Genomic DNA, 72,089 nt, shown 5'->3' with positions numbered 1-72,089 from the left:
TAGAATCCAGTTTAAGTAACGGTCCAATTCATTTCGACTGTTTTCCAAACCTCACAGTTGCACTTGACGACCCTCATATCCTGAAGGTCCTCACCCTCAACATCAGAACCCATGGAATCTTTGTATTACATGGCACCAAACAGCTTGCTCTTATATACAGAGTGTATTATAAGTGCATGAGGACAAACATGTCCATCCAAGCCTTCGATAAGAGAAAGCCAGGTGAAACCACTCTTATCCAAACCTCAGATGTTAGATCCACCGTTCAGGTACCAAGAACCCTGAAATGGTCTGAAATAACATTCCCAGCACAATGGTCTTTAGAGAATGAAAACTATCCTCTACAGATCCAGAATCCTGTTAGGAACCCAGATCTAGATTATGTCCAGCAACTAGCCGATGGAACGGTTAGACTTAGCTTTGACCAGTCTAGGTTTAGATCACCTTTAGAGTATGATGAACCCTTGCCCAGATCCTCGTTAGATCTGCACCAGGAAACATACCAAGAACCAAGGTCTAGATCCGTAGATCTACGACAACCCTTTTGGCAGCCAACTATCCTACTGAAAGATAGACCTGCATCCCAGTGTAGTTCGTCTAGAACACGAGCTCCTTATCCCACATCTAGAAGAGACTTAGGACCACAGTTTCAAGGTGTTAAAGACCACTCCCAGGTTAGTACCCCTTGTTACACAGCCAAGCAAGACTCAGTAGCTGATCAAGAAGAAGACAGCAACAGTCAGGACAGTCTTAAACCCCCCTCACCATCAAGATCTGACTTTAGGAATCCTATTCAGCAGAAACCTGAATACGACCATCAGCTCCTAGTAATAACCAAAGAGTTCGTTCCAGATATGGACATGCTCGAAAAGGAATTTAATTCTGAATAGAACAGAGTTAAAAGAGAAGCCTATAGAGCCAACCATACCAAGGAACAAAAGGTTAAAGTTTTGGAGAAATGGAAGTTATTCATGAAAGAGGTAAAAGCAGATTATCCTTTCTTTGAGTACTTTGAGAAACATTTCCAATGGCATAAAAAGAATTGTGTCATTTCCAAGACCAACTGGAAGTTACTCCCCAAAAAGGATGCACCAAGCTCTAGTCAACTAGAAATTGTTAGATCTAGCCATCCTCCTCAAGAAGCCATCCTCTTCAACCAACGTGGTACTGATGTTATTGCCTCTCCTTTCAAATGTGCTACAACCCCAGATGAAAAGGTTGTTAGGAAAGTAATAGAGCAAAACAACTATACCAACCAATGTTTAGGAGTCATAGGAAAACAGCTTGATAGGATAGAAGATAGGATTGATAACAAAGTTCTCCTTCAACCAGGACACCTCAATAAGCCAATCCAAACTCTAGAAAACCCTTTAGTCAAGATTCCCACAACCAGACAAGCTAGCCTCAAACCAAAGGAGCAAACAACCCTGAAGGAAATGGCTCAAAAGCTTGATGATCTAGTAAAAAAGGAACCAATCACCCCTTCACCAGATCCCACTACAACCAGTAGGGACCCCAGGCTTGAAACCCGGCTAGTAACCCTACACCACACAGATTCTAGCAGTTCTAGCAGAACCTCCTCAGAAACTGAAAAGGAGATAGAACAAATAGAAGACCAATTTCGAGGTTTACAGGTAAATAAGCTTTACCAACCCAAGGTAACGCCAACTAGCCTTACCAAAAATTGGTACCCTAGACCAACACCTCCTGACCTCCAATTCGAGGAAAGAACCATGCAATTCACAGTGTCCAGTGGAAAACTCTATGAATGGAACATAGATGGTTTATCCGAACAAGAAATCCAAAACAAAATCCAGCATATAACCATGGTAGCCAATAACTATCTAAATGATGGTATTCCAAATACTGAGGTTGTAGAGCTCATTGTTTTAGGATTTACTGGAAAATTGTTGAATTGGTGGAACCACTGTATGACAGCCACCTCTAAAGAGGACATTAAGCATGCTGTTCAGAAAGATGAGAACGAGAACCCTATCTTTGATGAAAGGATAGGAAGAGGAATTCCCGATGGAGTCAATACCCTGATCTATACGATCATGAAACACTTCATAGGCAAACCCAGCAATGTCACATCTAGAATTTACGACCAGTTGAGTAACCTTAGATGTAAGAACCTTGGAGAATACCGGTGGTATGAAGATGTGTTCACCACCCGTGTCATGCATAGAAGCGATTGTAACTCTCCATTCTGGAAGGAGAAGTTTATCAATGGCTTACCCACATTGTTTGGACAGAAGGTCAAAGAAACTCTTGCTAGCTCTTTAGGTATCATTGATTATGATAACCTAACTTATGGAGACATCTCAAGCACAACCCGAAATGAGGGAATGAAGATGTGTAGAGATCTCAAAATCCAGAGCCAAGCCAACAAGAGCAAAGCCAAGTACGAAATAGGGAATTTCTGTACCCAGTATGGCTTACCTTCGATTCTCCCTAAAAAGAAATCCAAACACAGAGGCGAAGAACCCCCCGAAAGATCCCACAGAAAGAAATCTACCTCTAAACATTATAGAAAGAAGAAACTCAAAACTGATGATTTTTATAAGAAAGGTAGATCCAGCCCCGTAAGGAAATTCACAACCAAAGCATCAGAAACATGCTTTAAATGCGGAAAGAAAGGTCATTTCCAAAAAGAGTGTAAAGCTAAGGCCAAAACCCTTATCAATACCCTCATTAGTGACCAAACCAGTAAGAATGAAATCTTCAAACTTCTAGAACTCGACCACCCAAGTAGTGAGTCCAGTGATCAAGAGAAACACCAGTTGTTTAGGACATCTTCTGAAACCTCTAGAGTATCCTCTAGTTCCTCTAGTGACACAGATGAAATCCTAGCTTGCCAAGATAGTTGTTGTAGGAACAAAACTATCCATGTTCTTTCTAAGCAAGAAGAACTTCTCCTAGATCTCATAGAACAAATCAAGGACCCAGGAGAGAAATCTCAAAGACTTAGTGATTTCCACAAAACCCTAGTCAAGGAGCCCAATACATCCAAACCTAGGATTCAGGAACCAAAGGTTGATTTGGAAAAAATCTACAATAGATTTACCAAATCCAAAAAAGAGATAACTGTCCAAGATCTCCAGAAAGAGATTAAGGATACCAAAGCTGAGATGAGAAACCTTAAGTAAGAATTAACTATCCTTAGGGTTGATCATGGTCTCGTAGACTTACGAGTCAAAAATTTGGAGTTTGCTTCACAACAAGGCAATGAGGAAGGAACCTCATTACAAAACCTTTCTGATGAAGAAACAGACGATACGGTTAACCCTACTGCAGATATGGGACCAGAACCATCCAATGGATCGTTCCTACACACCATCACTAGGATTAACTTCCAGAAATGGCATTCCAAAGTCAGGATTGTCATAAGCAAAAACTTTGAATTTGAGGTTATAGCCCTAATAGATTCGGGTGCTGATCTCAACTGCATTCAAGAAGGAATTATCCCCTCCAAATACTTCCGGAAAACCAAGGAACGGTTAACTTCCGCAAGTGGAGGAAAAATGCAGATTGAATTCAAAATTCCAAAAGCACATGTATGCCAAGACAATGCGTGCTTCAAAACCACCTTTGTTCTTGTCAAAAATATGACAGATAGGGTCATCTTAGGAAACCCATTCATGTGTCTGTTATATCCTTTCACCACGGATAGTGAAGGAATCACTACCCACCCTTTTGATCAGCCAGTCAAGTTTAAGTTTCTTAGAAACCCAAAACCAAAAGAGATCGAAATTCTCCAAAAAGTTTCTGTTTCTAAAAATCTTAATCCCACCATTGCCCAAACCTCCACTGATGGTCCATATCAAGCCAAGAACCTTGATCAAATTGTACCAACTATCATATTTGATAATTCTTTGAGTCTTCTTCAATCTCATAAATTATCATCCCATCACATTGCATACAAAAGAATTTGCTCTATGACATCTCATGATTTTAACAAATATGTCTCCAAAATTAATCATATTGTTAATACATGGCAGGTAGAAAAGCAAAAATCTTTTTATAATAATCCCACTAGTAAGTGGAAAATGGCCTCTTCAAGCAGGAACAGAGGAAAAGCCCCTGTCCAGGGTCCTCCTTCCCAAAAGCATGAAGGCACTTCTTCTGGAACAGAACCCAGGGAAGTAACATCCCTTCTAGAACATGTTCCGCTTCAAATAACATTTTCAGGAGGTAATAAGAATATTACTTTGCATGAGGTATTATCCAGGAATTTCCAATTTACAAATGGAGTGTATACAGGACTTCCACCCTCCATCAAAATTATCCTCGATAACCTTCAAAGAGCTTTTACCCAAAATAACAATCGCCTTTTCCAAAAAACCCTCAGAGCACTAGAATTGCACCTAGTCAACCTTGAGACAGAAATTGAGATTGGAAAATTATCTATTAGTCAACTCTTTGGCAAAGAGGATATCCATTCAATGGATAAAACGACTATCATGGGCACTGACTACGCTAGGTTAAGTCTTAAGACTCAAAACTGGCTTAGAAGTGCTGTAGCCAACCTGCCTTCTGACATACAAGAACGTATATTTAGAAGCAAGGCTATGTCTGAATCATGTGACCAATGGTTCATGCATTTTGAAATTTTGGTCACCACTCATTTCCCGGTATTAGGTGAAGAGGCAGATGCTACAGAAACTGCCTTCATCCAAGCAACCTGGAACCAGTATTTTGGAAGCAGTCACAGGGTTTATGAGAAAAAACATCCTTTTCCTGGTCTAATAGTTAACTATGAAGACGGAGCAGACGATGATGACAGAAACCCGAGCTGGCTTTCAAGGATGTTTGAATATGGTTTCCTTAGACTCATCAAACTAACGAACCATGCACAGATCGGCCAATTTCCTTTGATAATACAACAGGTGGTTACAAAGATCAAAAGTCCTTTTGTATCCATCAGATGCTGGAGCACTCTCCCACAATGGGACGACAACAATTGGATGACAGTTCAACCTGCATACCACCTTGTACTCATCAATGGGTACACTCACAATGGCCCTTGGTATGAAGGTGATTCCTACCTTTCCTATGCTGATCCTTTGGCCCTCGTAGAATGTTGGAAAAACTACTTCAACAATGAACTACGAAATGTCACCAGAGAACTATGGGAAAATTACCATTTTGTAGGAAATACTGGCAGAATTACAGTATTCACCACCAAACCATATTCAGAAGCTTTCAACACAGAAGGAATTATCTGTCTTGATCCTCCTCATTATACAGCTCAGAAAGCAGACTACGAACCGCTTCTCTATTGTGGGTTTTGTAATCTGTTTGACAGGTACCATGAGCACGATCAGAATGATGAACCTCCTGCATTCGACCCATATGAAGGGTATCCCTCTGGTTATGATACAGACTGAACATCATCTCCAAGAGTAGCTTCCGAATGCTCCAGAAGCACCAAGAATCATTTTTGCTAAAAAACCGGTTACTATTCCATGAACAGTACCCGCACCAGCAAAAGATACAGACAAAGTACTATTCACTGCACAGTCCAGAACACTATGCAGAGTTACTATTCCAGATAAGCAAGGGGACAAAACACTGTTCACTCTACAGTGCCCAGACAAAATCATTGGAGTTACTATTGCTTTCGGCTGAAAAAGATATTCACCTGAAGGTAAAAGCGTTTCACCTCCCGTGATCTCAGCGGTCTCCTGATCTGATCCAAGGCTCCCTCCAGCTATAAAAGGGACCCTTCCCCTCAGTGTTCAGCAGGCAATTTTTAGGCAAAATTCTCTAGGCTTAGAATTACCTCAGAGGTCTTTCACTTGTAATCAGAATGACTCTCTTCTTCTCCCTTCCCCTAGTTTACACTTGTACCAGAACTACACTTGTAACCTATTTATGCTTCCGCTCCCAGTGCCCTCTGAACGGCACCTCTTTGTTGTAGCTTACCCCCATTAAATGTTTGCATCAATAATTATTCTAAAAATTGTTTTAACATACCGTTCTAGATTCAATGAGCTTGGTATTCATGCTTTGCAATTCTTATAATCATGATTGTGATAGGTGCTGCTTCTCAAAAAAGAAAAAAGAAAAAAAAGTCTTATTGCATGCATGAAGTGCATAAAATGTTTATATAAATATATGTGTGTGTGTGTCTAAGCACAATCAAAATTCAAATTAGTTTTTAATTTTGACAACATTTTAATATCAAATGATTTATTTATAATACTCATTACGAAAGTTAAGATGAACACCTTACACATTTACAGAAGACCATCTAATTATCTCACTATTGTTGAATGTTTACGTAAACACTGCTGGTTATTAAAAATTGTTGTTGTATTAAAAAATTCTAAAGATTTTTTCTTGGGTCTATTTTAAATAATTATTCAATTCACCATTATCGCATCGTTCATTAGGATAGTTGTCCTTTTTCTTTCCTCCTATTGCTTTGAAGTTTCCAAGACATCTGAGTTTCGTTCCTTCTACTATTTAGTGTTGTGATGGGAAAAAAGTGCTCATTTTGGCTTTTGGAAAATGACTCCACCGCCGAATTTGACTCGTGTGTGTAATATATATTATATAGAGAGAGGTTAAGGTTATATCTGATATAATTTTAAGTAATATTATATCGTTCAATGTCTTTTTATTAGATGCGAATTTTAACAAATTTACTATTAAATTATACAATATATATTTTTTATATTGACCATACTTGTAGAATTTCAAGATGATTTAATATCAGTAAATATCGTATCAAAAAAATGTTTAAAATTTAAGTTTTTATTATAATATTATGAAAATTAAGTTTTAGATCAAAAAGTAAATAACATCTGATTGGAAAATTTGGCAATTTGAAGTTTGAAATTTTTTCTCCCAAAGACTCTCCAAACACTTTGTGCATGAGGAGATGCCAATGATAAGGACATAAAAGTAACAAAAATTTCCAATGAAATAATATTTCTGTTTAAATAAAACTAGTTTATAATCTCTACATATGCATGGTATATAATTAAAAAATCACAATTATACAATACACATATATGAGTTCAAATTATATTTAGTGTAAGAATTACACATTTTTGAGCCATAATATCATGAGTTTTACTTAATTTTTTTTTGGATATACATGAGTTTACTCTTTTTTTTTATTGGGTTTTTGATGATTTGTTCTTATATATATATATATACACACACACACACACTAAACTCATCCCACCTGCTTTGAGCGTGAAATATTGCTTTTTTTTGTTTTTTTTTTTTTGGGTTTAGTGTTATAATATTTAAAAGTGATATATAAATAATCATGCGTATTTTTATTTTTTATTTTAAAGAAAGAGGTAAGGTAATGTAAAGTAGTGTTTAAAAATGAGATAGAGATAGTGTCTTAAGGTTTAAGCTAAATGGAGAAAATAAAGAAAAAGTCTAAAACTTAAGAATAATAAATTACTCTCTTAACCAATTTGTATTTTTTAATTTATAATTATTTAACTAAAAGATATAAGTATTTTAGAGAATTTAAGAATTTATATGAGGATATTTTAATACGCAAAATGTTGAAACCTAAATAGAGGATCCTTTTATTAGCTAGCTTTTTCCTGTTCCGTTTGGGAGGCTCATGATAAAAAACTTATAAAAAAGTGAGAGAAAAGAAAAGGAAAAAGGAAAAGGGAAAATGGAAAAAAAAGTGAGAAAAAGAATGATAAAAAAGAAAAGGAAAAAGGAAAATGGAAAAATAAGTGAGAAAAGAAAAAAGGAAAAAGAGTGAAAAAAGAGATTGATAAAAAAATCATCACAGCTCATAAAATGGAGATAAAGAAAAGTAAAAAGGAAAAAGGAAAAACACAAAAACAAAATTATGCCACTTTAGTGGCGTTAATGGCAAATTCTTTAACGTTAATTAGGTTGTTCTGACGTTGGTTCAGCGAGACCTTCAGAGCTGGTTCGTAGATTACGACGTCCACTGAACCATAGTTATCACTCCACTATATATATATTATATAAATTGTATCCAACTACTTTATATCTAAACAACACAAAACTTAAGAAGAAGAAAAAAAGTTTGTATTATTATCATTTATATTTTATGTTCTTATTTGAATATATTTTTAATAGATTTAAAAGAATATTATGTCATTGTATATTATATATTTTATGATTTATAAGTTATCTGAATATTAAATAAAACACAATTTTTTTAACAATTTGCTGGTAGCTAAAGATTGTAATTAAATCAATTATAAATTATAGATATGTGGTTATAAAAACGATTGAAAATTACATGGAATAAGAAAAAAAAAAAGCATTACACTTGGAAAGATATTATTACATTTTACACACCAACAAAATTAAAAAACACTAATGCTATTTACAATCTAATATATATATATCGTCACTCTTGACGTATATATATTATGAGAGACTTATTATTCTTAATTATTTGTTTATTATACCTACACTTAAAAGTATTTAGACATTTAATAACAAATTGAGGGGGTCAAGTTGTATTTTCCCAAGGAGTAAAATATATATTTTTCAAAATGCTTGGGGGGTCTTGGCCCTTCTAGTCCCTTTAGTCCTCCGCCACTGTTACTGACTCATCTTTTGCATATATAGTTATATACATACTTTTTTTATATTTTTGTTATTTTGGATTAATAATCATCATGCTGTACAACATTAAAAAAGACTTTGTATGTGCCAAGTAAACCACCAACCGCACAAAAATAAAATAAACCACCGACCATTTTCTATTTTAATATACTCCCTGGCCTTTTACTATGAAGATACTATTTTTCAAAATTTTATTAAAATATAGGGTAGTTGCAATTTCTCTTTAATGGAATATTTACAATTAAAAAATATAACACCTTATCCACGTCCTTTAAAATTAGACACTTTCTTAATTCTTTAAGTAAGTTGTCAAAATCAAACGTAAATATATACCTCTCATCCTACCGTTTAAACTTAAAATAATAATAAAAACCTCTCTTTTTCTCTCTAAGAAGGAGTAGTCCTTCCTTTCAAGGTAATTCTCTTAATTATTTTTTTTAATTTTTTTTATTGCTCATATGATTTTGATTGGTTGTATGAGATTTTGATTTGTTTGTTAAGAAAATTGTAGGAAAAATATTTGGAATAAAATGATCAAGGGATGACAACATTTTCTAATCCTATTTGTTTTTGTTTTTTTTTATCCTTTTAATTCTCATTAGAAATTATTATTTGTTGTATTTATCCATTTTATTAGTAAAGGCACATGTGTCAAATTGTAAGAGGGTCAAGTAAGGGGGAGATTCCCGTGAAAAACAAATTCATTAGTCAAATTTTATTGTTTGAGTCTATTTGATTAATATTTGCTTCAATTTTAATTTACTTACAAATTTTTTGGACTCAAATATCCATCCTAAATTGCTAATTTTTCATTATTGGATATTCTTTGATTGGCGAGCGCGAGCCTCTAAAATATGATTCAAAAAAATTATAATACTAAACAATTATAGAAAAAATTAAAAATAGAGCCTGTAATACTGATTCATCTTTTGCGTGTATATATATATATATATATATATATATATTTCTTTTCTTTTTTTTTGTTATTTTGGATTAATACTCATCATGCTATATATATATATATATATATATATTTCTTTTCTTTTTTTTTTTGTTATTTTGGATTAATACTCATCATGCTGTGCAACATTAAAAAAGACTTTGTATGTGCCAACTAAACCACCAACCGCATAAAAATAAAATGAACCACCGACCATTTTCTATTTTAATATATTCCCTGGCCTTTTGCTTTGAAGATGCCATGAAAACGAGTTTCATCTCTTTTTGAGCATTTCGTGTCGAGCGGGAAGCGTGAAATGCGGGTTTTGTTTTGTGCTTGTGGGCCGTAGTGGAAAAAGCTTGGCTTGGAGTTTAGGAGAAAGACTCTAGACTCTAGTGTGTTCACCTATACTATCATCTCTCTCATGATTTTTCATTTTTATTGTAGGGACTAGGTTTGAGCATTTCTCCTATTAGATGAGTGGACTCAGGCCCAACTAATCCAATACAATAAATTTATAGAGAATAGGTTCAAGAACTAGGTTTTAGTGAGGGTTACAACAACTAGACATGGTTATGAGTGGATTGAATAACAAGGATGTGGACTAAAGTGTGAAATTCTGTCCTTAGCCCTCATCCGAGGAGTCGTTCTTATTATTTCTTCAATGCTTGGTTACAAAGGTTTCAAAGATGATACAAATTGCTACAATATTCTTTATTTCTAATTCTCGATCCCCCTTTTCCTGGAGGATTTCTCACATTATATATCCCCTTTCAGTTGATCTTGACCCTCCATCTGTTGATCATGCAGGTCACTACTTGAGTGCTTGTCCCATCAGCCGCCTTCCTAAACCTTCTGTGAATTACAGCAACCAAGGCAGCACTGTTCAGGGGTCATTTCCTCATTAATGCGGCCAGAACGTTAGTTGTGGGCATTTAATGCGGATGTGATAGTTTCTCCTTGAATTGCTCCTCCACCATGCTCCCATGACTGACCTACTATATTTTTCCTTTTTCTTGGGATGCTTTGGGAGGTTGCCTTTGATGGCGTGCCGCTCTTCCCTTCTATGATCTCGGTTGGCCGAAAACAGGATTGTCCTCGATGATATTTCTTGGCAATTTGGGCTTTCTTCGTTCGTCCTTGGGCATTTCTTCCTCCTTGGCATGGGTCTTGGGTTTAGTATAAAGTGGGCCGGGATTGCCAAATTCTTTGACCCCACAATAGCCCCTCAAAATCCTGCTGTCCGGCTCCTCGGACGGAGAGGAGGATTTTGATGTCCTCGGGCCTTTATCATGGCTTGTCAAGTCTTGTCCTCCATCAGTGCCAGAGCCTTTTCACTTGTCCAAGGCACGTTTCGGGTGCTTCGGTATACGTAGCGCACCCTTATTAAATTCTGGCGGCTCTGTGCTCCCCACGTTCAACGATGTGATGGTAATCTAACGGTGGAGATTTTTTTTAACTTTATGGGCGGGAAAACCCGCACGGTTATTTTTAATTGGAGGTATAAATATCCATTTGAACCGATTTACCTCTTTACTTTTACACTCAAGAGTTCTTGCGCACATATCCTGAGTTTGGTCAAATCTCCAGCCAAACTCACGTCTCTTTTCAGCATAAAAAGTCTGTCCGAGGAGTTTTTCCTCATTTCTGTAAGTTTTCTTCTCTCTCTAACTCATGTTTTCTCTCTTCTAAGTTTCTTTTCCTCTTATTCATCTCTTTCTTTCGTCCTTCCATGAGTCTTTTAGCTGTTTCTAGGGATGGGTAAGTTTAAAAAGTTGGTTGAGTCCGAAGAGGCAATGGAGAAATTCGTCGCCGATTATAGGATACCCAGTAATGTAGGTTTGAGATACTGTGAAGAAGGGGAGTGGCATTTTAGGAGGCAAGAGGGTGAAGTAGTGATTCCCATAATCGCCTTCATAGAAGGTGGTATGAGAATCCCTATGGGGCCGGTGATGAGGGACTACCTTAGGCATTTCCGATTAGCTCCCACCCAGTGTGTCGCCAATGTGTTTAGGATCTTGGGTTGTGTGGACTCCTTAAACGAGAAAATGGGGTTGAGGTTAACCCATCACGACGTGAACTGGTGCTACAACCTCCAAAACCTAAAGGGTAAATCCTATTACATGAAGACGAGGGATGATAAGGTTCGACTTATTCAGTGCCTCCTTGAGACCAGCAAGGGGTTAAATAAGGACTTTCTCATCGTGTTTGGGGAATGGCACGACGACCTTCATTGACCGACAGAGGAGGGGGCACTAGGTGGGGTATTCAGAGTAGGAAAGGGTTAATCTTTTGTGTTATCATAGTTTGCTTTGTTCAGTTACTAATATGAATATGCTTTCTTTTTTGCAGATCCACACGCCTTTGAATGACACTTTCACTTGGTCAACCGGGAAGATTTGGAAACCATCCTTAAGGCGGAGGTCTTTGTGAATGAAGCTGACAACCAAGTTAGAGTTGCTTACAAGATCCTAGGGTACGATCCCATCTAGAAATCATTCTCGGCTCCGAAGTACGTGATCAGAGCTAAAGATCCTCGGCTTCACAAAATCACCGTAGCAGAACACGGGTTCTTGCTTCCCGAAGGATCTTTTGTCCCAGAAGGCGTTTCGTTGGCAGGCCTTTCTTCATCCTATCAAGCTGTAGAGGCCGAGGGAGGAAGAGTAGAAAGCGAAGAAGAGGTCACTGATTTGGGTCCGTCCGAGGACGAATTTGGTGTATTCGACCAAGTTAATCTATCCGAGGATCCCTCTGGTGACTTGGGCGACCCTAGTTTGACTGAAGCGGATCTCCTATCAGTAGGGATTTCTTCTCAAGCTGAAATGGGTTTTAAGAGAAAACCTCAAACCAACTTGCTCGACCTAATTGAGGGCCAACCGGGGAAGGACGCGCTAGGGAAGCCACAATCCAAGCTTCCTCCCCCTCCACCCAAGCTTCAGCTTGTTCAAACCAGGTCATCTTCCACCCAATCAAAGCCATCATCTCCATAGTCCAAACTTCCTCCTCCTCCTCAGCCAACTCTACCTCCTCGGCCCGAGCCCGCCGATCCAAAAAGGAAAAAGGGCTTCCAAAGGCAAAGAGCCCATGGATGGGGGGAAATCTCGCTCCTCTCAGGAGGAAGATGAAGCCCGATGAGCTTTAAAACAACTAAAAATCGTGCACTAGGGCCAAGAACAAGAAGTCACCACACAGTCCGAGCCCTAGGCCTGGTTCCCCGCCCCAATGCTCCATGGGGAGCCTTTGATGGACAACGCCTCCCTTAGGGACTTCCGAGGGGGTGAAGGCACCTATGTGGCCGATGCACTGGAGAGGTCCCTGCTACTTCCTGCCGATATGGCCGAGTTGGGGAATTTAAGGAGGCAGGAGGCCTTCCTCAACCTCAAAAGGTACTTGGGCATGGTAAGACTTCTAACACTTGTGACTTTGTTAATTTTTGTTCTTTGGTTTCCAACTTATTGTGTGCTTTTTTCAATTGGTAGGCTATCCAGGCCACTTACAGATTGGAAGAGGCAGCCAACAACCAGAGCAGGGCCCTAGAGCTCGAGTGTGATAGGCGCCAGGATGCTACGTGGACCCTTAAAAACTCCGACGCCGATCTCTTGAAAGCGAGGGAGGATTTGAAGGAGATGACAAGGGCCAGAGATAGCAGGGAATCAGGCCTAACTGGCGCTCAAAAACAGGTCGAAGACCAGATGAGGCGCTTACTCGAAACTGAGGGTCAGCTGAAGATTGCCAAGGAGCAAATCACTAATTTAAAGAAGAAGCTGGCCGAGGCAGAGGGGGCCAAGAATGTCATGGAGTGGGCCAGGGATGAAGCCTTTAGGGCTAAGGAAGAGGCGGAGTTCGCCAGGGCAGAGGCTAAGAGCTCTAAAGAGAAAGCCGAGGAGGAGGCTTTTGCGTTGGGAGTGACTGAGACCCAGGCCACTCTCAAGGCTTAAGTACCTGGGGTATGCAGGCTCTATTGTTCCCAGGTTTGGAATGAAGCCCTTAAACAAGCTGGGGTTGAGGCGTCATCAGATCTGTGGAAGGTGGAGAATGTATACTACCTTCCTGCCATCCGGGAAACTGCCCCTTCTAGCTCTGAGGTTGAGGTTGCTCCTGAGGAGGCTGAGACTGCTCAACCTGAAGCTGCTCTGGCTATGACCGCTCCTGATGAGCCAGTCAAGGAGAGTGAGCTTTCTGGGGCGACAGAAACAAATGAAGGCCTAACCCTGAAGCGCCCTGGAAGACTGCAGAGTCTACAGCTGATGCTCTAGCCCCTCATGCCAAGGAGTTAGCTCTTCCAGTTGAGCCCCTTAAGATTGTTCCCCCAAGTGAGGGCTCTAAGGAAGGAATCAAGATAAAGCTGAAGAAATAGGTCATCTTGGTTAGCTTTTGTTTTAGTTTTGCCCCCTCTTTTTTTTTTTTGAACATTGGAATCATTGTAATGAGACCTTTAGATTGAATGTATGAAATTCCTTTTTTTACATTATGTGTTTATTGTTATTATTATTATTATTAGTGTGAATCTCGTGTCTCATGAGTTGGTTATCCTAATGGGTAAAAATGGTTATGTACATACCATATCTGAAATTAGACCTTTAAATTCTAACTCACCGGCATTAAGGGGACACTTAGTTTGCGTTTGCTTACATCTTTAGGGGGCAGGGGCCGAGTAGATGATCCGAGGTACCGAGCGTATACTTAGATTGTATTTGCAACTTGCATGAATGCTTGATCTTGCTAATTTCTTCAAAGGTTGTGGTTCGAGGATCCGCCCAACATTTGGATTCTACTTGCCACCTAAACTGTTGCTGGAAGTAGTTAGTTTCCCTATAGGTTTGAGTCCGAGGACCATGCAAGACCTTGGTTCTATCTAGTACTTAGATTTTTTTGGAAGTAACTAGTTTTCCCATAGGTTTGAGTCCGAGGATCATGCAAGACCTTGGTTCTGTCTAGTACTTAGATTTTTCTGGAAGTAACTAGTTTCCCCAAAGGTTTGAGTCCGAGGACCATGCAAGACCTTGGTTCTGTCTAGTACTAAGATTTTTCTGGAGGTAACTAGTTTCCCCATAGGTTTGAGTCCGAGGACCATGCAAGACCTTGGTTCTATCTAGTACTTAGATTTTTCTGGAAGTAACTGGTTTCCCTATAGGTTTGAGTCCGAGGACCACGCAAGACCTTGGTTCTGTCTAGTACTTAGATGGTTGCCAAAATACAAGACATATAATCATAATAGACTTAAAATTTGAATTAGAGAAATGTTTTTGTTAATAATAATACCTTTTCAAGTTATTTACATTCCATGGACGAGGTACAACTTTTCCATCTAAGTCTTCTAAGTAGTAAGCACCTATTCTTACTACTGAAGTAATTCGGTATGGTCCTTCCCAATTGGGTCCCAGCTTTCCTTAGGATGGGTTCTTAGCAGTACCCACAACTTTTCTCAACACCAAGTCCCCTGGTGCTAGTGGTCTCAGTTTCACATTGGCATCATATCCCTGCTTGAGCTTCTGGTGGTAATAGGCTGGATCACTGCCTTTTCTCTTCGTTCATCGATCAGATCTAGGCTCTTCCCTAATAGTTCATCAATACTGCTTGGAGTGAAGGAGCTCGTTCTCAACTTTGGGAAGCTTGCCTCTAGAGGGATAATAGCCTCAGCCCCATAGGTCATGGCAAAATGTGTCTCCCCTATTGATCGCCATGGTGTAGTTCGGTAAGTCCATAAGACATGTGGCAGCTCTTTTACCCATCTTCCTTTGGCGTCATCCAGTCTCTTCTTAGGCCCATTGACTATGACCTTGTTGATAGCCTCGGTCTGTCCATTTCCCTAAGGATAAACTGGAGTTGAGTACCTGTTTGTGATCCCCAGTTCACAACAGTATCTTCTGAAGGCTTTGGTGTCAAATTGGAGTCCATTATCTGAAATGAGGGTGCGAGGGACCTCGAATCGTGTAACAATGTTTCTCCAGATGAATTTCTTAGCATCCACATCTCTAATGTTGGCCAATGGCTCAGCTTCGACCCATTTGGTGAAGTAATCTGTACCGACCAACAGATATCTCTTATTTCTTGCTGCCTTGGGGAAATGGCCTAGAATATCCAGGCCCCATTGGGTGAATGGCCATGGACTAGACAAAGGGCTGATGACCCCTCCTGGCTGACGAATATTTGGGGTAAACCTTTGGCACTTGTCACATTTCTTAACATATTCTAGGGCTTCTTTCTGCATCCCCGGCCACCAATATCCCTAGGTAATGGCTCGGTGCGACAGAGATCTTCCTCTTATGTGACTCCCACAGATCCCTTCATGCAGCTCTTTAAGCAGTAATTTTGATGCTTCAGGGTGAATACACAGTAAATATGGCCCAGAATAGGAGCGCAAGCGTTTGACCTGGCTTAAGTACTCTTGCATCCACGCATCTCTGGCTTCCAACTCTCCCTTTACCTGGCCCACTACCAATCTCGAGTCTGAGAACATCTCTACTGCTTTTCCTCCCATTTTCTGCACCAAGGCCATTCCTTGTAACAAGGCTTTATACTCGGCTTCGTTATTTGTAGCCAAGAGCCTAAGTCTCAGGGATTTCTCTATGATAGTCTTCTCAGGAGATACTAGGACTAGCCCCACTCCGAACCCCCTTTGATTTGCTGCGCCATCAACGTACACCTTCTAACATGGGGGTCCTAGCATAGAGATTACCCCAACTGATTTTCCATCCATATTTCGCTCCCTTGCTACTATTTCTACTGGTGGTTCAGCAAATTCGGCCACCAAGTCAGCTAGGACCTGGCCCTTTATAGAGGTCTGAGACATGTACTTGATGTCAAAAGCTCCCAGAATTATGCTCCATATGGAAATCCTTCCAGTGTAATTAGCAGTTCGAAGTACGGACTTCAAGGGTAGTTGGGTTAGAACAACCATTGTGTGGGCTTAGAAATAATAGGGAAGCTTTCGTGTAGCATGGACCATAGCTAATATGGCTTTCTCCAAGGGTAAGTATCTGACCTCAGCTTCATGTAGCGGCTTGCTCACGTAATAGACTGGCTTTCGAAGGCCATTGTCATCCCGTATTAGCACCAAGCTTACAGCATGAGGGGCCACAACAATATATACGTATAGGATTTCATCTGCCTTAGGACTGGACATGATAGGTGGCCGGGTTAGGTACTCCTTGAGTTGCTGGAAGGCCACAATACAGTCCTCGAACCACTCAAATCCTTTCCACTTGTTGATCAAGAGGTAGAATGGTCCGTATCTATCTGCTGACCAGGAAATGAATCGATTCAGGGTTGCGATCATTCCAGTAAGTTTTTGGACCTCCTTGGCGTTTTGCGGTGGTTTTAAATCTTTAATAGCCTTGATCTGGTCATGGTTAACCTCGATTCCTCTATGAGTAACCATGTAGCCTAAAAACTTGCCTGATCCCACGCTGAATGAGCATTTGGAAGCGTTTAGGTGCAGCTTGTGCTTTCTTATGACATCAAAGGTGTTGCCGAGGTCTCCTAAATGCTCGGACACCACTTTACTCTTCACCACCATATCATCAACATAGATTTCGATGCTCTTGCCCAACTGTGGCTCGAACATTCTCGTCATCATCCTTTGATAAGTGGACCCCGTGTTCTTTAGACCGAACGACATTATCTTGTAGTGGTAGTTCCCAATTGGTGTCACGAAGGCTGTCTTCTCCTGATCCTCCAGGGCTAGTGGTATTTGATGATAGCCTTGAAAGGCATCTAAGAAGCTCATCCGAGGATGGCCCGCTGTTGCATCCACCAACTGGTCTATCCGAGGTATAGGGAACGGGTCTTTTGGGCATACTTTATTTAGGTCCGTGAAGTCTACACAAACCCACCATTTTCCACTTTTCTTCTTGCCACCATGGTGTTGGCCAACCATTCGGGGTAAAAAACCTCTTTGATAGCTCCTGCACGCTTAAACTTCACCACTTCGTCCCTAATCGCATCGGCGTGCTCTCTTGATGGGCGACGGGGTGGCTGCTTCTTGGGAGTGATGGACGGGTTGACATTGAGATGGTGACAGATGAAGGCTGGATCAATCCCTGGAGCATCGCAGACATCCCATGCAAATACGTCAATATTTCTTTTGAGAAACTCAATCAACTCCTCCTTCTCCTGAAGAGGCAGCTGAGCCCCTACCTGAAAGAACTTCTCCGGGTCACCACCAATGACCACCTTCTTTAGATCTTCACATTTTGCCTCCTCGGCAGCTGTATCTAGAGGCGACAATGGGGCCTTTGATTGCTATAAGTTCTTTTCAACAGAGGCCGAGAACTCCGCATCGAGCCGATGTGAGATGGCAGCCACCACACACTGCCTTACCGTGGATTGGCAACCACAGATTTCGAGAACCTGGTCCCCTAACGAGAATTTCACCTTCTGATGCAAGGAGGAGGCAACAGCCCCCAAGGTATGGAGCCAAGGCCTACCGACGATGGCTGTATAGGGAGAGTAGGTGTCCACCACAATCAAGTTCACTTCCACTATCTATAGGCCGGTCTGAATGGGTAGCCTAATCATGCTCTTTAGAATAACAAGCTTTTCGTCGAAGCTCATCAAAAGAGAGTTATAGGGCATCAAATCTTCTAGTTTTAACCTCAACCCCTTGTAGAGGTCGGGGTACATAACCTCGGCCCCACTGCCACCATCCACCATCACTCTTTTCACATCGTAGTCCCCAATTCTTAGAGTGATCAACAACGCATCGTTGTGGGGTTGGGTGGTTCCGATCTTGTCTTCTTTTGAAAAACTCAAGATTGGGTGAAAATTCATTCTAGCCTTCTTCGGCTCTGGTTGGGACTCCTCGGTAGGCCACTGAGCCACAGATAACACTCGTGAAGGGCGCGTACCTGTTCTTCCTGGCGCGGCCAAGATTACATTGATCGTCCCTACGGGTGGTCTTAGGGCAGTATCTCTCTGGGGTTCCTAATAGGTTTGGCCTTGATGACCATTGGAATAATGCAGAAGGTGCTTCAGCTTTCCTTCTAGGACTAGCTGGTCTAGATAGTTCCAGAGGTTCCTGCAGTTCTCCGTGGTATATCCGTGGTCCTAGTGGTATTGGCAATAAAAGTTCTGATTGCGCCTTGTGGACTCTCCCGCTACCTTATTCGGCCATTTGAAGTATGACTCGTTCCTGATTTTCTCCAATACCCGATGTACTGGTTCTCGGAATACAGTATTGACAGTTTGTGTGTTGGTTGCTCCGGATTACCCTATGAAATCTCTTCTCGGGCGGTGCTGTTATATCGGTCCGACCTGAAATCCTCCTCTCCTGAGGGATAACCTTCTTTTTTCCCTTACCTTGCAGCTAGTCTTCCTTTACTTGTTTATACTTATCGATCTGATCCATCAGTTGGCACACATTGGTGGCAGGCTTGCTAGTTAGAGACTTCCTCAAGCCGTGCTCGACTGGGAGATTATTTTTGAAGGTGCTGATGGCGACATCATCAAAATTGTTGTCCATTTCATTATACATCTCCCAATATTTGTCCGAGTAGGCCTTTAGAGTTTCTCCATCATGCATGGATAACGACAATAACGCTCTCAAGGGTCGAGGAGCTTTGCTGTTTGTAATGAAACTGGAGCCAAAGGCTTGGGTTAGCTGCCTATACGAATCTATGGAATTCGTCTTTAAGCCATTGAACCACCTCATCGCCACTAGTGCCAAGCTAGAGGGGAAAACCTTGCACATCAGCGCCTCGTTTTTAGAATAGACAGCCATCCTTTGGTTAAACTGGCTCACATGCTCCACAGGGTCTGTTTTGCCGTTATAAATGGCGAAGGTTGGTTGTTGGAATCGTCGTGCATGTGTAGCCCCTTCTATGTGGCGTGTGAAAGGTGATTTGGAGAGTTGATCCAGTACCCTGCTCATGGCATCGTTTCCCAAGCCCCTAGGAAATAGGCTTTTACGTTTACGCCTCTAGTAGTACTCTTCTTCATGAGAGAAGGTCTCGCTTGGAGGAGTTCTCGATCTTTGCCTATAGTCATCATCGCTTTCATCATCGGAGGGCATGTGAGGGCTAGAATGAGATCGCCTTCGTTGTGCATGGCACAGCTTTCGCTTCAAGTCGTCTATCTCTCATCGCATGGCCTGCTTATAATTCTGTCTCTGAGATACGTGACTCCTAAATTCTTCTGGTTGCGTGGCTCGGTTGTTATTTTGTCTTTGGAGCACGTGACTGCTCACATGAGAGTGGCTTCTGTTGGTTTGAGCGGTGTGCACACTTCCCTCTCGAAACCTTCCATTCTCTTCATTTCAATCACGCTCAAGGTTGGGAAAGTTACCCTGTTGTTGGGATCTAGCCGGTTCTGGCTGATGGGAGCTTGCTTGATAAGGGCCTGATCCTAACATGCTTGATTGCTGCCTTTACCAACACACAAGTTCTTCCCACAGACGGTGCCAATTGTAAGGACTGGGTTTGAGCACTTCTTCTATTAGATGAGTGGACTCAGGCCCAACTAGCCCAATACAATAAATTTATAGAGAATGGGTTCAAGAACTAGGCCTTAGTAAGGGTTACAACAACTAGACATGGTTATGAGTGGATTGAATAACAAGGACGTGGACTAAAGTGTGAAATTCTGTCCTCAGCCCTCATCCGAGGAGCTTGTTGTTCTTATTATTTCTTCAATGCTTGGTTACAAAGGTTTCAAAGATGATTCAAATTGCTACAGTATTCTCTATTTCTAATTCCCGATCCCCCTTTTCCTGGAGGATTTCTCACATTATATATCCCCTTCCAGTTGATCTTGGCCCTCCATCTGTTGATCATACAGGTCACTACTCGAGTGCTTATCCCATCAGTCGCCTTTCCAAACCTTCTGTGAATTACAGCAACCAAGGCAGCACTGTTCAGGGGTCATTTCCTCATTAATGCGGCCAGAACGTTAGTTGTGGGCATTTAATGCGGAGGTGACAGTTTCTCATTGAATTGCTCCTCCACCATGCTCCCATGGCTGACCCACTGTACTTGTCCTTTTTCTTAGGATGCTTTGGGAGGCTGCCTTCGATGGCGTGCCGTTTTTCCCTTCTATGATCTCGGTTGGCCGAGAACAGGATTGTCCTCGACGATGTTTCTTGGCAATTTGGGCTTTCTTCGTTCGTCCTCGGCATTTCTTCCTCCTTGGCGTGGGTCTTAGGCTTAGTATAAAGTGGGCCGGAGTTGCCAAATTCTTTGACCCCACACTTATTTTTAGAGTCTTTTAAAATAGATTATTTAGGTGAAACTGAATTTTTTTTGCTAAAAATATTGTAAATAAACCTAAAAAATAGCTGAAATAGTATAATAGGACTCATAAATAATACTAAAAAGTGCAACAGCCACGTGTAGAACTTACTAACATGATCACATGCAGCTCTAAATCTATAGATTCTTCTATCTTAGATTTGCTAAACACAAACTCTTTGTTTGTGACTAGGGCTATCCACGGGTCAGGTCATATGCCCAACTCGAACTCGTCCCAACCTTATCGGGTGGGGACGATTTCGACCCGCAACCGATCCGAATGAAGTTTCAGATCAACGGGGCCAGGTTGTATCGGTTTTTAGGTGTGAATCGGTCGGTTTCGAGTTTTTCTATATCGCTGGATTTTGGCTGAAATCTGACCGGATCTCATTAAATCTGGCAGGATCTAACAAGATTTGGTTTATATTCCTTCGAATCTATGGAAATCTGGCCGAGATTTGGCTGAGTTTGAGTAGATCTAAGCTAGATTCGCTAGATTTAAGCATATCTGAGTGAGGATTTGAGCGGATCTAAGTAAAGGAAGGCCAAACGTGGCCAGATCAAAGCTGATTGTCACCGAATTTCGGCCTTCTTTGAGGTTTTGTTGGGCGGGTCGGGTAGCTCGGGTTTTTGAGGACGAAACCCGCCACTCGACACACCAGAGTCGAGTTCTGAAGGTTGGGACCCGTCACCGACCCGTCAGAGGTGTTAGTTCAGCCGTGACAGGTCAGTTTCAGTCAGTTGGTCGGTTTCGACGGGTCTTCGGTTTGCCTGGACAGCCTTATTTATGACTCTAAGATCCCATTCAAAGGTTTAGCAACACAAACTCTCCAGTTTGTGACTCTAAGATCACTCTTGAAGGTTTAAATTATCAGTTATGTATGATCTTGTTGCAGTAATTTTAGATCTACTGGTTCTAATAATGTGTAGATGGAATTCTAGTAGTGACTTGGAAAGGAGAAGGCACAATACTTTTTAGATCTCACAAGAGTACCTCCAAAATCATCATGAAACGTGTTTTAAGGTTTCCTTTATATACTAAAAGTGTTTTACTTGAAACCCAAAACGTTTATACAGAGTTTGAGCTGAAATAGAATTTTGAAAAAATTTAATGTTTGCGATTTTCTATTAGTCGAGCCTAATTTTCGATCAGTTGAGCCTAATTTTCGATCGGTCGAGCTTCACTAAAATTCAACTCTTCTTTTTGCAGCTTGAATTTTCCTGTATTCTGACTTGTAACACCTTGAGTATTGTCTAATCAAACCTATAAACTTAAGAATTTATATCTAGACAAGTTTGTGCTCACAATTTGCCAATTGTTCTAAACTTTTAGAACCTAACAAAATTGCCTACCTATGGTTTGAAATTTGACACTTTACCCACTTAAGGCAATGAAGTTAACTCAGTTAAGATTCTGTAACTCACCTCCGTTAAAAACATGGTTAACTATATAATTTTGCTAACTTTTATCTTTCTCCTCCAAAAATACAAAAAAAAAAAAAAAAATAATAATAAAATAAAGATTTATGAGAAATAAGATCAAAAGGTGGTTGGTAAAAAGTTTCATTTAATGTCTTAGCCTTTCAAACTTGCATTATAAATCAACAAAGAAATTCGTATACCGGAGAAGACATAGCACTGAAAGCATAAGTCAAGGGAAAAAAAAAAGACCTAGGTACACTACCACCAGGGAAACCGAAATACAAAGCAAAACAACTAAAAAAGCGAAGACTATCTGGTATGTCGCTGGGCCTCCATAAGCTTCTGGTATTCTTCTATGAGTCCAAAGGCTGTTATGGAAGGCAACAAAGAGGGAGCAAATGCAAGCCTTAATGCCTTATCCTATTGGTGGCTTTAAAAATTCAAATACCAAATATTAAGGTCTTGCCGAAAGACTTGTCGTTCAAAATGAAACGATAAAATATAATGTCTATGTCCTTTTTGATCTTATTTTATTTTGTATTTTTATTTTTATTTTTTGTGTTTTTGAAGGAGGGAGATATAAAAATTTAGCAAAATTACATTTTTGGCTTTGTTTTTAATGGAGGTGGGTTGCGGAACCTTAACTGAGTTTATCTTAAGTAGGTAAAGTGTCAAATTTCAAACCACAGATAAGCAATTTAAATTTCGGCTAAATCACAGGTGAGTAAGTTGTAATTTGCCAAAAAAATAAAAGGAAAAACGTGTAAGTAGTCATTTATAAATATATGGTAAGAATTTTTCCATTCACACACAAAAATCAACCTACAATCCACTAACCATTCTTCATTTTATTAAAAATGCTATAGTGAGACTTTACCCAAGAAAAGAAAAAGGATCATTGTAGGTCTTTTATTTATACTAACACCGTAATATTTTTCTTCTTTCACCTCTATTTCTAGGATTAATAAATGAGTGTCACTATAAGTCTATAACCACTTGAAACCACCCAATAGATCTAGAGACAATTAAGATATGTTTGGTAATTGTTTTTTCCCCTTATTTTCTGTTTTCAACAACAATTTTCTATTTTTGAGACTAAAAAACTTGTTTGGCAATCTAAAATGGACCAAAAAAAAAAAAAAAAAAAAAAACTGTTCTCAAAACTCAATTTGTAAAGGAAACTGAAAACATTAAAAAAGTTGTTTTTAGTTTCTAGTTTTCAAAAGTCAATAAAAAGACACATTTGATTTAATGAATTTCTCATTTAATGATTTAGCAATAGAGTTTAAATCCTAGTAACAACATATTTTAGTATATTCTATTTTTTTCTTCAAAAAATATTTTTTTAAGAGTAATGCTACACACACAAACTATTTTATAACATTTTTACAAACTGCTGATGTGGCTTTAGTAATTTTCAAATAATCATTGATAAATATAAATGTGATGTTAGTGGTGGACCTATATTAGAACTAATAAGAATTTGCCATATCAATAGTTTGTAAAAATGTCGTAAAATAGTTTGTGGCTGTACCATTAATATTAAAAAGTTTTTTCTTTATATTCCCAAAAACAAGTTTTTGAAAATAGAACACAGAAGGTGTTTCCAAACATAACCTTAATTTCACACTAAGTTAAGTTTTTGTGGCTGACATGTGAAAGTAATTAATGTTAATCCCATAATATTATTTGGCCATAGAACGGTTATAATTACTCCATTTATTTTTTTCTCCCTCAAGTGTGGTATTTTATAAAATACCATGGGAGCCTGATAAGAGAGAATATTGCGTCTCTTCTTTGTACTTCTTTTTGATGAAGGGTTGACCACAATTAGGCTTACTGTTTAGATCTTGAAATTTGAAAATTAATGCAACGAATTTAAAATAATAATAATAATAATAAAATAAACACAAGTAACTACCATTTTAAACCCCATAAGTGAGGGTTGTAACAAATTAAATTTTATAATTTCAAAATCAATACATTAAACATTTCCTATAAAAATATACATTGAACAAAAAAATAAGTATTAATTTGGCGAAAATCACATTTTCGTCCCTACATTTTCAGGCGATTTTCACTTTGGTCCCTAGATTTTATTTTTACCGCTTTTAGTCCCTATCTTGAAAAACGTTTTCCATTTTGGTCCCTGCCGTTACATCAGAGATAGAAAATGCACACGTGGCAAACGGCAGAATTAAAAAATATTAAAAAAATTAAATTTAATTTTAAAATAAAATAAAATTCTAGTTATCATTTAATTATTTAAATAATAATTGTTCTTCATGTTCTTTATGTTCTTCCCTCAAATTGAAAAGAAAAGAAGCACAGGACCACTTCAGCAATCCTCCCGATAGACCTAATAATTTCTCCTCTTTTTGTCTCTCAGTTGGTAGCCTATTGTTTACCCTAATTTAATAATGATTCTAATGCATTAAATATGCATTGTAACATTTATTTATTTTTTTCATTCAATTTTGTTATCCTTGAGTTAGTATATTCATAACTAATAGTTTATTTATGTTATGTTTGGTTTGATATTCTCATTAGTTTTTTTATTTTTTTATTTAGTGTTTCTAAATTAGCATGTGTTTTGTATTCTATTTTTCCTTTGATACATTGACATTTCATAAGGACGTACACTTTATAAGGACAATTTTATTTATTTGAATTTAAGTAAAATATTATATGTTTAATTTTATTAAATAAAAAGGAGACAAAATATAAATAATTTAATGATATAGAGGACGTGGCTTAATTTAATGTTGAGTAAAATATTATTTTTTTTGAGGAAAAATGTTGAATAAAACAAAATGAGAAGAAAAAGAGAGAAAAAAAAAGATATAGTAATAAAAACCAAATTGTTCAAGTCATACTATGTAATGGAATAATATTATATTCTTATATACTATTTTTATAATGCAATAGGATAACATTTAACAATTAAAGATAATAACTTAAAACACAAAATTAAATCGCATCAATCCAAAGTCGAGTTCTAAAGTACCCCAAAATTTATCAACCTAAAGTAGAAATGTAAGAAAATAAAAAAATCCACCACAAAATGAAGAGAGAGAGAGAGAGAGAGAGAGAGAGATAAATAACATTTTTTGTGTGGGAAAACAATGCATAGAATGGGAAAGAAAATGAAAAATTTATAGTAAGAGGATGAGAATAAAAAAAGTCAAAATAAAGGAAGATAAAAGGATAGAAGAATAGTAGTGATAATAAGGTAGAGAGTAGTTGGGAGATAAAAAGGTAAAAAAGAGGGAGAAAGGTTAGAGAAATTGTAACAATAATTTAGGATTTTTTTTTTTGGAGAAATAATAAGTTAGGAAATTAATAATAAGAAGAAGAATTAATAGAGATGATATTTTGATTGTTAAATAATGAATTTTTGAATTCACTTTTTTTTTTTTTTTTTTTTGGAGATACAAATTTTGAATTCACTTTAAATGAGTAAATGTTAAGAAGAAAATTATAGGAAAAATTGGAAAGAAAAAGGGTAATGACATGGCCTTGATATGGTTCAATCGAAACATAATAATAATAAATGCAATTCTTCAACTTTTAGATATATATAGATTTTAACTAAGCTAAATTTCAAATTACACTCTTTAAGTTTGAGGTAAACTTTAAAGTATAAAAATTGCACTATAATTTGAAAACAAGGGTCTTTATATTTTTATGACAAAAACTTGTTTTACACACACTCTGATTTATAACTGAAAATAAGGTTTAAAGTCGAGTCTTTTGGTTGAATATTGTAAAAAATGAAGTTTATTTGTGATATGGGTACTGTTCTAACTTATTTGGGTAAATGAGGAGAGAAGCGAATTTCGGCAACACCATTGCCGAAATTCTAAGAAAAAAGGAGGAGAGAGGAGAGAGAAATTATTATTTTTGGTAAATAAAATGCTAGAGATACAAATTATTTTATAAAAACTTTCATAAACTGTTGATGTGATGAGTGATTATTGGTAAATAAAAAAGTGATGTTATTGGTGGTCCTTGATGAGAACCAGTAAGAAATTGGCCATAACAATAGTTTGTAAAAATATGGTAAAATAGTTTATAGTCGTAGAATTACTCTTGCCACAGTTCATATATTTTTTTTAATCCTCCAATTTCAGCAATTCAATTGTCACAATTCAGTTTTTATTTATTTATTTAGTTTTGGTAATATCATTGCTGAAATTCTTTTTTTTCTCTCCCACATCTGTCACATCATTTCTCTCTCCTCTCTCCTCTCTCCTCTCTCCTACTTTTTTTCTCAAATTTTGGGCAATAGTGTTGCCGAAATTCATTTCTCTCCTCATTTCCCCAAATAAGTTTGAACAATACCCATATCACAAATAAACTTCATTTTTTACAATATTCAGCCAAAAGACTCTCTAAAGTCACGCTTTCAAGTTATAAAAATATAGTACGTGTAAACCAAACACGGCCCTATTTTTAGTTATAACTTTTTATTCTTTATGGTTAAGTTTTCTAAAGGATGACTGCTTTGTTGACTTGGCTCGTAAGAGAAACACAAATTGCAATTAAAATTAAAGAAAAAACCAATCTGATTACGAAGGGAAATGGAATATTGGAATTGTCCCATAAGATTCGGTATCTTCCAAGCTTTAATAATTCATTTGGACAATTGGACTAGTAAACAATTTGAGCCAGGACAAATATGAATGACCTCTGAAACTTTGAGAAAGATATTCGAATTTGCTACCTTTCTATGTAATACTGTATGAGCAAATTAAGATATTTATTACCTTTCTATGTAATACTGTATTACTGATTCATTGCCTTAATCATGTGCAAAATCCTAAAAATATTTATTTAATTAACCAAATGATTAAAAGTAAAAACTAAAAATCATCTTACCAACAAAAATCATTTTATAAAAAAATATTGTTATAGCATCATACAATTCTATAATTTTTTTTGGGGGTCTGTCTAAATAATTTCTTTTGGATACGTACTTTTTTTTTTTTTGGATTAATAATTATCATGTTGTGCAAGTTTGGAAGATTAAAAAAAAAAAAAAAAAGTCTTTGTATGTGCCAAGTAAAAACCACTAATTCAACATTGTCTTACCATTTTTTTTTTTTTTTTCCATTTTGCTTTGAAGTTACCATTATTACACTGAGTTTCATTCCTTTTGGAGTGTTTCGTGCCAAGCAGGTAGTGTGAAACGCGGACATTGTTTTGTGCTTGTGGGCCGTTGTTGTGGAAAAAGCTTGGCTTGTAGTTTCGGAGAATGACTCTAGAGTGCTAACCTAATATTATTTTTATTACTACAGTATATTTTTTTCATTCTTTATGTTCAAGTTTTCTAGAGGATCTCTTCTATAAATTTTTTTTTTCTAGAGGATGACAGCTTTGTTGTTGTTGACTTGCTGGTAAAAGAAACGCAATTTGCAAATAAGTTACAAGAAAAAGCAATCTGATTCAAAAGAAAATGTTATCCCATAAGATACGGTATCTTCAAAGCTATGATACATTTTGACTAGCGACAGAATTTGTGCCATAAAAAATATGATGGATACCTGAATTTATTTTATAACTTAAGATTGTGGGATCATATAGATATAAAAAGAGATTGATACTCTAAAAGTTAAAGCATTGCATTTACTGTTATTATGCTCCTGTTGAGCTACATCAGTAGCCACATCATCCACTTATTTTTTATATTTTCTTTTCTCTATTTAAACTTTTCTTCCCCCTATTCTCCAAAAAAAAAAAAAAAAAAAATTCTTCTCCCTATTAGTTCACACCTACGGTTACACTTCTTCTAACCTTTCCCCTTCTTTTTTTGTCTTTTTATCTCTTCATTACTCTCTACTTTACCGTTACACTTCCTTCCTCTTTCTTATGTTTTGACTCTCCTTCTTCCTATTTTATTTTGTATAAATTTGATATCATTTTCCCAATTCAATCCATATTTTTTCCACGTAAAACTGTGAGTACTCTCTCTCTCGGTGGAGTTTTGTTCTTTTTTATAACTCTAATTAAGGTTGATGGTTTTTTTTTTTCTTTTCTTTTTTAATTATGTGTTTTGGTATTGTATTTTTTTTTAATTTCCCATCAAAAAGTCTTTTATTTCCCTTTTATAGTTTTTGTTAAATTTTTTAGTTTGGATTAATACTTTTTTTTTTTTTTTTGGAAATAGGAATTTGAATATGCCTACCAATTGTTTAAGTAATAAATTATTATTAAGTCTATTTTTTATTCCTTTAGTTTCATTTTAATTTTGGCTAAGATAACATTGTACTTTTGTGATGATTTTTTTATTATTATAATAATTTCCTTATTCCTTAAGAGATGAAAATTTTGAATAATAAATTTGAAACTTATAAAGTTTAGTTGTATATTAGGCAAATATAATATACACTAGGACATAAGTTAGAATAATAAAATGACATTTTGTAGAGATAAAAAGATAAAAATATTAGTAGAATTCTTTTTTTTTTTTCAAATAGACAAACTAGAAGTAAATTTTACTTTTTATATATTATACCTCATTACATGATATTTATATTCCTATGCAGCTAGCGTGAGTCTGCAGCTAATCAAATTAAAAGAGCTGGCAGTCCACTCTCATCCACTTTGGGATGCTTATGAGAGAGAGAGGGTAGGTCAGCTAGAGAGAAATTTGTAAAAAAGAAAAGAAAAGAAAAAATAAAGTGTTAGTCTATGTATATAGTTTGGTCATTGTTGATACAGAAAGTAGAAGTTTTCATAAAGCTCTGTCAGCCAAATTTTCACTCACTTTTATTTCCACAACACCTTGTTGTATAAACTTGAGTTTACAATGGCTTCCATGAGCTCTCAAAGAGCCCGTGCATCATCATCTTCTTTTTCTTCAACACCTCAATGGAAACACGATGTTTTCCTTAGTTTTTATGGCAAGGACACCCGTAAGAATTTTACAGACCATTTATATGTTGCTTTGAAACACAAAGGTATTAATGTTTTTAGGGATGAAGAAAAACTTGAGGACGGAACATTCATTACTCAAGAGCTTATGAAAGCAATAGAAGAATCTAAGTATGCAATTATCGTTCTCTCAAAAAACTATGCCCTTTCGAAGTGGTGCTTGAATGAACTTGTCAAGATTCTAAATTGCAACAAAGAGAAGGGGCTGAAAGTTATAGTCGTTTTCTATCATGTAGAGCCATCTGATGTAAGGAATCACAGGGGGACTTTTGAGGAAGCCTTCCTTAAGCATAAAGGAAATCCCAAGGTTAGCATAAACGATATAGAGAGGTGGAAAGATGCTTTGAATGAAGTGGGCTATATGAAAGGGAGGACTGTATTTGATAGGTAATATTTTGCCTTTCCTTCTTCTAGCGAAAATATTTATAATTTAGAAACTTCTGAAAAATACTTTTGATTTTGTTCATATTTCCTAGCATCATCATTATCATCTGCACCAACGCCTAACCGATTCTCTCCCATGACTTAATCAACAATATGGCTCTTTTTTTCTTGTAACGTTTGAAGTCAAATTGAAAAAACTTAAACATAGGAATTAGGAAACTTCGAATTTATCTCCTGTATATTACAAACTTAATTAGGAAATAATTTCAAGCTTAGACAATTTTTATTACCTCTGGGTAGTTTGAAGTTTGAATTGTCAAATATAAATTTTCAAATATGGAAAAAAGAGAGAGAGAGAGAGAGAGAGAGAGAGAGTATTCATTGATGAGGACTCTTTGTTATCTAATTGTGTTGAGATATCTCCATATCAAACGAGGATTTTCTTCTTTCAGCTTATAATCTCCAAACAGACCTATTCGAAAGTTCACTCTTTGTGAAGACTTTATGGCTAGTACAACTGTCTCACTTTTTTATTTTTATTTTCGTTTTTTATTTTACAGATATGAATCGAAGGTTGTCCAAGAAATCACTGAAAAAATATTTAATGAATTGAATAGTGAATTACCAATTGATTTTAAGGACCTTGTTGGAATAGAATCCCGTGTGGATCAAATCATGAACTTATTATTTGGTACAGAGTTGGATGATGTTTGCTTTATAGGGATTTGGGGGATGGCTGGGATTGGTAAGACCACTCTGGCATATGTTGTTTATGATAGAATTCAGGGGGAATTTGACGGAAGCAGCTTTATTTGTAATGTTAGAGAAATGGCTAAAAAGCATGATCTAGTTTATTTACAACAACAACTTCTTTCTGAGACCCTTATGGAAAGACAAGTAAACATACGGAACATTCACATGGGAATCCAAGTGATAAGGAGGGCATCACTAAATAAAAAGCTTCTTATAATTATTGATGATGTTGATGAGTATGAACAGCTACAAGCTTTAGCAGGGTGCCGTGGTTGGTTTGGTCCAGGGAGTAGGATCATTATAACAAGTAGAGATAAGCAGCTGCTGAAAAGACATGAAGTTGATATATATACGGCAAAGGGACTAAATAATGATGAAGCCTTGGAGCTCTTTAGTTGGAAAGCCTTCAAGAAACCTTATCCTGAAGAAAATTATTTGGAATTGTCTAATGATTTTGTGAAGTATGCTAAAGGACTTCCTTTAGCTCTTGAAGTTTTGGGTTCCTCCTTGTTTGGTAGAAGTATAGATGCATGGAAAAGTTCTCGGGATAAACTAAAAGCAAATCCTAAAAGAAAAATTTTGGATACACTTAAAATAGGTTTTGATGGACTAGAGGATATGCATAAAAATCTATTTTTGGATATTGCTTGTTTCTTTAAAGGAGAGGATAAAAATCTACTAGCAGATATACTAACAGATTATGATTACTATATGGGAATAGAAACTCTCTGGGACAGATCTCTTATTTCCATTTTTGGGGGAAAATTGTTGATACATGATTTGTTAGAAGAAATGGGCTGGGAAATTGTTTGTTGTGAATCAAAAGAGCTCGGAAGACGCAGTAGGTTGTTCTTTTGTGAGGATGTACTTCATGTATTGAAGAATGAAACAGTAAGTGGACCAATACACAGACATAAACGTAGAGAAGTATATATTTATACTATTTCCCTATACTAATATTTTCATTGTTTTTCGTTACTAGGGAACAGAATTAGTTGAAGGCTTGAAGCTGAGCTTACCTCCACATGAAAGAGAACAATTGAGTGCTGAAACCTTCTCAATGATGAGAAAGCTAAGATTGCTTATAATCCATAATGTAAACCTTCCTCAAGGTCAAAATTATCTTTCTAATGAGTTGCGTTTGCTTCAATGGACTGGGTATCCTTTGAAATCCTTGCCAGAGAGTTTTCAACCGAAGAAGCTTGTTGAACTCATTATGCATCATAGCTGCATTGAGCAACTACCAGAGGGATTCTGTGTAAGATTTTCACGTACATAAGTATCTTTTTTAAAAATAAAAAATAAAAAATCTTCACTCCCAAATATTATTATATTTATTCATTTTTTTTCTTGCAGAACTTACCAGAACTAAAGCTCATCGACCTTAGCGACTCTCAATACTTAATAGCAACTCCTAACTTCATTGGATTTTTAAAACTGGAGAGGCTAATTTTTCAAGGTTGTATCAGATTGTGTGAGCTTCACCCATCTGTTGGTGCTCTCAAACACCTTACTTTGTTAAATCTGAAAGAGTGCAAGAGTCTCAATAGCCTTCCAAGCGAGATCAATCTGGAATCTCTTGAAATTTTTATTTTATCTGGTTGTTCAAGACTGAAGAAATTTTCAGAGATTGGAACAAATATGACTTGCCTATCTGAGCTTTATTTGGATGGGGCTGCCATAGAAGAACTACCAGTATCAATTGAGCATTTGACCGGTCTGACTTTGTTGAGTCTTCAAGACTGCAACAACTTTGGGAGTTTTCCAAACGTCAAATTGCCATCTCTTCGTACTCTTAATCTCACAGGATGTAAGGGTCAACCATCTAAATCCTCGCATTCACATCGACTCTCCCTTATCCGGCCTACAAATACATTAGAAACAGATTATTTCTCCCCTACCCTGTATCCTAATCAAGAGCCCATCCACTTCTTGTTGCCTAGGTTATCTGGATTAGGCTTCATAGTACGGTTAAATCTAAGTGATTGCAATTTATCAGACGGAGCACTACCCGATGATCTTAGTTGCTTAGTCTCGTTGCAGTATCTGGTTTTGAACAAAAACAAATTTACACGCCTACCTGATAGCATTTCTCAAATTTTTAAGCTTACATTTCTTGAGCTGAATGACTGTAGTAGGCTTCAATCATTGCCAATTCTTCCGTCAAGAAGTGTATTTGTCTATGCAAAAGGATGCACCTCACTGGAAACTTATTCAAGTGAATATATTCCATGGAATACGGAAAGAGGATTTTGTTTTTTTAATTGCTTCGACAAAAGCGCTTTCTCTTATATATTTTCTTCATACTCTTACGGTGCCACATTGTGGAATCAATTTGTGGAGGTATCTCTCTCTCTTTCACTCTCTCTCTCTCATGCGCGCACACACATACATTAAACATCCTCATACTTATGTCTTTTCATCTTTTACAGAAAATTGGTTCAAATCTAACGACTAACTGCCTCTATAAATCTACGAGGTCTCAAATTCCAGAGGGTTTCAGCAATAAGAGCACTGGGTCATCTGTTACAATCCCACTACCTTGTAATCTGCGTGATAATAATAGTTGGAGAGGAATCTCTTTCCTTACTATTTTTGAAGCCCCTAAAAATTTGAGTGACATTTCTGTCGGTCAGAATATAAAATTTTACATCAAAATTATTTGTCATTTGGACATGGCTTCAGGTCTTGGAGGTTCTCCCCTAGTCTTTGACTTCCAGCAGATATTTCCATCCATTTCCAGTTCTTTTGAATTCCATGCATTTCTAAGTGCTGAGGATCTAAGAGAACATTTAGAGGGTTGCAGTCACGTTAGCGCTTCGATTGAAAGTGACCACCTTGATATTGAGATCCAAATGTTTGGTGCACGTATATTGTACGAGCAAGATCTGATAGACTTTCCACAAGTTTTATATGGCGGGACCTTTAAACTTCCTGGAAGTTGTGCAAAATATCAACCGCAGGTTGCATCATTTCAAAGAGACTTGAACATCAAGCTAAAAAGAAAGCTTGAGTCATTACTTTTTAGATTGTATCTGCAGGTCTCCCCATATTCTCATAGATCATGGTATTTCTTTATTTCTTTTTCTCTCACTCATTGAACTCTGTATTCATGTATTTTACAGGGAGACAGGGTACGAAACCACAAATATGATTATATCTTTCCTTGTATCAAAATTCCAGCCTGGTTCAGAAATCAAAGTTTTTGTTCCGACATAAGAATGAAGTTGCCTGCAAATTTGCAGGAAGAAAAGAGATTGATGGGAATTGCTGTATGTGCTTATTATACTGTCAACAAACAACTAGTTGGTTACAGTGAAAATCAGGATTTAACAAGTTTTCTCAACTTTTATCATCCCTTATCTAGTAATGAAGTTCTAACACGTCACAAAGTCTTTCAGGACTCCAAAGACATTTTTGTTGGCTCATCATGTCGAATTTTGGTGTTTTACTTACCCCACATGTTCTTTGGGTTGAAAGGGTGTGCCTACATTGAGGCTTCATTTGAACACAATAACTCAGGTGTGCGGGTTAAAGAGTGCGGAATCCGCCTTGTATATGAGCAAGATGTTGAAGAGTTTGTGCAAATATTAGTCAAGTGCATGTTACAAAGTCCAGAGGCCTATCACAACTTTTATTACCAAAATCTTGTAGATCAAGTTCGGAAAATGATGGAAGGCTTTGACATTAATGAAAAGGATTCTAGTTCCTATTCGTCATTGCAAAGGTTAAAATTCACTTGAACCCATTTTGTTACTGTATGTGAATACTGTATCAATTATCAAATTTCTACGTTGAGATAAAGATAAGTTCTTTGATACTTGCAGGATGCCTCTGCCCACAGAATCTTTGTTCAAAGAAAATTTACAGGTCTCTCTTTCCCACTCTCTTTCTCTGTCTTACACTCACAAACACACATAAATGCATGCGTGTGCTGTGCACGCATACACAGCAGAAACTGAACACCACACACACATTTTCGTGTGTTAATTCCAAATTTCTTATTCTTAATGTTGAGATAGTGGAAGTTTTGATACCCGATTTTGTGTGTATCTAACCAAATAATAGTGGGTTTATGCAAAATAGCAATAGAAAAATAGAAAAGACAATCACACGGGGAGTGCAAAGATTTATGTAGTTGGCCTTAGGGCTATGTAAATGCCTACTTTTGTTCACTTCAAGAATATGATTAAAACTCATTTCTCTACAAAAATTCAGTGGCTTGGGACTTATTTTGGAGGAGAATACACCAAATGTCTCACACTAGTTGTCCTGTCATCATACGCTTCAGCAAAATGGGATTGCTGAGAGGAAAGAGACATGCATCTTGTAGAGAGTGCCTTAACCCTTATGTCTAGAGCATCCATTCCAATGACTTTTTGGTCACATGCTTTTGCTACAACTATTTCACTCATTAACAAATTAACTACTTCAGTTTTAAACCATAAATCACCTTGGAAAATGTTGTTTCAAACAAAACCAGATTATTCCCTACATAAGACTTTCGACTGCTTATGTTACATTTTCTTAGACCTTATAGCAAACATAAGTTGCAATAGTAAACAAAGGAATGCAGGTGAAAATAGCCAAATACTACGTTTTGGGAAAGTTTGTGGCAATCTAGCACTGTTTGGAAAGTATTTAGCAATCTACCACTTTTCTAGTACTCGAATTTCATAGAATCGAGTTCTAAAGGAAACTCGAGTTCAGTGAACTTGAGTTCCTAGTGAGTATGCTAGCATGGCACTGGCTGAGCTGGATTTTGGGCATTAAAAAATGCCACCTGGTACTCGAGGTTATCAAACTCGAGTACTGTGTGTCCTGAACTCGAGCTCCCAGGACTCGAGTACTGTGTTAGTGTAATACACAATACCCGAGCTCCCCAAATGTGAGTATCGCTCAGGTATTGTAGTTCCAAGATGCCCACCATACTCGAGTTCATTGAACTCAGGCCTGATCTAGTAGGGGCAGCTGGTGGATCTCTTGAACTAGTGGCAATTGAGGTACCAATAGTCAAAGTAAGGATAACAAGACCAGCTACAGGGGTGATGACTGTTCGTGTTGTTGTTACACAGAAACTGCGAGAGAAAATTCTAGCAATTGCAGCAGTTCAACTTTTGTAAAATCCTAGGGAGAAACCAAAAAATAAATAAAAATCCAGTTGTATTCTTGCGATTTTTTATCATAGCATCTTGCAAGTAAAGGAGGCGTCTATACAACTTTGTAAAATTTTTGTGATAGTTTCATTATAATATGTACGGTTTAATATTTAGTGGGCTAACAAAGTTGAGAAATTTCTTGTTAATGGAAATTTAGGCTTGCTGAAGAAATTGTTAGCCATTTCCATGTTCAAACTTTAAATGTTAAATTTGTTTTGGCTTATTTAGTATCTGAGCTTGATTTTGGTTCAACCAAATGGATGATTGTCCAAAATGTGTGGTAGATCCAGGATTTTTGATACATCAAAAATTAAGACCTATAAACAAGACTCTGTCAAACTTTCATGGCATGTCAACACTATAATTGAAGTTGTGTGTGCTTCCTCCATCCCTAGAACAAATACAAGCAAAAGAAATATGCAAATTTTGGTTTTGCAAATTGTAATGGGCTAGTGAGTGAGATTAAAATCTGAGACAGAGAGGGAGAGTGTGAGAGCAAGATTGAGAGTGAGAGGGAGATTGAGAGTTAGACTGAGTGAGATTGAAAAAATTTACATAGTACTCGAGTTCTATGAGCTCGAGTTTGATGGGGTAAGTTACCGAGCCAAACCTGAGTTCACTGAACTCGAGTATGGTGGACTCCAAATTAGTCCTGGAACCCGAGCCAAACTCGAGTTCATTGAACTTGAGTTTGGTGGACTACAAATACCTGAGCCATACTCGCGTTTAGGGAGCTTGGGTATTGGTATTGTGTATTACACTAACACAGTACTCGAGTTCAAGGAACTCGAGTTTAGTACAAACAGTACTCGAGTTTGAGAACCTCGAGTACCATATGGCATTTTTTAATGCCCAAAATCTAGCTCAACTAGAGCCATGCTGGCAAACTCACTAGGAACTTGAGTTCACTAAACTCGAGTACTATTTAGAACTTAATTTTGTGAAACTCGAGTACTAAAAAAGTGGTAGATTACTAAATATTTCCGAAACAGTGCTAGATTGCCACAAACTTTGCCAAAATGTGGTATTTGGCTATTTTCACCAAGGAATGCATCTTTTTTGGATCTTGCCCCTAATTCTAAGGGCTTTCTCTGTTATGACATGTCTAACCAATGTTTCTACACTTCTAAAGATGTCATCTTTGATGAACTCAGTTTCCCTTTTTTCTTTTTCACAGCACACTCAATCTACTCCAAATTCCACTTCACATTCTACATGTCTTTCGTCTTTCTTTTCATCATCCTTGTGATTTACCTTCTATTCTTGGTCCAATTCCCACCACACCCTCCCTTTTCACCTTTTTCTCATTCTCATAATGAAAATCTTAATTATTCTTCAATTTCCCAGCCAAATCATTTTTTACCTGGCTTTATAGGTCATTCTTCACAGCAATCTACTGCCCCCACTAAACTTGATGCATCTCCCTCACCTACTGTACATCCTACACCTAAGCTCATAAACTTAGGGTACGTTTGGTAGACTGTAACGGTAATTACATAGGAATAGGAATATGTATTACAAAGAATACAAGAAGTTGTAATGTAATGCTTATTTCTATTCATTTGTTTGGTAACAACACAATAATAGAATCCTGAAAACAATTGAATGAAAGCATTTTAAAACAAACTTAAGATATATTTTAGGAAATATCTTACTTATATAATTATATTTTCTAAAAAATAATATATATTTTTTAATTTGAAAGAGAGATTAATATTTTTTATGATTTTTAATTTTTATAATTGCTATGTGCATATGGAAAGTTCTTTCTTTTGGAAATATATTAATTTTAGAAATTAATACACCTACAAAGGAATATCTATTACATCTCTTTTAGAGAAGAATAGTTATTTCTCATTTAAAGAATAGCTATTCATAAGGAATGTCTAAACCATAAGAATAGCTAAACCTTCTCCTCATCTCCCTGTGTGTGTGTTAAAAATACTTAGTATTCTCAAAAGAAAAAACAGTGAGTTAATCCCATATTGGAAAATGAGTGTGAGTTAAAAATGTTTAAAGCATGTGCTGTGTATTCAAGAGTTAGGTCATTTTGGATATACATCACTGTAAGTTTCTTTAAAAAACCTTCTCCTCCTCTCTCCATGTGTGTGTTAAAAATACTTAGTATTCTAAAAATAAAAAAAAAACAGTCTACCAAGTGTACCGTTACTCACACAAATACCCATAATTTTACACATATAGCACCTACCTCAAAACCTCCTCTTGTTTCACCCTTAAATGTTCACCCCTTGATTATACCTGATCCAAGTCTAGAATTTATAAAAAGAAACTCTGCTATGAAGTTTCCATTGATTACCTTACTACAGAACCATCTTTCTTGGAAAATTATTGAATACTTCAGGAGTACAATAAATACATACTCCCCCCTCTCACATGAATCGTGAGTCCCACCATGAATTTAATTTGTGGGACCCACAATTATGTGAGAGGAGAGAGTATACATTTATGTTACTCCGGGAGTATCTAATAATTATCCCAATAATTGTGTTATTGAAGCGTAGCATTTATTTTTGCTACACTCCTGTTGAGCCACATCAGCATCCGTATCATTATTTTCTTTTCATTAGTAAACCAAATAATTCTTCTAACGATTCCACAATTTTCACTTCAACTTCTATAAAACCCCTGACCTATTTCCAAAAAAAAGTATAAGCATTATGCTAGCGAATTATTTTTGATTAGTCTAAGTGTTGGGGTTCTTCAAATTGTTCTTCTATTATTGAGTTTCTTTCTACTCTTAGAATTTTTCCTTGAGTTATCTTTTCTTTGATGTTGTTTGTTGTTTTTTTACTACACCAAATTACATAATATTTATATATTTCCACGCATCGCGTGGGTCTGAGGCTAGTGGGAATAATAATTTAGAGCGGCAAAGTATAATTTGCCCTTTAATAAATCACTGAATCACTTGTTCATCTTCATACAGTTTCCTTGCCTCTGTTCTCCCTTGTTTCATCTGTGTTTTTTAGCAATCAGCATTCATTTTCAATTCTCGTGTAAACAGTAATTGAGACTATCAAATCCTTTCATATAAAATACTTAATCCAGCTAATTCATTTATAAATTAAAAAAAAAAAAAAAAAAAAAAAAAAAAAAAAAAAAACAACTTAGGCTTGATTAACATTTCCTACTGATTTTCCAGAGGCCCCTTGAGGAAAATGAAATCATAGACACCTGTTTTGCTCAGTGCGAAATCCCACATTGGTTTTACCAATTGGGCAAACATCCAACGTTCAGTATTCGGCTAAATTCAGAATTTTGTAATACTCCAGATTGGATGGGAATTGTAGTATGTGGTCTTTTCTCTTTTAACAAGCATCGACCTGACGTTAGTTTGGATCTGGGTTCGGGAATTTCTCATGACTTCCATTGTCTCTTGCGAACCAACTCTCGTCGTATGCGTCGAGTATGGAAGACAATCAATGAAGACACATTGAAACAACGTAAATTCATTTGGGTATTGTTCTTCCCAAGGGCAACGCTGTCGCATTATTTTAGTGAAACTGAGAGCACTACTTTTCAATTCGAGTTTCACACCGAGGGATCGTATTTGTCGGTGCTCAAGTGTGCGATCCATCTTATAGTCAAGGAAAATGTGGAAGAGTTTATGCGTACACTGGTAATCTTGTGTACCCCATCAGATAGCATCTTTGACCATTGCGATCCCAAATTAGTGTATGACTTGTGGCACAATTATCTTGAGAAAATCAGTGGAACTGCACAATATCAATACCAGGTAATAATAATAATAATAATAATAATTTATATATATATATATATATATATTCAAAGACAGAACACTACTATACTAATTGGACATTTTAATTCAATTTTGCAGTACTTTCATCCTTCCACTTCGTATAATTCATGTTTCCCTACGAGAAGAACTCTAAAGTGGTTTAATCATCAAAGTCGTGGGCACTTGGTGACAATTGATATATCCCCAAATTTGTATGATGACAATAATTGGATTGGACTCACTCTATATGCTTCTTTTTCAATCCCCAGGGATGATAATGTTAGTAACATTTTTGAACATGGGGATTCTGTAGAATCTTCTCACTTCCTATACTGTCTATTCCAAACAAGTAGAGCAGGTCTAGTCGATCAAATTCGTTTTTACCACCCCACCGATGAAGAACACAAGTGGTTACTTCGTCTCTACGGATACACTTGGATATCCTACATACCAGGTGAGGCATTTAAGGATATGTTGCATGAGTGTGACCAGATTAAGGCTTCATTTGTTAGTGATGGGCCAGGTGTGACCGTGAAAAAATGTGGGGCACGCCTTTTGTACCAGCATGATCTGCTATCGTTTGAGCAAGAACTACAAAATTGCAGTGAACAAATTTCTAGATATCGAGAATTCAGCAATAGTTTTCACTCTTTGGGACCGATGACAATAATCGAAAAAATATTTGACAATCTAGACCCGGAACTTGAGTGTCAATTTCAGTATGACATTCAGGTAAGAAATTATGAGTACTTGCTTTGCTTCAAATACAGTAACTCTCCTTCTCTAATTTCTCTCTGTCCGTTTTGTGACTCAGTACATACCATGTTTCTGTTTGTTTTACAGGATGAATGTTCTTTATTTTCTCGTCTTTTCCCTCCAGTAGAAATTTTAAATCGGTTCCAGCACCACACTTATAAGCCCTCAGTTACAGTCGATATACCAAAAAATTGCAACTGGATGGGACTTGTTCTATGTGCTTATTTTTCACTCGATGATCAGACTGCAGTCCTTGAAAGTTCCAACTCAACAATTCCTGACTGCCTTACTTGTCTTTTAGAATCTGATATAGCCGATCTCCAACTGCCACTTGTCCGTGGCATCGATAAAAAAGAATTCATGTGGCTAGATGTTGAAGGTGAATTTCTTTGGCTGTTGCATCTTCCACTTCAGTGTTTTCCAGATAAAGATAAATTGATTCAATGCAGTAGCATCAAGGCTTCATTCAAAAGCGATTCACCAGTTGTGATGGTGCAAAAATGTGGACTTAGTCTCCTCTACGAGCATGAGTGGCTTCAGACAATAATAAAACTATGCTGGTTGGCATATGTGACTCAAGATTACTGGAATCGAATAATGGATGGTAAATTAAAATTTAGTCAAGACCATAATGATGAGGCAGGACCCAGTAGCTCCATTGAGGAACTTCATCATGAAATTCCAATAGAGCCTATTTATAAAGGGGAATCTAGTGGAGCTAAGAATCAACTCGGTGAAAATGACCCACACCCTAAGGATCAGCCCAACCAAACCAACGTGCTGGTAATTAATAAACTATTTGAGTGTTTTGCTTGTCTCAAAAATAATATTCTGCCTCCCTCTCTTTAATTTCTCTCTATCCTCACTAAATAGAGACAATAATTCTGTTTCACAGGACTTTGATCGATGCCTTGTCAATAATTATTGTTTACCACTAAGTGAAATTCTAGAGTTGTTCATCAGTTGTCAGAGTGATGAGCCTCAAGTGACAATCCCTCTACCTCCAAATTTGTTCAATGATAGTGCTTGGATGGGATTGGCTTTTTGTGCGTCCTTTGAAGTCAGCGTCAATGAGGCTTCTATACGTGACATTCAAGATTCAAAAACTTTTTACCACCTTACTTGCTATATAGGATCGGATATGGAATGTGTGGAACCTCTCCACGTGTATCACCTAACTAAAGAAGATCTCAAGTTGTTAGAGCTAGGTGGATTCATCTGGCTGTCCTATATACCACGTGGGTTATTTCAAGATTTGTTGAATCGATGTAGCTGGATAGAGGCTTCATTTGCAATCGATTTCCTAGGCTTAATGGTCAAGAAATGTGGGCTCCGTCTTTTGTACCAGCATGATATGGTGGATTTTAAGGAAGCAATAAGACACTACAAGGCTTCGTTCCCTAATGAGCATGTCGTAAGATCCAGTATCTCTAGTATGAATCAACTCGGTGAAAATGACCCACAACCTAAGGATCAACGATACAAAAGTGACCTGCTGATAATAATTGTTGAGATTTGATGCTGCAGAAGTCTTGTCAAAATAATAAATTTAACACTCAAAACACACACCTCTTCACTATTTCACTCTTGTTTTATTTCCTTACACATGCACTTTTCTTATACTTTGTTCGATTGCTACACTTCTTCTTGGCTGCCTTACATGCATAACGGTAGAAGCTATATATAGAACTTATAAAGGAGACAAGCTCCTAAAATCACTCACCTATAATGAAAAGGAAAAGTCAACAATTGCAACTACTACCACGGCGCGCTGTTAGCGTGATGGTCACTTTACAAGTACAAATTCTTGTAGGATAGAGGATAAGAGCTAGAGTTCAAGTCTCCAGGAAATACACATATATACTTAACACACATATATACTTAGATTAGACTATAGTAGAATTTCTATCTTATATATATATATATACATAAATAAAAAAAAAAAAAAAAAAAAACAATTTCAACTCCTCTTCATCTTGAATTTCTCTATCTCCATACGTTGCATGCTTCTCTTGCATTCTATACATCTTTGAAATGTCAAAAGAACATATATTCTATCTATAGTATCCTATTGTCCCTATATTGCTTTTTAGCCAACCTAAGAACATGCAAAGATATATCCTACTACTACGTAAAACACTTGAACAAATATTCACAGGCCAATGCAAATTCGGTGTGACTTCTAGCTACATTAATATATATACTATTTAGTCCAGTGTTTTGCTTGCCTCTAACTATCCTTAGTTTCTCTCAGTCTCACTAATTAGATACCATATTTATGTTTCACAGGACTTTGATCGATGCCTTGTTTATAATTCTTGTTTACCTCCAAGTGAAATTCTGGAGTGGTTCAGCCATCAGAGTGATGAGCCCCAACTAACAATCCCTCTACCTCAAAATTTGTACAATGATAGTGATTGGATGGGACTGGCTTTATGTGTTTCCTTTAAAATTGACATGAATGGGAATGCTGCCCTTGACATTGAAGATTCAGAAACGTCTTACAACCTTATTTGTCATTTGGAAGCAAGTATTGAATGTGGGGAACCTCTCCATGTCTATTGCCTGAGTAGAGAACATCTTAAGAACTTGTTACAGTCTAGTGGATTCATTTGGTTGTCCTATTTACCACGAGGGTCTTTTCAGGACTCGTTGAATCAATGTAGCTGGATTGAAGCTTCAATTTCAATTGATTGCATAGGTTTGACGGGGCAAAAGTGTGGGCTTCGTCTTCTGTACAAGCATGATGAGGTAGAGTTTAAGGAAACAATAAGACACTACACAGCTTTGTTCCCTAATGAGCATGAGGTAAGTCCGAGTATATCTAATAGCTCTACTGAAGACTCTCGACCTGAAAGACTGAGAGGACACATTGATCCTGTGCTTAAAGACAAAGGCAAGCAAATTCTTGAATAAGTTAAATGTATTATAACATAATTGTTATATAACTTTGTTAGTAATGAGCTCATCATAGGAAGCAACAATTATTAATTGCATACATATATACATTAGAATTATTCAGTTCAAGCAATGAACAATAAGAAAACAACTTTGGAAGAATATCTATATATAATCTAAAAACTGAAACGTAACATTTATTATTATTACACTCCAGTTGAGCCACATCAGCATCCATATCCATGTCATTATCCTTTTTCTTTCCAATTTTCCTATAATTGTTTTTAACATTTATTCTTTTATTTATTAATTGATATTTATACTTTCTCAAACCTTTTCCCTCCCTTACCTTTTCATCTTCCCACTACAACTTATCCTATAATTGTTTTTAACATTTATTCTTTTATTTATTAATTGATATTTATACTTTCTCAAACCTTTTCCCTCCTTTACCTTTTCATCTTCCCACTACAACTTATGGCGTCTGGTCTTGATAATAGTTCTTTATTATCAGACCAAGGCACCAATCAGTATTTGGTGTAGACGGGGATTGAACCCCAGATCTCTTATACAACCATCAGAGATTTTACCAGTTGAGCTAACTGGAACTCACGATATATTTGTGTTCCTTAGAACTCTATTTTGGGTTAATGTGATTTAGTTTTGTGTTTTGAGTTGTTGTTGTTTTATTTATTTATTTATTTTTGTTTTCTTTGATCGTTAAATGTTATTCTACTGTGTTATAAAGAATTAAATATAGTATATAAAAATAAAATATTATTCTAATTACATATATAGCATGATTTAGAGAATTTGGTATTTATTGTTATATTATATATTTTTACTTTTTTTTTCTTCTCATCTTATGTTATTCAGGATCAAGATCTTTTAGAGTTTATAGGGTATTCTACCACGTAGAGTTTTTTAAATCCTTACATTTCTTTTAAAATAAAAGGTCAAAATTTTGTCACATCATCCATCCAACAAAATAATGATTTCCAAAAGAAAAAAAAAAAAAGAAAAAAAGAAAAAGAAAAGAAAACTCAACCTTATTCACCGTTTGCCGTTTAACCAAAAACAAACGATGAAGCTGTAACTTAATTTCTCCCCCATCGGTCCCATGGCCAATCTACAAAGTGATATTCTACTTTGGGTTGAAGGTACAATTTTGAGTATTTGAAAGCAATTCCCACTGGGGAAAGAAAAGCCTAACCGTTAAATTTATGCATTAAATCAGTACCTACTTGAAAATTCAGAACATAGAAAAACCCAAAACGTTGCTCCTCTTCCAACAAAAACCCACCTCAAAATTTCCAGTATTAGATAAGCACCTGAGATTATTTGGATCAAAACTCAATCTGGCCTTTTGTGCTTTTTTGGTTTCTTTTGGCTTTGATCATTAATCAAACACTTTTCTTTTGGTTTTGCATGCTTTCTTATTGATTTGATATGAAATTTGTTCAATAAAAAAAATAGTATGGGTTTAATTGAAAATTTTTTATTACTTGGAAAATGGTTGTGTTTGCTTTCTTTTGCAAAACCATCAGGTCCATGGTGGTGATTTCCTTCCATTAATAGTTTCCTCATAACTTTGGTTAGTGAATAAATTTGAATTTTTATTTTTATATAGCATTAAATAATGGTTATGGTAGTGGATTGATGATATGGCATAATTTTAGTCTTTAATTTTAAAAGTAATATGAGGATATAAAGTCAAAGAACTCTATGGGTCCGTTTGGATTGAACTTATTTTTGCTGAAACTGAAAACTGAAAACTGAAAACACTATAGCAAAATAATTTTTAAATGTGTGAATAGTGCTGTGGGAACCATTTTTAATATTTTTTTAATAAAGTAGTTGTGGATCCCGCATAAACAATGCTACTACATTGCGTGAACAGTGCGCATACTGTTCATGAACAGTGGATTTTGTCTCTAAAAGCGGAAACAAGTGCGGGGGAAAAAAAAAAAAAAAAAAAAAGAACGAAACATGAAAGAACAAACGCAGATGCAGCTTTCAGCCCAATCCAAATGGGTACTATATGGTAGACTACCCTAGAAGCTCTAGAGGATCTTGATTATGTTATTTAACATTTAAATTCAGTCATATCTTTCATATCATTAAATTATTTATATTTTCTCTCCTTTTCTATTTAAAAAAATTAAACATAGAATATTTGATTTAAAGTAAATAAAAATGTCCTAAAAAAATGGTATTTTTTTAAAATACATTTACACTTTGTCCAACCACTACCCTTCACCTTAATATCACTCTTTCTCTTTCCCTTTTATCTTCATTTATTTTGTTTCTTTTCACTACAACAAAATGTATTTTCAGTGACGAAAAAATTTGTCACTAAAAGTCCAGTTTTTCGTCACTAAGGACCTTTCGCGACGAAAATGGACTTTTAGTGACGAAACTCGTTTCATCGCTGTAGCCCCATCGCTAAAAATCCTAGCGACAAAAATTTTCGTCACTAAAAGTCCAATTTGATTTTTTTTTTTTTTAACTTTTAGTGACGAAAATGTTTCGTGGCTAAATATTTTCCTCACTAAAAACAATATTCAGCGACGAAAATATTTCGTCACTAAAACCATTTCAATTTATTAAATCATATTTAGCGACGAACAATTTCATCACTAAAACTATTTTCTGGTACATATAGTGACGAAAAAATTTGTCACTAAAACTATTTTTAAGAAAATCTAGGCACATATAGTAACGAAAATTTTCATCACTAAAACCATCTCTTACAAAATTCAGCTACATTTAGCGACAAAATATTTCGTCACTAAAACAATTTTTTGTTGCTATATTTGTGACGAAAAAATTCGTCGATAAAACTTATTTTCTGTTTTTATTATTTTCATGGCTTTGATATTAATCTGTAACTTGTCATTACATTATTAAAATCTCACATTTGATTAACACATTTATTTCAACAACACATTTATAAAAAATCAATCCATAAATTCTAGAAGTAAAAAATAAAACAAGTATCCAATTCAAATTCCTTCCATACAACAATTGTTTGCAACACATACAATAACTCAAGATATTTTATAACAATACAAAAAGTGTAGCATAATATAATTAGAACCAACGGAAGATGTCTTCATATGTCTTCAAGTAATGCCAAAAGTAAATCCACTAAAGCCACCAATAAGAAATCTACACAAAAAAAAAAAAAAAACACTACTACATTAAAATCGTAAAGTAAAAACATTAACTATGTTATAAGAAATATTTCTAACAATGCATTAAGAGTAGCCACACCAATGAATTAAAATCACAACTCCTAAAGTATTAGTTGTTGAAAGTAAATAAATAACACCAATCTACCTAGAGCCACAAATAAGTCAAAAAAATTTAAAGTCCAACTTAAAACTCAACCACTAAATATAAAATCAATAACCACATTCCTAGTATCCAATCAATAGCTTCAAAACTAGATCTATCCCATACCATCTCTCGCAACACAAAATGCCCAAAAATAAATAACTAAAACCAATACAGAAACTCCAATTTCCAAAAAAAAAAAAAAAAAAACCCATAGGACAACTCATGCACAATATCCCATTCATGAATGCACAAGTCTATATTAATATTTAAACAAATGTACATTGCATACTCAAACACTCCCAATATTAGTTTAAACTACCTTATAACACCATGCAAGCCACCCGCTTACTCCAACACAATAACCCACCACAAAACCAATCACAAACATCACAAGTATAAAGTTTTATAAGTATTGAAATCAAATAAAATACTATTCATCACATCTAATCAACAATACTCATTCAAATTTGCAAGAAATGAAAAACACTCCCAATATGAATTTAAACCACTATATAACACCATACAAGCCACCCGCTTGCTCCAACACAACCCACAAGAAAACCAATCACAAACATCACAACTATAATGCTTACAAGTATTGAAATCTACTATTCATTACATCTAATAAAAAATACTCATTCACATTTGCAAGAAATAAAAAAACACTCCCAATTATGTATTTAAGCCACCTTATAACACCATGCAAGCCACCCGCTTGCTCCAACACAACAACCCACCACAAAACCAATTTCCAACATCACAAGTATAAAGTTTTACAAGTATTTAAATCAAATAAAATACAATTCATTACATCTAATAAAAAATACTCATTCACATTTGCAAGGAATGAAAAACACTCCTAATATTAGTTTAAGCCACCTCATAATACCATGCAAGTCACCTGCTTGCTCTAACACAACAACCCATCACAAAACCAATTTCCAACATCACAAGTATAGAGTTTTACAAGTATTTAAATCAAATAAAATACTATTTATTACATCTAATAAAAAATACTCATTCACATTTGCGAGAAATAAAAAACATTCCCAATGTGTATTTAAGCCGCCTTATAACACCATGCAAGCCACCCGCTTGCTCCAACACAACAACCCACCACAAATTCAATTTCCAACATCACAAGTATAAAGTTTTATAAGTTTTTGACTAGAATTTACTTACTTTGTTCAAGCTAAGTTTACAACTTTCTAAAAAAGTCCAAAGTTAACTTGTGTTCTTCACCTTATTCCTCACAATTTCTTCAGCCACAAAAGAGAAAGAGAGCTGGAGATAAAAGAAAGATAACTTTTAGTTAGCTTTAGCCCACATACAAAAGAAAAAAAGAAAAAGAAAAAAAAAGACCCATGAATAATCTTACCTTTATGATTATATATGACCAGTGTCCAGTTCTTGTTCACAACAACATTTGAGATCACTTCACTTGTGTCTGTTTGAAAACAAAGTGTTGGGTTTGGCTCTCTCTAAAGACTAAACTCAAAAGTAGTTAACAAAATTGGGACCTCCAAAATATAAACACGTAAGCCATCTATGCTACAAATGAAGATATGCATATATTGAAAAGCAATGTTAGGTCTTCTTTATCTCCACACTAGAAACAACAAGAATGCACTAATAATCCTTGATATCCCTTAGCAGACTCAAAGTGTTTCACAATTATTCATCAAGCCAAAGCTGTGGACAGGAAACCATGATATCCAATGTACCATAGGCCAAATAGGATAAATTTATCAAGGTACCTTGGCCCTTGAAATCCTGAATTTAGATTGGCCTTTCCCTAAATAACAAGTTGTGACTTCTTGTCACTAAAGCAAACATAAGTAGAAAGTAATACAAAACCAAAACAACAGTAAAGAGGACATGTATATGGTATCAACTGTTGAAAACAAGAACAACATGCAACAAAGGTTAAGAACCTTCTTAAAAAATAAAGAATTTTTGACAAACTCTCAAAAATTACAGATACATATAACAACCCACAAGTTATACAATCAAAAAGTACAGTCAACACCAAGTAAGCCATCAATTGCAAACTCACAATAAAATTCACCACAAACCCATGTCACATAATATTAAAAAATTTTTTTTTTTGTTTTTTTTGTTTTTTTTTTTTGTTTAGAAAAAAAATATAGAAAGAACAAAAAAAAAAAAAACGCACCGAGATCGCATTGCTGGTAAAACTTGTCAACGTCTGCAACATTGAAACCCAGAAAAAAAATCAAAAATTCGTAAACAAAACAGAAATTAGAGAAAGACCCACAGAGAATAATGTACCAAGAGTCGAGCTGGGTTCGCCGGTGCCAAGGAAGGCGAAAGGTAGTCGGAGCTCGAGGAAGGCGAAGGGTCGAAGCTTGGGGAAGGCAAAGGGTCCGATCTTGGAATGCGAACGGTCGGAGCTCAAAAAGTGAAGGGTCTTCAAATCGGTGACGGTTTTTAATTCGACGACGGTTGATTTCTTCAAATCAGCGACGGTTGGTTTCTTCAAATCGGCGACGGTCTTCACATTAGCCACGGTCTCATCGGCAACGGTCTTCACATTAGCAACGGTCTCATCGGTGACGGTCTTCACATCGGCGACGATGGGTTTTTTTTGGTTTGGGAAAACTCTAGAAGAGTGGCTGGGTATTTTTTCTTTTGACCAAAATGATAAAGGGAGCTTAGTAATGAAATGGGGCTATTTATATTCCCATCTTTAGCAACGAAGTACTTCCGTCGCTAATGCCCATTTCTTTGTCGCAAACGGTCTGATATTTACGTTTTGAGCGACGAAATAGGAATTTCGTCACTAAAGAACCCAGACTTTGTTAATATTTTTAGTGACGAAATTCCTTCTTCGTCGCTAAAACATACTTTTAACGACAATTTTATTCCGTCACTAATTCCACCTTTTAGCGACGAAATAATTTTCATCGCTAATATTATCCATAGCAGTACCTACAGTGACGAAATATTTCGTCACTAAAAGTTTCAACTTTTAGCGACGAAATAATTCGTCGCTATAGATTAATTAAGTTCGTGCCAATGGTTTTTCCTCTGGCGCCCATTTTTTAGATCACAATTTTCGTCGCTAAATGTTATAATTTTTTTCCATTATTAGTGACGAAATTCATATTTCGTTGCTAAATCTGTATTTTTAGCGACGAAATTCATATTTCGTTGCTAAATCTGTATTTTTAGCGACGAAAAATATTTCCTCACTAATTTTTTTTGCTAAAAATACATTTTGTTGTAGTGTTTTATTCTTATTATCTTAGTATAAATTTGTCATTCTCTCATCCATTCTATATATAATCTTCCCTTACAAAAAAATATTCTCTCTCTCTCTCTCTCTCTCTCTCTCTCTCTCACTCTCACAATTTTTTGGTGGATTTTTTTTATTTTATTTTTCTTGCATCTTTGTTTTAGAATGATAAATTTTTGTGTTCTTTAAAACTCTTCTTTAGGTTGATGTATATTAGTTTTGTGTTTTAATTTTTTTTTTCTCTTTGATTGTTAAATGTTATCCTATAGCATTATAAAGAATTAAAGATAGTATATAATAATGTAATAATATATTATCACATAACATGATTTGGATAATTTGGTGTTTATTGTTATATTTTCTATTTTTACTTTTTTTTTTTATTGATCATTCTAAAAAAAATTGTCCCATGTAACGCACAAGTCTGCGACTAGTTGTAGAATAAAAGTTGATATAGAATTTTTTTTTTTCTTTCTCTTTAATTCTAAAACAAAATACATTTATTATTTTCCCACATCAACATCCCAAACACCTACAATCAATCACAGCCTTTAAAAAACTTACAAGTCCACAACGTTCAACCTTAACATCAAAATCGAAATTGCCGCTATCACTCAATATAAAATGCAAGTTTCCTTTCCTAGTTATAGCCAACTCATATGGGTTAGTATTAGATAGGACAACAATTTTGGAGTTAGGTAGACGTTGTTGAAAGAATGATGGTAAATGACATCATTTTTGGCTTGTGTGTATTTGTATGGGATGACATGAAGGGTTATGGGTAGGTGTATATAAAAGAGTAGAAGTGCAAGAGGTGAAAATAGTGAATTGAAATGCAAAGAGTTTTGTGTGTGTGAAATGAAAAGCCTTGAAAAATTGAACCAAAGGAAACAAAGAATCTTTATTTTTTTTTAATTAGAAAAGTCTTGAAACATTGAACCAAATGAAACTAAAAGTTAATATTAATTTGTTCTTATTTTTGATGTGACATTTGAGAATATTTTAATTCTCCTTACAAAGAATGCGCCATATGGCAAAACCTCATACTCTCCCTCATGAAGTCTCTCCTTTTATATATTGATTGATTGGACCTATCCAATAGACAAGGAAACTAATTAAGAGTAACTAACTTTCCCGCTAATAGCATTATAGCGAGTAAGTCTGTTACCACAACCATTCCCACAACTTTACCACAACTTATACATGTGGCAACTTGTGAGTAGTGGAATTGTGGATCCACATGGACCTACCATTTTTTTTCCACCACTTACAACTCACCACGTAGGCGAGTTGTTGTGAAAGTTGTAGAAATCGTTGTGATAGTAGACTTACTCCATTACAGCAGGCACACACGTTTAGCTTGTGTTAATTTAGGGTCTGTTTGGATACAGCTGAAAACTGAAACTGAAAACTGAAAAACACTATAGCAAAATAATTTTTAAATGTGTGAATAGTACCGTGGGACCCATTTTTAATAAAAAGTTGCTGAAAAGTGAGGTTTGTGGGTCCTGTAAATAGTACACGGAACCCACTGATGTGGCTGAAAATGGTTTGACAAGTCAAATATTGCGGCTACTATTCATGAACAGTGCATGAACAGTAGCCGTAACAGTAAAATTTGTCCCTAAAACGCGTGAAAAAAAAAAGAAAAAAAAAACGCTAAACGCAGACGCTTTCAGCCGAATCCAAACGTACACTTAATGGGAACTAATACTAACACTACACGACATGTAGCTTATGTAGTCTGACTACTTGTAGTTTAGTCCTTTATTCTTTCTTTGTTCTGTTTTCTTCTTCTGCTCTGCTTTCTTCTCCTTGACTGTATTGGTTACAGTTCCTTTGTCACTTTGATGGTATCTCCTCTCCCTTTTGCTTAGCACTCTTTCACACACAAACACATAATCTCCTACAGTTATTCCAATACTTACATAAAGATTATTAAGCATCTCCAACAGATTAGACAAATCCAAAATCTTCTCCATTTTATAGAGTAAACCCCAAAATCAAGTTCCAACAGTCTCTTTACTTTGGAGAAGAAAATTTAAGGAGCTACAGTGACTCTCTTGGTATGCAGAGTCACTATGGGTCTGTCCACCGATTAAAATATTCCCCTCTCTCTCACAAACATTTCTTGCAACAAGAACAGATTGGGCTTAAGGCAAAAACAAAATCCAAAAAAAGAAAAATAAACATAATCAAAGAGAGAGAGAAGAGGAGCTTGGTGGTGCTGGTGAATTGGTTGGGTGCTTGTTTTAGCTTTATGTTCAATTTTCTGACCTAAAGTTCCTTAGGTAAAGAAAAAAAAAATTCCCTTTGCACAAAAGGAGTGCATTGTCGGTTTGCTTTTTTCTACAACTGACACTATCACTCCTATGTTTGATTTTCTTTTCCAGAAATTTTACATCTACTCTGCATAAACTCCTATAGGGGAAAAGGCTACAAAATAATTGAATCAACAATAGCTGGAGGTCCTAGTCATTTTGATTTTATATTGGCTCTAGTATCATCTTTTATTTATTTGGTGCTGAGAATTCAATTATTCAAAAAATGAAACCCAAAATATGATGAAGTGAATTTTGTAGATTTACTCAAATAAAAACACAAAATTATGGGTTTGAAATAACATCTTACATTTAGTTATTTTTGATGCTGTGGAAGCTACAAAAAAACAAACACGTTACTTTTTGAATGGAAAAAGAAACGAAACATGTTAGCTTCTAAATAAAAACCTCGAATCCACGAGGGTCCCTTGAATCCATAAGGTGACAGGGTTATGGAATCCATCAGAGAGAAATAGACAGTTTGTATTTTTATAAATTTGAAAACTGAATTGCCCTGGAAACTATAATATGTTTAAATAGTAAAAGAAATCCTAAGGTGGCTAGAAAAACACCCAAAAACCCTAATTCGCACTAATTATGAGATTAGATGGCAAAATACCAAATTTTATAAAAAATAGTAAAATTGAGTTAAATGTAAAATTATAAACTACTGACCTTAAGGGTCGTCCCAAAACAGAGAGTACCTTATTCTGACTTTTAAACTAAAAGTTATTAAGGAAAAACAATTATTATTATAAATAGTAAAAACACTGTTTTTGGGGCCTTAACGAAAGAATTTGCCTAAATTTCATGCAATTTCGACACTGTCGTCCCGATGGCCTCTACTGGCACTAAGGGTGGCAAATGGGTGAGTTGGGTCATAAATGGGTTGGGTGTGTAATTCCCCATTTATGACCCGTTTATATATAAATTAATTATCCATTACCCGCCCAACCCATTTAATTAGTAACCCGTCCATTTAATCCAATATGACCAAAATACTTCTAAAACTAGTTGAATACCCTATTGACTTCCGAAATTATCAAAATACCCTTAAATACCCAAAATGACCCAAATACCCCCTACACTTTCAAAATTACCAATATACCATTGGATATCCAAAATTACCCCTAGAATGATAAATCTGAGCTTTTAGAAAAACCAAGGGTATATTGGTAAATCCAACTCTCTCTCTCTCTCTCTCTCTCTTTGTGCTGGGTCTGAGTGCTTGTGATTTTGGGAATTTCATCTTTGGTGATCTGCGTGTCTCCAAAAAGTGAGAGAGAATGATGGAGGAAACTAAGTTGTTACAGAGGAAAGAAAATTTTTTTAGGGAGAAATGCAACAACTTTGTGATGAACTGGCAGTAGCTGAGCGCACCACAAAGGCAGAAGCACAGCTTAAAGAAAAATACCAAATGTGATTCAAGGTTTTGGGGGAAAGGCTTAAAACATCTAATGGTAACTCTTGCATTGCCTCAGAAGGGAGAACCATAAGCAATGGATTTTCAAGGCGTTAGTCTCTTGGTGGAGTAGAGAATTTCTCAAAGTCATCCTCCAATGGGTATCTATCAAAGGGAACTTCAAATTCACAGTATGGGCTTCTCAGATCAAACAATGCTAGCACATTATATAAAAAAGAAGAAGAAAAAAAAGATCTCTTCTCGCTATTCTTCAATGGTAGGCTTTCAATGTCACCGTTATCATCTTGAACAAGTGGATCTTCCAGGTCCTTCTTCATTTCTCTTGCTGCCAATTACCGTTTGTTAGATTCCGCTTTTTTTTTCAATTTCTATTGTGATTTTTTTTTAATGTGTTTGTTTGGTTATTGTGAAAATCTGAGGGAAAGTGTGTAAGGAGAGTGAGACTGAGAGTGAGAGGGACGAATGTTTTGGTTTAGAAAATCTGAGGGAAAGTGTTTAAGGTTATGCTGTTTAGGTAAGTTTTAGATTTTAGAAGGGTTTAGTGGGTGTTTGTGGGTTTATTTAATTTTAAATTTTAAATGGGTTTAGTGGGTTTTAGTGGATTTATCTATTTAGACCCGTCTAATTAAATAACCAAATGGGTCTTTACCCATTTAACCCAAATATTCAAATGGGTTGGGTTGAGACTTATCCAAATAAGGTGGGTAATGGGTGAGTTCATGGATATGGATAAAAATTGCCACCCCTAACTGGCACCCCCTTGATCTCGTGCCATGACTTCCAGCTCCCTTGCTCCATGACTTCCAGCGCCCCGATGGCCTCTAATAACATCTTAATGAAAATTATTTGTGGGTTGGACAATAGACAGCAGAGACAATTTTTAACAAGCATAAATATGTATGCTTGTGCTCATGTAAAAGAACACAAGGATTACTACTTCTATCCAAGTTTTGCAGAGTTTTCTGTTATACTTTCGCGTTGCAAGCCAGAAATTTTTTTTTTTTTTTGGCACAGTAAGTCTAATATAATAGTTTGCTAAATGCTATGACCCCCTGATGCATGAGTTGCTAGCTTTGAAAGTTTGATGGAAAGTTGAAATTAAAAGAAATTCAATTAAACAACAATGTAGGTTTTTTGGTCATAGTAAATTAGCAATGTACAAAACCAGTTCTAATATTCAAGAACTAGTATGGTTTGGTCGTTGATTGAGGCTTTGGGTGGAAAAAAAGGCAGGGGAATAGAAATGGTTCAACAGTTGATTGTAGCTTTGGAAAGCAAACTAGAGATCTTTGTTTCCATTCTTTCTGGCTTTATGGCACATGACTTGCGGCTCCGGGTTATCAGGTGTACAATCAGATCAAAATAAAGTTTTTATTTCATGTAGATAATATTAGTAAGTAATTGTTTGAGCAAACCAAATTTTATCAATTTTGGTCTCTTCAATGTTCTGCATGTGGCTTGAAGTGAAACTCGAGGAATTATAATTCGAAGTGAAATTTGAGTTCATGGATTAAATGGCTTACCTAAGAGGACTTTATGTTGTAATACAAGTAACAATGAAAAATGAAAAATATAAACATTACAACCGTGACAAAGTGCTGAGATATTTAATCTAAGTTATTTCAAAATTAGGGAGCGGCTCCTCACCTGTTTCAAAGTCTCCCGTTCTCTCCTGTTTTTTTTCAGATTAAAGACCCGTGGAAACTAAATAATCTAAGGGTCAGAACATAGACACGACAAATACAATTTTCATCTAATTATTTTTTTCTGTGTCTTCTTCGCCCCTCTCTCCTTCTCTTCCTCTGTCTCTCTTACATGAGTCACCAAATTACTATACAAACGATGGCAAAAGAAGAAGACGAAGGAGAGGAGGAAGAACTGAGATCAATCTGGTGGCTTTTTGAGTGAAACGAATCTGCCAGGATTTAGGCAAAGAAGAAGAAGAAGGCGGAGAAGGAGAGGAAGAAGAACTGAGATCAATTGGCCTCTCTTCCGTGTGGTTTTGATCTTCTCCACCATGATTGGGACTCTTGCTAGCTAGCTAAAGTTTTGATTTAGGCTTTTTTTTTTTCTCTCTTTTTGAAGGAAAAACAAAATCTAATTCTAGGGTTAGTGGGGGATTTAGAGCAAAATTTGCAGAAATTCCAATGTGCAGAAAAATTCCAAAGATTCTGTCCACACTTGCTAGAGCCAAGGAATTTACCTAGTAACCTCCTCCTTCTTATTCTTCGTTTGCACAGTAACTTTGTGACTGAGTGAAAGAGACAGAGGAAGAGAGAGGGGCAAAGAAGAGAGAAAGAAAGAAAAATAATGCTATGAAAATGTTTAGACCCTTAGATTGTTTAGTTTCCACGTGTCTTTAATCTGAAAAAAAAAAAACAGGAGAGAACTGGAGACTTTGAAACAGGAGAGGAGCCGCTCCCTCTAAATTCTAATGCCATTGATTCAAAAAGTCATGCAATAGTACAAGGCTTTTATCAAAAGCCTAAGGGCTATTCATTTGTACAATCTTTTTATCGAGGAGTCCTAGAAATAGAATATGAACACATTCTCTCCCAAATCTCTGGCCTGTACAGACATAATAGGCTTCCATCTATTTATCATGGCAATCTTGAATGCCCCCCAGTTAAAAGATTTGTTTGTGAATAGCTTTGCTACTAATAATTTTGGTTTCCTCCAATTCTCAACCCATCCTCGATTAACCTTTAGATAGCTAGTTTAAATCCTCAAAAGAGAATGGGTCTCTAAGACCTCACCTCAGGAGGTGTTAGGTTTTCAACTAAGTATATGGTTACTAAATATTCTAGAAAAATGTAAACAAAGGAAAATGCCAAAAAGGACAAGAAAAATGTCTCATAATATAGTTCTTTTTCAGGAAATGTTTTTTTTGCTATATCAAAAATGTTTTTGTGGGGCCCAATAATTTATGGGCCAGGCCCACTTGCTCATGGGGAGTCCAAAGGCCCAAGCCAAAAAAGGTTATGGCCCGAGCTCAAAAGTATAAGGCAAAAAATGGCTCGGAGGTGCAGCCGAGGACAGCTTAGTCCTCGGCAGATCCAAAGCTCCAATGAGGAGAGGGGTAAAAAAGAGATAAAGGAACAAATTTGTCAGGAGATCTAAAATATCTTGGAAGAATTATCCTTATTACCCTTCCCAGATAAGACTCTGCACCAAACAGAGCCGTATTCTTTAGCTTTATCAACCATCCCCAACAATTCTGGGATTAGACTGATGGGACAAATATCAGTCTTGTAAAAGTTGACCCTACACTTGGACGAAGGAGAGCGGACGCAGGCTAGTATAAAAGAAAAAGTAAGTGAACCTGGGAGGGGGGCTCCCATCCGACCTCCAGGAAAAAAGACGCCATGGGTGAGAACACCTGAACAATACATGCACATCACAGAAAAAACCCACCGTTGGGTAACCGGGGTAAGACCTGAATGACTCCTCGGATCAAGTCCGAGGAGTCCAACCCCAGAGGATGCGACGCTGTAGGGCTTAAATGTTCAAACCCAACTCCTTTTTCTACAGGAATTCCTCTAAAATCAAGATCGGAACATCGCCCGTGACCAAAGGCGAGCTTTTCAGGCCCACTCTCTACAAATCATATTGTGAGGGATCTTTCATATGCGAGCCCAACATCATTATTGGGCCTCAAAAGAATCGTGTCCCTACAGTTTTGTTTGGAAGTTGGATTAGATCATTTTTTAAAAAAAATCAAGGGATTTTGAAGAATGACTATTAGTATAAATCACTTTATATAAATTTAACAACACATTTTATCCAAAATAAAAAAACCAATATATGTATATGATGAAGTGAATTTTGGAGATTTACTCAAATAAAAAAGCATTATAATTCGTTAATTCATTGCTACATTTTAATAAAGCTCAAATATTTCCATAAATTTTTATCAATTAAAATAATTGACATTTCATTCTCTATTCAAATTATTTAATCTAAATTTAAAATATAAAATTTTCTAATTTATTTAAACCAACCACATGAATTGAATATTATATTACACAAGTTGGACTAGAATGACAGACCAAAAATCTTTTTATTCAATGACATTGTCTGATCTCTTTAAGAAAATCAAGGCTCGAATTTCTTTGTCCAAATTATTGTAACAATTATTAAATAAAAATAAAAAGGAAAGAGGGACTAGAGCCTAGAGGACATGACCGGTTAAAACAACACTAAACACACCCTATTTAAGGCCCACTTGCTGCAGGAATGGGCTGCGTCATATTCTTCTCTAGAGGCCCAACTAAAACTGCAGTGAGAGAATCTCTGGTAATATCTGTAGCAACTATTCATTGAAGGAAGGACTAATAGGAAAATCAATTTTCTTTCTTTTCTTTCTTTTTCAATAGCCAAGGAACGTAATAAACAGAAGCATAAAAGAATGGTTCAGAAAATGTTTTCTTAATATATAGTTAATACCAGCAATCTGCTATATAATAAACCATATTAGAAATGTGCAATTCATTACTTTCTATGATCAGAAACAAAAAAACAAAACTAAAATGAAAATATTTTGAATGCAGGTTGTTTTCTGGACAAAACTTTTGCTTCCATGCAACATTCACGTACAGGTCTGAGCAGCGCAATATGAAGATTACTGCATTCATTCTTCCATGGTTGATTCTCTGCTTGTGTTTGAGATGTAATACCTTGATCTTGATCTTCAGAAGAGTGTTTTCTATGAGATTCGTGTCAAACTCAGCTGCAAAATATGGAAACACCCAGTCTTTTCTTGTTCATAGTCAATAATGGTGGTCTCGTTACTCTCGTAATGAGAAATGCAATGAAGTTAGATAAAATTTATGACGTTAAAAGCTTTACTATCTTTACAAGGATTCCTCTTCATCTTGAATTTCTTGTGGCATTTGGATCTACACGAACCAAATATCTGCAGAAAGTTCTTGTGTGTGTGGGCGGTTTATTCTTGAATTTACAGGATTTTTGTTTTATTTTTCCTTATTGCTTATTCGATAAAGATTTAAGCTGAAATCTATGACGTTGAAAGCTTACTCAAACAGAAAATTGAGAGATTCTAATCTCTGTATAGTGATGAGAGAATTACATTTACACAAGGTTCTCCTATTTATACAAAGAACAGAGAGATTATATTAAGGACTGAAACTAATCTATAAAACTTTTAAACTAGCCGTTAGAGAATGAATACAGAAATAACTAACTGATTTACACTACTAGAAATCACGTGCATGTCTCGTGCTCCGTTAATAAACTCTCTTATAACTCTGTCGTTTAGTAGCTTGCACGACCTATAGTTTATGCAGCGATTGAGGCAAGCTGCATCTTGAGCTTTCCTCTTAACAATTGAAAGTTAATTCCTTAGGTGAATGAGTTGATTTTCATTTGTATTTCTTAAGAATTGTCCATGTCAACCTGTCCTTGTCTTGGCTAGAGATACAGCTGATTCCATGTGCATTAAAATTGTAAATGTTTGCATCAATAATTATTCTCCTAAAAATTGTTTTAACATACTGTTATAGATTCAATGAGCTTGGTATTTCATGCTTTGCAATTTTTATAATCATGATTGTGATAGGTTCCGCTTCCCAATCTCGCGCAATGACACCAATACTTGGATAAACCTGTTCTCTTGCAGATTTTCCCAATTCATGTGAAGGGGGCTGCTAGGTGCTTGGTGGTGCTGGTAAACTTGTTTGGTGCTTGGGCAGTCTCCTTTACATTTGAACTTTCTTATCACTTGGAGTTCCTCAGGTAAAGAAAAATCCCCATAGCACAAAATGAGTGCATTGTCAGTTTGATTTTCTTTTACAGACTTTTTTCGTTCACTCTGCATAAACTCCTAGAGGGGGAGAAGGCTACAACATAATTGAATGGGCAATAGCTGGAGATCCTAGACATTTTGATTTTACATTGGCTCAAGTATCATCTTTTTATTTTTTGGTGTTGCGAATTTAAAATTATCCGAAAAATAAAACCCAAAAGATGATGTAGTGAATTTTGGAGATTTACTCAACATTATGGACTTTAAAAAAATAAAAAATAAAAATAAAAACAACATTATGGGTTAGTAAGGACATCTTAGATTTAGTAATTTTAAAGTTCCATTATAATAAAGCTCAAATCATAACATAAATTTTCTCAATAAAAATAATTGACATTTCATTCTCTATTCAAATTAGCCACAGAAATTGAATATTAATTACGCAATTTAGGACTAGAATATTGTAATTTAATAATATTGAGTCTCTCCGCCCCATTTATTGTAACAAAAAAAAAAAAAAAAAGAGAGAGGACTAGGAGAAATGCCATGTCCCAAACAATTTCACAACAAATTTTAAGTGACAGGTTATTATTAGTAGGGAAAAAAAAGTTATTTTAGTTGTAGATTCAAATTAAAACCAATAACAACTTAGCGCATAAGATTTGTTGTGAAAATGTATAATGTACATAAAATCAAAGGTGTTCGATTTTTTGTTGATTTCTTCTAATGTTGACACATAAGTTTTTGAAAGTCCATTTTTTTATACATAATTAATTATATATATATATATATTTATAATTAAGCTAAATTTCAAATTACACTCTTTAAGTTTTGGGTAACTCCTAAAGTATAAAAATTTAGATAGTTGAATTATATTTGGATTGGACTTTTATATATTTCAATTAATTAAGTAAAAAAGAGTATGACTTTAGATAGAAAATAATAGAGTAAAAGAATATATATAGCCAATCATAACTAATTTGTTGAGGATTCATAACTTACTCCAAAATTTTGGTAATAAAGCTTTGTTGTTGTTGTTGTTGTTGTTGTTGTCTCACTCTGAGTGAACGCTATATTTTAATGCATTTGACAGGGAGACTTGGCACGAAACCATAAATATGATTGTGTTTCCTCATATTACAGTTCCAAACTGGTTCAGCAATCGAAGTATTTGTTCTGACATATGAATTAAACTTCCTAGAAATTTGCACTGTGATGGGAGATGGATGGGAATCGTTGTGTGTGCTTATTATACTGTCAAGCAACCAGCTATGTCCGGTGACAATCAGGATTTAACAATTTTTCTAAACTTTTATACTCCTTTAGGTAGTCATCGAGTTCACCTCAGGCGTCAGAGTCTTTCAGGACTCTAAAGACATTTTTGTTGAGTCATCACATCGAATTTTAGTATTTTATATACCCCACTTGTTTCTTTGGCTGGAAGAGAGTCGTCACATTGGCACTTCATTTGAACACAAGAACTCAAGTGTGAAGGTTTGAGAATGCGGAATTCGCCTTGTATATGAGCAAGATGTTGAAGAGTTTATGGAAACATTGGTCCAGTGTATGTTATGAAGTCCAGTAGCCTATCATGATTGTTTTTATCAAAATCTGTCACATCAAGTTGACGACAGAAAAGATTTTGGTTGCTCTGCCTCACTGCATAGGTATTGTACCTGAATTGAATGGAAACGATTTGTGTGTGTATGTGTTTGAATTAAAGATTTGTTGTTTGATGCTTGCAGGATGCCTCAACCCACGCCCAAGCTTCTACCAAGTATTGAAAATATAGCAGAGGGGTGTACCTCTTCGGAAACAAGTCCCTCTTTTACTGGTTTTCTCTTACTACCTAAGAAAGGGCAACATGCAAGTATTATGTCAACTGAATCTTTCAAAACATGTTTACCTGTCTCTCTCTCAAGAAAATTAGCCTAAGTATCACAGTATGCATGCATAAGATAAACAAGAGACAATTTAGCTTTTTTGCTCACACTAAAATTAGTATGGTTCCTCAATATATTTTAATATTACAATTAGATGTCATCATTTTGAAGTTATCATAATTGAATGGTTCATGTAGAAGTAGTAGAATCACCATATTACATGACTCCTTTACAATGAAATTGAAACCTAGCTTATAAGCTTCATTCACTTATCTAAAAAGATGAGTTTATGCAGAATCCCCTGTTAATTACAGTAAGAAAGTATGTGTCTTCACCGTCACATGCTTGAATGATCAAATTCTGCACTATCTTTTGACTCTGTCTTTGTATAAGGGGGAAAAAAAACCCTCCATCCTAACTGATTCAGATTTATGATCATAAATTTGATTCACTAGCATCCTTCAATATCAATAAAACTTTCTATTCGTGAGAAATCATGAACTTCACAATACAAGTCCTATCCTATAAATTCATTTGAATTTGTAATTTACCTACATTACTAGACATATGAACCGATACACACTCTTAACTAAAAAATTGTATCTCATTTGGAAACCAAAAATTTGCATATGCCATTGGAAACCAAAAGTATTTTGAAACATCAAGGAAATCAAGAATTTCCAGCTTGCCTAGGTAAAATCAATTAAAAGAGTATTTGTGCTATGCATGAACAGGATCTAAAATATTATTTTTTCTTTTTAAACTTCAATCAATTTTACTTTCTTTAACTACAGAAGTATACAAATTTCGTTAACTGCAAAAGCCATTTAACCAACTTTGTATTTATTGCTTTTATTAAAAACAAATTTCAGCATTTTAATCTTTGGATTTTATACTAGAATCTGAGAGGCAAAGTTTATCTTTAGTTATGTGGTTTCAGTTACAGCATTGTCACCCCCACTAAGTATATTTCTAGAGCCAATTTTTTCTTCATCAACATATTTACAGGATAGTACTCCGGGTACTTTTATTCTATCTCTGAAATCCAGTGCTTTTAAAATTTCGTTCGGGCTAAACAGGGGTTTTAGACTACTCACAGCATTGAATTAAAATTAGTGCTAGAGGGTCAAAACTTTTTTCCCTACATTTTTCATAGCTACCTGATAAGTTTTGATTAGAATAATATTATTTTCACATGGATACACTATTGAAAATACTATTATCAGTACCAATTACAACATGCCATCTCGGTGGTGAAATTATTTTGAAAATTTTGGGGATATTAATATTGTAAATATATAAAGCTTACAAATTAACGTGACAATGAATGTAATTAGTGTACTTTAAACATTTAATAAATGAATGTCTAAATTATTGTTTTTGGTAATTAGCAACATGTTAGTTGTAAATTCTATGTAGCAAAAATAATATAATGTAGTATTTTAGCATCACTCATTTTGTATTTTTAAACTTTTTGTTAAAATTACCAATATCATAGTGTGTTATAGTTATTTCAACTAGTTAATTTTCTTACTATTGAATAAAGGACTTAAGTTTGAATTCTACTCGCACAAAAATAATAATTATAATCATTAGTGTCTAGAGTTGAAGCTAAAGAATATCATCATCGAGCATTCATCATAGATTTCAACTCTAATTTTCTATATATATATAGTAAACTTAAAGAAGTTAATTAATAGAAAGAAAGGATAAAAAAAAAAAGGAATACCTTGATCATGTTGAAGTAAGCACTGAAACTCAGAAACGTAAATTGAAAGTAGAAGAAGAAGTATAAACGGTGCTGTCTTATGTCTTATCTTAAGTGAAGCTGAGTTAAATGAGGAAACGGTGTCGTTCAAGTTATTAGAATGATGTCGTTTTATGTACAGCTTTTTTAAGTGCGAAACGGTGTCGTTTGGAGTCGTCTCTTCCAGAAGTTCTCTGTGCAGTGAGTACGCAAGGTTCTTGGAGCACTCTGTGTTGCAGTTACAGTTCCAGCAATAACCGTCAATCCAGCCAGGCTGTCACTCCTGAATTTACGCTCTTGAATTTACGGAGCATAAAGTGCAATTAGTTATGAATCTGTTAAGAGCAGTTGTAATTCTGGAATGTTCAATCTGTGTTGTACTTAAGCTATAAATAGAGTAGGTGCTAAATGTATTCAGATTAAGCTTGATCAAATAGAAACCATTTTCTCTTCTCCTTTTCTTTTTCTGTTTTCTCTCTCTCTTTTATCTCTGTGATCCGCCATTGTTAACCATTCTTCAAACTTCAAAATCTTTCAGATCACCCCTGATATACATTTCTAGTTTTCTACCATGTTTTCCAGAAGAACTTTGATGAGGGTGAAATATTCAATTGCTGTTTTGCTGAGCGTGAAATCCCACGGTGGTTTTGCTATCGAAGTACGCAGTCAGTGAAACTGCAGCTATATCAACATATTTGTAATAGGGAAAATCCAGATTGGATGGGATTTGCACTATGTGGTCTTTTCTTTTTGTTGTTCGTACGAATCTGGATTTCAAACGTTCTGAAGTCTCCCAATTCCGTTGTAAAATGAGTACCGCCTCTTGTCCTCAGCGTTTAGTATGTTATGGATTATTATCTACGGGCAACGAATTAGTTTCGTCAAATCAACGGGCATTCATTTGGGTAATGTTCATCCCACGTACAACGCATGCATATTTATGGAGTCAAAGCACTCGGGTGGCGTTCTGGCTTGAAAGCTCTATTCCAGATTTGTCTGTTCAAAATTTTGGGATCAATCTTGTATATAAGGAAAACGTGGACGAGTTAACGCGTATAATGGTACAATGCTCTGCCCCATTTGATAGCTTCCTTGACTCTTGCTCTCCGCAGTGTTTCTATGACATATGGGACTCTCATCCTGAGGTATTCGTTGGAACTAAGAGCACTTTTGAGAACCTGCACCCTCACTCTACGTGCTTCTTTTTTAATCCGTAGGGATCAAGCAGTAGTTTTAGTAAATTCATCTCACTTCCTATACTGTCGGTTCCAAATGAGTAAAGCTGGTCTGGTCGATCAAATCCTTGTTTGCCGCACCACTGATGAAGAAAACCAGTGGTTAATACGTCGTTTGAAAGGACACATTTGGATATCCTATGTTAAATATTAGCATTGATACACCATGTTGAATATGTTAGTATGGATGCGGAAGCGAAAGCATAAAGTATAGAATATAGTAACACACGAGAGTTACGTGGTTCAGCCTAATGACCTACATCCACGGAGAAAACCCTAAAGGGCTACATCAATAATATATTAGAGTGTAGTACAAATCCTATGTTATAATGAATCATAACATGTGTATATATAGTAGACTAAACCCTAGACTAATAAACTTCTAGTACAAGTAGGAGACTTGGCTTGCACACAAAGTAGAATTAGGCTTGGGCTTATGCTAATGGGCTAATATATCTCTAACATCCTACATACTGGGTGAGGCATTCAAACATATGTTGCATCAGGGCAGCCACATTGAGGCTTCATTTGTATGTAATTGGCCAGGTGTGACAGTGCAAAAATGTGGGTTTCGTCTTTTGTACAAGTGTGATCGGTTACAGTTTGAGCAAGAACTAAAACATTGCAATGCCTTCATTTCTGCACATCGGGATTTCACATGTCAAGTTAAAATGCGAGCCACGGAGTTAGACAGATACGAAGAATTTGTGCAAGTGGAAAAAAAAGTTAAGACTCTACTCAATAAAAATGACCTGCTGGTAAGAACTTATGAGTAATTGCTTTGTTTCAATTACACCATTAGTTCTCCCTCTCTACGTCCCATAATTTTATTTATTATACAGGGCTTTGATGGGCGCTCTAAATATTCTTATTGCTTCCCCCTAGTAGAAATTTTACATTGGTTCAATCATAACAGTAATGGACCCTCAGTGACAATGGATACTTACGGTGAATGGATGGGACTTGTTCTATGTGTTTATTTTTCAATTGACGAGCATCAAACTGCAATGCTTGAAAATTTCAATTCTACAATTTCTCACTACCTAGTTTGTCATTTGGAAACCAATATAGCCGGTCCGGAGGTAGTACTCCATGTCCATTGCACCACTAAAGAAGAATTCATTTGGTTAGATACTGAAGATGGATTTCTTTGGCTGTCCTATATTCCATGTGGGTCATTTCTGAAAGTTCAAATAGTTTAAAAACACCCTTGAACGTTACCCCAAATTTACAAATTAACCAATTCAAGGTTTAAGTCAAACAACTAGTGTGCGGAAAATGAACAAAAGCTATAAAACAGAATTGGAAAAACAATCTAAGCCAAATTAAAATCACAACCCATAGCAAATAATAAAAGGCAAAGATAAAAGGGAAGGAAGATGCAAACACAAAGACAACACACGATGTGTTATCGAAAAGGAAACCGAAGCCTTCGCCGTAAAACCTTTCCGCCGCCCTCCAAGCGGTAAACAATCCACTAGAAAAGGTAGTTGGGATACATGGACAGCAATAGACCCTCCAAGCCTAATCTACCCAGTGCACCTAAGCCCTCCAAACTTCTTACTCCAACGAGGTTGCGCCGAACCTATTTCTTTTCTAACTTCCCGGATTCCGCTACTTGACCATAGCATCAATCAATGTAGATTGGTTCCTTCCTAACTGCTTCCCAGAATACCAAACAGCCCTCTCACAATAATGGATATGGTGAGAAAAATGTTTTGGTAAAATACCTCTTAAGGATTTGACAATGGAGAGGAAGAGAGTTGAGGAATTTGAAGAAACTCTTATGTAAAGATTGTAGATGAATCAATCTTGTTTTACTCTAGGGTTTCTCTCTCGAAATTCTCTTAGGAAGCTCTCTTTCATTTGTGGGTATAAGGGGTATTTATACTGGGGTGAGAAAAGAATGTGAAACGTCAGGTTTTTCAAAACAGGGGTGGCTCGCGGCTTGGACTCGCGGCTTAACTGAGTCGCGAGTTCCAGCCGTGCGATAACAGAACGGCCAGTTGTCCTATTTTGTCCTGTAGTGCTCCAGCTAGCATGACGCTTCAACTTCTGACATGCTTGGCTCGTGTGCTGCTTCTGGCGGCTTGCAGCAGCGAGTTACCTGAGAGATCAAGTCACGAGACTCTGTTTTCTTGCACACTTTTGAGCATTCAATTACTCTATCTCACTCACTACCCTTACAACAAACCCACCTAAATACAGGGTTACTAAATGCTGAAATACAAGCAAATTTGGCACGGAATAAAGTCAATAAAATGGTTGATTAAATTCAACCTTACAATTTCCAAATCAGTTCAATCAATGCACTTGGATTAAGGCTTCAATTATAAGTGATTGGCCAGGTGTGCTGGTGCAAAAATGTGGGCTAAGTTTCTACCACATGCGTGATAATTGGTTTCAGCAAATAAGATTATATTGCAACAACGAATACAAGGCTCAAGATCTCTCCAATCAAGTAATGGCTAGTTATATAGAGAAAACCAGTAGAGCTAAGAGTCAACTATGCAAAAATGACCCACAACCCAAGAACCAACAAAGCAACCTGCTGGTACGTAATTAATAGACTATGACTGTTTGCTTTGCCTCGAACATATATAATGTTTCCTCTCAATCTATTTAATTTCTCACTCTCTTCACTTACTAAACACAATATATTTCTGTTTCACAGGGCTTTGATCGATCCTGCGACTATAATTTTTGTTTCCCTGCAATTCAAATTCCGCGTTGCTTCCCCATTCAAAGTGATGGGTCCCACATGACATTAAATCGAGAATTGTATAATGGAAGTGCTTGGATAGGAGTTGTTCTATGTGCTCTTTTCGCAGTCAGAAGGGATGTGACTGAAGTCTATGACATTATGGATTCAAAAACTTCTTACAACTTTATTTGTCACTGGAAAACAAATATTGGCAGCGTGAAACCTCGCCATATCTATCGGCCAACTAAAGAAGATCTCACTTTGTCACTGCTAGGTGGATTTATTTGGCTATCCTATATACCACGTGAGTCTTTTCCTGATTGGCTATCTGATTGTGCCTACACTAAGGTTTCATTCCGAACAAATTGCCTTGGCTTGACGGTGCAGAAGTGTGGCCTTCGTCTCTTGTACCAGCATTCCGAGGTAGAGTTTAAGAAAATAATAACGGACTTCATGAACTCCTTGTCTGATTTATCAAGTTTCCTTAATCAAATGAAGATTAAGAATAGAAATAGAAAAATGAGGTCTTGGATTGAGAGTCAACGTGGCGAACTTGATCCACATCATAAGGATCAAAGCTGCGAAAGCAACCTACTGGTAATTAATAACTATGATTATTTGCTTTGTCTTAAACATGATATTCCACCTCCCTCTTTTTAATTTCTCTCACCAGCTCATTAAGCACAATATTTCTGTTTCATAGGGGTTTGATCGATGCCTTTTCTATAATCCCTCTTTCCCTCCAAGTGAAATTTTGGAGTGGTTCAGTCATCGGAACGATGAACGCTGGGTGACGATTCCTCTACCTCCAAATTTGTACAATGATAGTGCTTGGATGGGACTCGTTCTATGTGCTTCTTTTGCTGTCGACGTGAATCTGATTGCTCACCTCGACATTCTGTATTCGGAATATTCTTTTCACCTTGCTTATCAATTGGAAACCAATGTTGCTACTGCAAGACCTCTCGATGGCTATCACCTGACTAAAGAAAATCTCAAAATGTTACAGCAAGGTAGATTTATTTGGCTGTCCTATATATCACCAGGGTCGATTCGAAATTATCCGAATCAATGCAGCTACATTAAGGCTTCAATTACAACCGACTGCCCAGGCTTGAAGGTGGAGCAATGTCGCCTTCGTCTCGTGTACAGTCATGATGGGGAAGAGCTTAAGCAAACAATAGGTGACCCCATGAAATCCTCGTCTGATGATTCGGATCTCATCCCTCAATTGACAACTGATAATGGAAATAGATATAAGCAAAAGGATGATGATGTAGGAACATCTTGTAGAACCTCCAGCTCTAGGGAGGAGTCAAATTTTGAAAGTCAGAGGGGACCCATTGATCCTAAAGACAAAGGCAAGGGAGTTCTAAAAGAATAGTCACTCTAATTTATTGGTTTGCTGCTTTGTTTTTTTACCATAAGGCTCTTCCTTCTGAACTTATTGTTAGTAACCGGTAGGCGGTAAGTCATCCCCCTCTAATTTTCAATTTTTAGTTTATACAAAAGAAATCGTAATCTTTACTGCACAGATAAATCAGATGGAAAAAATTCTTTGTCATGAATCTCATGATATAGGACTTTTTATTTTTATTGGACATGATATAAGACTTTGATTGTGTGATGAAACCATGAGTTCCTGGGACTGCCAATTATAGTGTAATTTATTTATTTCTTACTGGTTATGTGATTATAATGGCTTAACTTGGACATACCTCAACCTTTAAAAATAATAATAACAATAAATCGTGTTTTAAACAGTATGGAATAGTAGTAGTTTTAAACTAATCATATTCTTTTTAAAAATTTCAATTTAAATCCTATATTTTTTCAAATGGTTTTCAATTAAACCTTTCATTAATTTCCGTAACATCGTTGACATAAATGACGCCGTTTTAAATTTGTAGTTCAGTAAAATGGTGCCGTTTTCTATCAACGGCGTTACCTCATAACATACAGGATTTTTCTCCTTTGAATTTTACAATAGGCCAAATTTTCAAAAGTGGCATATATTTTCCAGTATTTTTTTTTTCCGAGTATTGAAATAAGAAAAAGTTGAGGTCAACTTCTGCATTCAATTTTGTGTGCTTGTACCGTTTTTTTCCCTTTTTAAGTTATTGTTGTTGTACATTAAGCCTAGGGACACAAATATATTTGAAAGCATCGGACTGGAAGCATGGAGGATGGTTTTGAAAGAGTGGAGAGTTAAATTCCTATCCTCCATTGTAATTATTGAATTATCAAAAGAAAATTTTGCATATAAAAGTCTAGGTGGTTGAACCAGTTATAGGTTTAATAGAATTTCATTTCACTCTTTGTAAATGTGTAAGCTCCCTAAATATTTTTTTGGCTGAATGTGTAAGATACTTGTTATGCCCCAAATCCTAAAGGGTCCAAAGTATGAGAAAACATCTCAAAGGTACTTGTAAATTTTTCCCTTTTGAACAATTTAATCCAAATAATTCATATCAAGTAACAACATCAATAATTATCATAATAATTTCATTAACATACTCCCAAAATAAATCAGAACTCTATGCCATAATTACAAGGACCATTGGTTATAAAAGAATAGATGTTTGAATAAACATAATTACATGTCATTAACTTGTCCTATCAATAGAATAAAGTCATAACCACTATAATATACAAAAGAATGAGGCAAACCTACTCTATGATGTACATCTAAATATCTTCATTAGAAAAATTCAGCCTCCATTAATAGTTAGTCTAACTACTATCAGCTATCAAAAAGCTGTCTTAAAACGATCGTTGCCTATTCTGAAAAGTTTATAAAATAACGGGATGAGACAAAGCCTAGTAAGTAGCATAATTAATAGGAGTGGGGGAAATGCAAGTTTCATAATGATGAACAATTTACTAAGCATGTTTTAGTTTGGGAAATTCTAACTGAAAACTGCAAAATCATTTTCAATAATAATATGACAAGAATGATTAAATAATGAACGCAATGTTTCTCAAAATAAATACCATGAAACTATTTACTATAATCTGTGAGCACTAACTATATAATTCCAAAGTCATAAAATCTAACATAAGGTAATTTATCACAAATATATCATACTACCACATAGATCGGTCAGGAGATCCACCTATTCACAATTGGCATGATATTTTCCACTCTAGTATGCAGTCTCTTGGCCCCATGACAGCAACCTCACTTATACCCTTAAGGTTTTGTCTCTTCCCCCATGGGCAGCAAGGAGAATGCATCAAATAGGACCTCTTTTGCATGTGATCTTTTGACCCCATGGGCAGCAACCTCACCCACACACAATTAAGGAATTCTTCCCTCATGGGCAGTAGGGAAGAACACATCTTCCAAAATGAAAATGCACTGATTTAGATCTGACACCATTGTCACAAAGACTACGGAAATCAAATCGTGTGATCACCGAGAAATCACACATGGCATAGGGTTAAAACCACATAAAGCTCATAGGTTATATATACTTTGAAACACATAGTTTATATCTAGGTAGTTTTAGAAAAACCTTAAATAACCAAAAATTCCACAAAGTTTGTAAGGTTTCCAAATTCATTCTTTGTCAACAAAATTTTCTATCAGTTCTCAAATAATACAAGATAAGATAAACACCTTTAAATTTTCCAATATACCATAAAATCCATGAATTCATTATCAAAGATTAAATCAAAGATGCTCATATTTTTCATGACAACAATTCATGCATTTCCCTAAATGCAATACCAAATATGATGCACTTTTCATATATAATAATATATAATAGGATCACAATACAACACTTTTAAGAAAACATAGATCCATATATAATTTTCCAAAATGTGTTTGACAAAAAAAAAAAAAAAAAATGTTTATGCAACATGGTTATTTTCCAAAAAAATCCCATTAAAAAACTACTTACTTGGCAACTGGCAAAAAACCTAATTCTCCAAGCTCTAAAGGAGATTATCTAGAACCTAAACAATATCAAGCAAACTTATCACAATACACATAAAGTTTTAAATTGTATCTAGCTACAAATTAAGAATTGCCAAATAAGCACTTAATTAGGCAAGCCTAGTATATAACCTCATCAATAATGTATTCCACTTCCAAAGTTTCTCAACAAATTAATTACAAGTCATAGACTCCAACTTATTCTCATAAATCATTCAAGATATTATCTCTAACATCAAAACTTTAACACTTAATAAGTAGTTCTCACAAGATTTACACCGCATCAACAAGAGACCCATGTAACGTCCCAGCTTTTTGGAAAAAAAGAAAAGAAAAGAAAAGAAAAAGGTAATGGTCAAATTTTATTTGGACCACATGTGCCCACCTACCCCATTTAACCCTCTCCACTCATCTCACAAATATCTCTACTCTCTTTTGGCCGGCCATGCCTTTCCTTCTTTTCATTTTCTTTCTTTTCTCTTAACTTAAACACACACACACACTCATCTCCCTCATCCTCTCCCATCGGGTTCCACTCCAAACCACCATCTCCACCATCTTTTTTCGGCAACCTAATATATATATCGTCACTCTTGACATATATATATATATATATATATATATATATTATGAGAGGATTATTATACTTAATTATTTGTTTATTATGCTTACACTTAAAAGTATTTAGACATTTAATAACAAATTGAGGGGGCCAAGTTGTATTTTCCCAAGGAGCTACTTGTAAGTATAATGACATCATAGAGTAAAATATATATTTTTCAAAATGCTTGGGGGGTCTTGGCCCCTCCAACAAGGATGTCAATACCGTACCGGAGGCTGTACCGGTTTGGGCATCGGTACGATATATTTCGGATACCGGTCAATACCAGTGTACCGTTTCGGGTTTACCACTATTTTTTATATTTATAAATATATATATATATATATTATAATAAATATAAAAGTTTATCATAAAACATTTCCTCAATTCAGAACTAATTATTCATGGTTTTAAACTTTAGTATCAATTAAAAGGGAAAAAAATGAAAAAAAATAAAATAGAAAGCTTAAAAGTTACCATTGCATACTAAAAAAACAAATAATACTAATAAGTTAATGCAAATAAATTACCATTCTTTCCTAACAAAAATTCAAAAATTACAAAACTTAAAAAAAAAAAATAAAAAAAAAAAACTTTTTTTCTGTACCGACCGGTACCGGCCGATATTGCCCGAAATTGGCCGGTCCGGCCGGTATTTTTTCCGGTACGAAACAGGGGGGTCGGGCGTACCGCATTACTGGCCGGTACGGTATATTCCGGCTGTACCGGCCGGTACGGTACGGAATTGACAACATTGCCCTCTAGTCCCTTTGATCCTCCGCCACCGTTACTGACTCATCTTTGGCATATATAGTTATATACATACTTTTTTATATTTTTGTTATTTTGGATTAATAATCATCATGCTGTGCAACATTAAAAAAGACTTTGTATGTGCCAAGTAAACAAACAACCGCACAAAAATAAAATAAACCACGGACCATTTTCTATTTTAATATACTCCCTGGCCTTTTGCTTTGAAGATACTATTTTTCAAAATTTTATTAAAATATAGGGTAGTTGTAATTTCTCTTTAATGGAA

General features: G+C 35.8%; 1 protein-coding gene across 1 annotated transcript; it reads left to right on the top strand.

Moving 5' to 3' along the window:
• The first annotated feature begins 28,990 nt into the window (after positions 1-28,990).
• On the top strand, positions 28,991-33,995 carry LOC115961090 (TMV resistance protein N-like). The gene is made up of 7 exons (XM_031080131.1): positions 28,991-29,502; positions 30,060-31,143; positions 31,235-31,510; positions 31,609-32,595; positions 32,685-32,796; positions 32,938-33,293; positions 33,378-33,995. Exons 1-7 carry the CDS (start codon positions 28,991-28,993, stop codon positions 33,993-33,995), a joined length of 3,945 nt encoding a protein of 1,314 aa, XP_030935991.1.
• Positions 33,996-72,089: the final 38,094 nt, after the last annotated feature.

Source organism: Quercus lobata, chromosome 9 (assembly GCF_001633185.2).
Source record: "Quercus lobata isolate SW786 chromosome 9, ValleyOak3.0 Primary Assembly, whole genome shotgun sequence".
NCBI lineage: Eukaryota > Viridiplantae > Streptophyta > Magnoliopsida > Fagales > Fagaceae > Quercus > Quercus lobata.
This window is presented reverse-complemented; position numbering and strand designations above follow the sequence as displayed.

Bases quoted from the DNA above. Each gene is read 5' to 3' on its own strand.
- LOC115961090 (XM_031080131.1), top strand. From the start codon at position 28,991: ATGGCTTCCATGAGCTCTCAAAGAGCCCGTGCATCATCATCTTCTTTT. The intron at 31,511-31,608 runs GTAAGATTTTCA...TTTTTCTTGCAG, and splicing joins AACTACCAGAGGGATTCTGT to AACTTACCAGAACTAAAGCT. The intron at 32,596-32,684 runs GTATCTCTCTCT...CATCTTTTACAG, and splicing joins TGTGGAATCAATTTGTGGAG to AAAATTGGTTCAAATCTAAC.